Raw genomic sequence first — 72,089 nt, 5'->3', positions numbered from 1 at the left:
GGCCCAGTTCAGCTGCTGTCTTAAGATGGCTGACAGGCCTCAAGATGGAGTTCTTCCTGCCCTCCTCAAAGCAGCCCCAAGAGATTGATGGTCCTAGACGACTCGCCTTGCTGTCCAAGGGACTCTCGAGAGTCGTCTTCAGCACCACAATCCAAAAACATGAACTCTTGTATGTTCAGCCTTCTTTATGGACCAGCATTTAAAACACAAAACTTTGATTCTAATTTTTATATCATAGGCTCTTCGGATAAAACATTCAGTTGCTTAAGCACTGCATAAGAACATGATAAAAGTTTTATTTTCTAGTGTTCCCCTTACATAATTGTTGAAATGGAGATGATCTGTAATGTATACATGATATTTAAGTCGTGAATAATGTTGACAATGCCATTTATCACGTTTTAAAAATAGTCCACAAAAATGTCTTCTTACCTATTTACACCTCTCATACAGAAGGTTACCATATGCAGCTGTTTTTGGTTAGATGCCACATTCAAAGTCTCAATGGCAGTATGTTACATGACAGGTTAAAGCAAAATCAAACAAAAAACCCGTGAATTTAATTTGAAACTGTATATGATGTTACATATTTGCTAGGAATTTGCTATTTGGAGAGAAGAAAATACAGTCGACCCTTCGTATCTGCATATTCATGGATTCAATCAAAGCATGGAAAATATTTGGGGGGGAAATTCCATGATATTCCAAAAAACACAACTTGAATTTGCCACTCATCTCAACTATTTCCATAGCACTTACATTATATCTGAGCTTCCCTGGTGGCTCAGACAGTAAAGAATGTGCCTGCATTGCAGGAGACATGGTTTGATCCGTAGGTCAGGAAGATCCCCTGGAGAAGGAAATAGGCACGCACTCTAGTATTCTTGCCTGGAGAATTCCCGGGACAGAGGAGCCTGGTGGACAGAGGAGTCCGACTCCACGGGGTCGCAAAGAGTCGGAGACAACTGAGCGACTGACATTAGGTTATTTTGAGTATAGGGACCTTTGTTGTCAGTGTGATGCCTTTGCTTTTTAACTTCCCTTCCAGGAAGCAGACGTCTTTTAATTTCCTGCAGTCACCTTCCTCAGAGATTACAGTATTGTTCGGCTCTGCCCGCCTCACCTTCCCAAGGTGCAGGGCAGACCCGGCTTCCCTCCACGACCCGCACCCTGACAGCTTGTCTCCCTTTAGCCCGCTTCCCGAGGCCGCCCCGCCATTTCACTGATGGCCCCTGCAGCTTCCCACATCCGGAAGCAGAGAGCCGGCGGTGCAGCTGTCTCGGCAGCGCGGCGTGAGTTTCTCTCTTTCTTAGTCACACGTGCCGCTCTCACTCGGCTTCCCTCCGTACCCCGGGTTTGAGGGTCTCTGCTGACTGCCCCACCAACCCCAGCAAATTCAGACGCCTCCGTGAGCGGCGCAGGGGCGCCTCCCGTTTGGTTTAAAGTCTGCACTGAAGCCGGGCACCTCCTTCCGTCTTAAAACCATTTACTGTCCCCTCTGCACTTCTTGCACCCCATAAAATTATCTTCCACGAGGTGGGTACTTACGTTCCGCGGTCCTCAGCCTCGCCTTCTTGGCCCCGGGAGGCCACATCCTCTCCCAGGTCCTGGGATTCTGGGGAGCGCGCCCTGCTCCTGAGACCCACTCCCTCTCAGCGCCCGTGTCTCCTCCGGCCTTGTCTTTGTAATGACCTTTCCCCTGATCCTGTGTCGGGGTGGGTGACCTGGGCCAGCCACTTGACCCCCATGGTTCTTCCATGCCAAATTCCACCAGCTGGAATTTGGCTCTTGCAGGCGGAGGGCTTCTTATTCAGCTGCCATTCCCGTAAATAGTGGGGGTGTGGTGTGGTGGGGTGTCATGAGAAGCAAAGACATCGAGAGAAACAGAAAACTGAAAAGAGCCTGAGGAAGAATCGATGACAAGAGAATTGGTGAGGAACTTGAGAAGAGACGGCAACATGAAAGAGAGGAAGTCTTGAAGGTTGCGGGTAGGCAAGGACAGAAGTTTAGAGAAAAGCAGGATCTCCAGAGAGTTAAAGGTGAGCAAAATAGGAAGGTGGTGTCCAGTCCGAGTCTTGGCGACCCCTGTATCTCTGAGAGTCTGCTCAAATTCATGTTCACTGAGTCCAGGGATGCTGTCTAACCATCTGATCCTCTGCCGACCCCCTCTATAGCCTTCAAGTAGAGGGGCTGTAAATCAGGGGTCCCAAAGAGGGCGACAGTGGAGAGGCGGTTCACACAGAGAGCCCGCAAAGAGGATACAAGAGTTGGAACATTGGCTTACAGAGCAATATCCTGCTGGGAGAGAAAGGGGACTCCTAGTGATTGGGCTTCCCTCGTGGCTCAGCTAGTAAAGAATCCGCTGGCAATGCATGAGACCTGGGTTCGGTCCCTGGGTTGAGAAGATCCCCTGGAGAAGGGAACAGCTTACCCACTCCAGTATTCTGACCTAGAGAATTCCAGGGACTACAGCCACGGGGTCACAAGAGTCAGACAGGACTGAGCGACTTTCACTCACATCCAGTAATTGGAGGAGCTGAGAAAGCAAGCAAAGTGAAAGGAAGCATAGCCCCTTGGGGGTGCCAGAGAGTTGGGAGGAAGAAGAAAGGCAGAAATTCATGGGCGATTTAAGATCATCAAGGAGGCTGGATTAGAAACATTTTACAGGGAACAGATGGCAGCAAGAGGCCGGATGTGAGTCAGGGAAGAAGTAGAGAGGAGGACAGCCAGAGAGCAGAGGGGAAGAGAAAGGGAGACGGAGAAAGAAGTAGGGAAGCAGATGAAGTAAATGAGGTGGAAACAAGTAGCATGCAGGTCGGGGAGGGGACCGGATCCAGGAGAGTGCTGAATTGGTTGGATAAGGATTATGAAGTCGTGATACACTGATTTTTGCCTTACCTCATAGCTCAGTCGGTACAGAATCTGCCTGCGACGCAGGAGACCCGAATTCAATTCTGGGTGGAGAAGATCCTCTGGAGAAGGAAATGGCAACCCATTCCAGTATTCTTGCCTGGAGAATCCCATAAACAGAAGAGCCTGCCTGGCTACAGCCATGGGATTGAAAGAGTCTGACACGACTTAGTGACAAAACCAACACATTGATTTTTGGCTTTAGGATCTAATAAATTTGAAACTTTTCTTTACATTATACAGATGAGAATTGCAAAACTTCTGTCCCTAAGGCTTGTGCCTTTTTTAACTATTTGTATTAAAAGATAACATCCATGTGCAGAACTGACTGACACTCTTACTACATGGTGCCTTTTCCAGGAACATTAAATATGTTCTTTGTCATCGTTTTCCTTTTTGCTTTCTCCTTTCTTTACATTTAATTCTTTTTGTAGCTTGGGATAGATTCAGTTCAGTTGAGTTCAGTCGCTCAGTCGTGTCCAACTCTTTGCGACTCCATGAATCGCAGGATGCCAGGCCTCCCTGTCCATCACCAACTCCTGGAGTTCACTCAGACGTGCATTCATTGAGTCAGTGATGCCATCCAGCCCTCTCATCCTCTGTCGTCCCCTTCTCCTCCTGCCCCCAATCCCTCCCAGCATCAAAGTCTTTTCCAATGAATCAACTCTTCGCATGAGGTGGCCAAAATACTGGAGTTTCAGCTTTAGCATCATTCCCTCCAAAGAAATCCCAGGGTTGATCTCCTTCAGAATGGACTGGTTGGATCTCCTTGCAGTCCAAGGGACTCTCAAGAGTCTTCTCCAACACCACAGTTCAAAAGCATCAATTCTTCAGCACTCAGCCTTCTTCACAGTCCAACTCTCACATCCATACATGACTACTGGAAAAACCATAGCCTTGACTAGACAGACCTTAGTCAGCAAAGTAATATCTCTGCTTCTGAATATGCTATCTAGGTTGGTCATAACTTTTCTTCCAAGGAGTAAGCGTCTTTTAATTTCATGGCTGCAATCACCATCTGCAGTGATTTTGGAGCCCCCCCAAAATAAAGTCTGACACTGTTTCCACTGTTTCTCTATCTATTTCCCATGAAGTGATGGGACCGGATGCCATGATCTTCGTTTTCTGAATGTTGAGCTTTAAGCCAACTTTTCACTCTCCTCTTTTACTTTCATCAAGAGGCTTTTTAGTTCCTCTTCTCTTTCTGCCATAAGGCTGGTGTCATCTGCATATCTGAGGTTACTGATATTTCTCCTGGCAATCTTGATTCCAGCTTATGTTTCTTCCAGTTCAGCATTTCTCATGATGTACTCTGTGTATAAGTTAAATAAGCAGGGTGACAATATACAACTTTGACGTCCTCCTTTTCGTATTTGGAACCAGTCTGTTGTTCCATGTCCAGTTCTAACTGTTGCTTCCTGGCCTGCATACATATTTCTCAAGAGGCAGATCAGGTGATCTGGTATTCCCATCTCTTTTAGAATTTTCCACAGTTTATATCATTCAATACCGACTTTCTTGTAAAGAATTATTCACTTCTGAAATAAGATTTGTTGCCCTCATGTAATTAATTCATGTCATTGTTTCCTAAGTATGCTATATTCTCCAATGTTTTTTGTTTTTTGTTTTTTGTTTTTTCACTTGGCACCATAATCTTTCAGTGGAAAAATTTTTAACAACCTGATTCACTTTAGGTTTATTTCATGTTTATTTGAGGCCCATTTGCTGTTCCTTCTTGATGTTATATTTTCAAAGCATTTTTCTTGTAACTAGTAAAGAGATGTAGACTGTTTTGATGAGTACTTAGGAAGAATGTCAGTGATCTTTTATATTAAGAGTCATGACCTAATTTAAGCAGTTCATCTGATACTCCATTTTCCTGTTATTTATGTCATCTGGTAACTAGTGAGCAATGAGGTGATCTGATGATGTTTCCCTCGGGTCCAGAATCTGAGCAACAGTGACCTCTGAAATGATTGGCCAAATTGGGTGTGTGACTGTGTGTGGCAATTCTTCTTGGAAGGAGAGCCCAATTGTTACTAGAATTTGAAATGGGTCCCAGTTTTGAAAAATGAGAAAGGACAACAGTAGGATGGAGGCGGGAACATATGCTTAGAGTGAGATAGATTATCAGCAGATGTCTTCTATGAATAAAGGTCAATCTGCAGGGAGGCCTCCCACCCTCACTCGCTTCCCCGTGTCCTCAGGGCAGCCTCCTGACTCCTCAGGTGGCTCCAGAGCCCTTTGTCACCCTCAGGTCGTTGCCAGTGTCTCCAGCCTCATCCTGGGAGCTGACCCCGTTCTCATGGTCAATCTGTCCTGGTTACATTCACTTAGTCCTTGTTCATAGACACCAACACCTTCTCTGTCTCGGATCTTAGTTTCTACACCTGTCTTTCATCATTAATCACCGTGGCCCTTGCTCTTTCTCTTCCTTCAGGTCTAGGCCAGCGAGGTCTCCCCGTCTCCTTCCCATATTCTCTGTCACATTAACCAGGTTTCCTGCCTCTATATTAATCACTTTCATCAGAAATGGCCTTGTCCTTTGACTGTTTGGAGTCTTTCCTCTTTTCCCTCCATTGAAGGATGCACCGTGTTCCTCTTCCTCCCTGGGTGCTCACAGCATCTCACTCTGGGAGTGAGGACTGGGAATGTGGGTTGGGCTGAAGAATTCTCAGGGGAGACAGCGGGGACAGGGTAGGTGATGATGGTTCCTGTATCTGTTCTGAACATTTCAACTCTAATTGATCTTTACCCCATGTGGACACTTAATCACTGAAAAGCAAAAAGATATGGGGAGTCCTAATGAGCCCGATAGATGTAGTGTCTTGAGGTGTCCCCATGTTTTAGTCTGCTGTGTCACTGCTCACTGCAGCCCCCAGGTCTTCTAAGTTCTGTCCACCCAGGGACTGGTTGCCATCTTAGACAGCAGCTCTGCCTTCCAGCAGTTTATTAGCTCAGATCAGGGGATGCTGAGTTTACTGTGGTTAGAGTGGCCAGAAGGTTTGGAATCCAAGGGGATATGAAGAGTCCCCCCGCCTCCTTAAAGATCTTGGATATCTTCCAGTTAGCTCTCACTGGGGAGAACAGGGGTCAGTGAGACTGGGGTCTCTCTATCTTTGTTAATTCTTCACTGAGCTCAATCCAACCAAATCTCAAGGGCCTGTAAAAATTTCTGATGTCCCAAGTTGCTGGCAGGTTTTCCCAGGAGGGCCAGCTCCTTGGTCTCTGTACTGAGTGCCAAGTGTCCTTGGATTTGCAGCTTGCGCACAACTCTTTTGCGATGCTCATGCCCTTAGTCTCTGCTGTTTAGCCCTCTTGTTCAACCATCCATGAAGAGGTAGAAAAGTGGGGGAAAGTGAAGGGGAGCTTGTCAGAGTCTCCAGGAGGGCTGTGGCAGCAAGAGTAGGCCTCTGGATGAACCCAGTGAATGGGTGTGTGTGTGTGTGTATGTGTGTGTGTGTAAGAGAAAGAGAGAGGCATTCATACTTGTGGGATCACGGGATGTGTGGAACTGTTGGCAAAGGTGATCTCAGTTCTACCTGGAGGACCTGGATGTGGGCTCATGGCCAATTGTGGGCAGCATGGAATGGTGGGCATGCTATAGTGTCTTAGCTCAGTTTCCCTGGGACACAGATGCTGTGACTGAGGGTTGCATGACTGGGTTTCATTGGGAAACACATGATCACACCTGTGGAGGAAGGAAGACAGTGGAATTGGGTTGAGGACTGTTACCCTGCAGTGTGTTAGAATCAAGGCCTGAGCTGAGCCCACAGGGAGGTCTGGGTGCAGGAGGATGGGCACAGTGGTCACAGAGAAGGGGGTTGGGATCCAGGAGGTTCCCCACAGCACCCCCTCCACACAGTGGATTCTGTGGGGTCTTTAGGGAGGGCTAGAATCAGGCCCATAGAATAACTGTCATTAAAATTCCAGAGATCCCTTTGCGGATTACCTATAGTTTTTCTATTAGTTTCGGTTGCTAGTGAAGATTTCAGATGGAAGGTAATAAAAGAGAAGTTGGTGTGTTCCTTGGAAGATGGTGAAGTTGCACTGGGGCGTGTGCATCAGCCTACACATCTGTCTTGTATTATTAGATTTTGGTGGTGACAGTTTGGGGCTGCTGGGGTCACTGTGACTGATACGATGTCTTGAGTCTTGTTGGTGTTTGGCCATCTTCGTGTATATTATTCCATCATTAACACAGGAGTTGTTAAGCCTTGCAACCTTCTGGGGATTGCATAGCAGGATGGGTGGATTATTACTAGGTCTCTGGGGAGTGTGTTGGCCCAGATGCAGGTTTGGAAGTTTCTTTCAGCCTCAGAGGTAATGATTGGGCCTCAGCTTTGATGGCAGAAGTTTCACATGATGCAGTGAAGGCTTGTTCTTAGAATCCGAGGATTATCAGCTCCACAGCAACCTATAGTACAGAGGCTTATTCTGGAGATGACGCAGCTGCTACTTGTTGCTGCCAGCGCAGTGGATTCCTCTACTGTTCTCTCATCGTCTTTACAGATCTCGTGCGTCTGCCATGTACATGCACGGTACAGTTAGTGGTTGTAAATGGTTGAAGGCAATGTAAATGGTACATGGAAAACAGTACAGAGTTACCAAAGACTAAAAATAGAACATGCATAGGATCGTGCAATCTCACTTAATTATGTAGCTAAGAAAAGGAAAAAAAAATTTTTTTAGCATGTCTTTCACTTTATTATTTTTTTTTCATTAAATTTTTATTTTTACTTCATTTTACTTTACAATACTGTATTGGTTTTGCCATACATTGACATGAATCCACCACGGGTGTACATGCGATCCCAAACATGAACCCCCCCTCCCACCTCCCTCCCCACAACATCCCTCTGGGTCATCCCCGTGCACCAGCCCCAAGCATGCTGTATCCTGCATCAGACATAGACTGGTGATTCAATTCTTACATGATAGTATACATGTTTCAATGCCATTCTCCCAAATCATCCCACCCTCTCCCTCCCCCTCTGAGTCCCAAAGTCCGCTATACACATCTGTGTCTTTTTTTGCTGTCTTGCATACAGGGTCATCATTGCCATCTTTCTAAATTCCATATATATGTGTTAGTATATTGTATTGGTGTTTTTCTTTCTGGCTTACTTCACTCTGTATAACCGGCTCCAGTTTCATCCATCTCATCAGAACTGATTCAAATGTATTCTTTTTAACAACTGAGTAATACTCCATTGTGTATACGTACTACAGCTTTCTTATCCATTCATCTGCTCATGGACATCTAGGTTGTTTCCATGTCCTGGGTATTATAAACAGTTCTGCAATGAACATTGGGTACATGTGTTTCTTTCAATTCTGGTTTCCTCGGTATGTATGCCCAGCAGTGGGATTGCTGGGTCATATGGCAGTTCTATTTGCAATTTTTTAAGGAATCTCCACACTGTTTTCCATAGTGGTTGTACTAGTTTGCATTCCCACCAACAGTGTAGGAGGGTTCCCTAGAAAAGGAAAAATTTTAAATACTTTATGTATTTGGCTTCACCTGCATCCTGCAGGATCTTTGGTTTCAGTGCACTGAAATTCTAGTGTGGTGCTCGGGCTTAGTTGCTCCGCTGCCTGTGGGATCTTAGTTCCCCCACCAGCGATTGAACCCACATCCCTTACAGAGCTAGGCAGGTTCTTCACCACTGGACCACCAGGGAAGTCCTGTGCAAAAATCAGTATTTTGAAGGAGTAACCTGCACTCCCGTAACCCATACTGTATGATTCACAACAGCCATGTGTTGTAGAAAGAACCTGAATGTCTGTTCTTGGCCGAGTGGATGATGAAACTGTGATGTGTGTGTGAGACAGGCTTGGTCCTGGGACCTTTCACTGCAGTTCTTGCACTTGGACGAACGTCTTCTCTGGCAACAGGCCACAAAGAAAGTGTAATTGAACAAAGAAACTATACCCACATTCATGAGCGGGCAGCAATTCTGAACAATAAGTAAAAGGACCACAAACCAAGCTTGATTTCTGAGGCACCAGAAGCAAAATCAGGTCACTTCCCGTGATCCCTGCTCACAGCACCACCGGGGGGCCCGAGGCGGGGCAGATCACCTCAGCTTCCTTCCCGCCTTAACCAAAGGGATCAGCTCACCCCCCTTTTTGGGAGGAGCAGGGGCACCCATTTCTTTTTCTGTCTCTCCTTACTGCAGCAAGAGTCCCAATAAAGCTTTTCTTGAAATTCCCCTCTGGTCTCATATCTATTTATATTGATTAGAGAGCCCCAGGATCCAGGTTGAAAACATGTAAGTGTGTTAGTCACTCAGTCATGTCACACTCTTTGTGACCCCAGGGACTGTACCCTGCCAGGCTCTTCTGTCCACGGAATTCTCTAGGCAAGAGTACTGGAGTGGGTTGCCATTCTCTTCTCCAGGTGATCTTTCCAAGCAAGGGATCAAATCTGGGTCTTGTGCATTGCTGGCAGATTCTTTACCTTCTGAGCTCCCAGGGAAGTCCTCATTGGTAACCCAGGCAAATATACATACATGTTTTTAATGGCATATTCACTTCAGTTTAATTGCTCAGCCATGTCTGACTTTTTGTCAGCTCATGGACTGTAGCAAGCCAGGCTTCCCTGTCCATCACCAACTCCCTGAACTTACTCAAACTAATGTCCATCGCACTGGTGATGCCATCCAACCATCTCACCTTCTGTCATCCCTTTCTCCCACCTTCAATCTTTCTGAGCATCTGGGTTTTTGCCAGTGACTCAGTTCTTTGCATCAGGCGGCCAAAGTATTGGAGTTTCAGCTTCATCATCAATACTTCAGTGAATAGTCAGGACTAATCTCCTTTAGGATTGACTGGTTGGATTTCTTTGCTGTCCAAGGGACTCTCAAGAGTCTTCTCCAATACCACAGTTCAAAAGCATCAATTCTTTGGCACTCAGCTTTCTTTATACTCCAACTCTCACATCCATACATGACTACTGGAAAAACCAAAGCTTTGACTAGACAGACCTTTGTTGGTAAAGTAATGTCTCTGCTTTTTAATATGCTATCTAGGTTGGTCATGGACATAGATTTTCTTCCAAGGAGCAAGTTAATTTCATTTGTGCAGTCATCATAAGTAGTGATCTTGGAGCCCCCCCAGAATAAAGTCTGACACTGTTTCCACTGTTTCCCCAGCTATTTGCCATGAAGTGATAGGACGGGATGCCATGATCTTAGTTTTCTGAATGTTGAGTTTTAAGCCAACTTTTTCATTCTCTCACTTTCATCAATAGGCTCTTTAGTTCTTCACTTTTTGCCAAAGAGTGGTATCATATGCATATCTGAGGTTATTGATATTTCTCCCAGCAATCTTGATTCCAGCTTGTGCTTCATCCAGCCCAGCATTTCGCATGATGTGCTCTGCGTGTTAAGAGCACACTTTTTAACTTTTCTGTAAGTTAAGTAAGCAGGGTAATAGTATGCAACCTTGATGAACTCCTTTCCCAATTTGGAACCAGTCTGTTATTCCATGTCCAGTTCTAACTGTTGCCTCTTGACCTGCATGCAGATTTCTCAGGAGGCAGGTCAAGTGGTCTGGTATTCCCATGTCTTTAAGATTTTTCCACAGTTTGTTGTGATCCACATAGTCAAAGGGTTTGGCATATTCAATAAAGCAGAAGTAGATGTTTTGTGGAACTCTCTTACTTTTTTGAGGATCCATTGGATTTTGGCAATTTGATCTCTGGTTCCTCTGCCTTTTCTAAATCCAACTTGAACATCTGAAAGTTCACAGTTCACATACTGTTGAAGCTTGGCTTGGAGAGCTTTTAGCATTACTTTGCTAGCATGTGAGCTGAGTGCAATTGTGTGGTAGTTTGAACATTCTGTGGCATTGCCTTTCTTTGAGGTTGGAATGAAAACTGAACTTCTCCGGGCCTGTGGCCATTACTGAGTTTTCCAGATTGGCTGTCATATTGAGTGCAACACTTCCACAGCATCATCTTTCAGGATATGAAGTAGCTCAGCTGGAATTCCGTCACCTCCACTAGCTTTGTTCGTAGTGGTGCTTCCTAAGGCCCACTTGACTTTGCATTCCGGGCTGTGTCTCTCTGGGTGAGTAGTCACACCATCGTGGTTATCTGGGTCATGAAGATCTTTTTTGTACAGTTCTACTGTGTCTTCTTGCCACGTCTTAATATCTTCTGCTTCTGCTAGGTCCACACCATTACTGTCCTTTATTATTCCAATTTTTGCATGAAATATTCCCTGAGAGTCTCTAATTTTCTTCAGGAGAACTCTAGTCTTTCTCATTCTATTGTTTTCCTCTATTTCTTTGCACTGATCACTGAGGAAGGTTTTCTTATCCCTTCCTGTGTAGATGGAGATTTTTGTCACTTGGGAGCGCTTGGGTGAATGTAGAAAATATGCTAATTGAATTAGGACAGACAGAGTAGGACTGATATTGTATGTGCTTGCTTATATGTAAAATGTAAAAAAGTGAAACTCACTAGTACCAGACAGTGGGATGGTGGTTATCTGGAGCTGGGAGGTGGGGAGGTTGGGGAGATGTTGGTTGGAAGGGTACAGACTTTGAGTTGTAAAATGAGTGCGTCCTGGGGAGGTGTGTGCAGCACACTGACCGTAGTTAATCCTATTCTGTTACTGCATGCTGGGAATTTGTCAGGAGAGTCCGTCGTCAGTGTTTCCACCACACACAGAACATGGGCATTTGGAGGTGATGGATGTGTTGGTTCGTGGATTGTGATAAATATTTCAGAGGGTACAGGTGTCACTTGATCACATGATCTATGGTATATGTATACATAACCCTTCTCATTGGTCTCAGTAAAGCTGGAAAAGAAGAAAGTGGGAGGTGGCCTGGCCTTAATCCTTCACTAGTGATCAACCCAGGCTTCACATGAGATCATGAGGCATTTTGCCCGGGCATGTTTTGTACCCCTCCCCCAAAAGACACGCTCCTCAAGATTTCATGTGGGGCCTCACCTCAGGAATGTGCACAGGCTGCAGATGATTCCAATCTGGATCCTGCATTGAGCACCAGGGCTCTTAGCCTCCACTTCTGAGACTGAGATCAAGCCCTGAGGGAGGGGAGGGCACTCTGCTCTGAGTGGGGCTGGACCAGGGCCTGCTGTGTGACCTGAAGGGGATCGTGGGGTGAGCGGAGGTGCCCCCTGCTGCAGTGTGCATGAGGCCTCACCAGGAGGGGAGTGTGATCCGAGGGAAAGTGTGGGAAAGTCCTGTGTCGGTCTCTCTGTGGGAGTTGACCATCCTGCGTCCCTCCTGAGACAGTGGGCACAGAGGACTGTCTGTTCCTCATGGTGAGGGCCTCCCTGTGTGTGTGGTTGGGGCTCAGGAAGGGAATGTGTTGACCCTAAGCATTAAACAGCATGTTTTCCACTTTCATGATAGAACTGTGAAGACTCATGGACGAAGAAGCCCAGAAAAGGAAAGAACAGGACTCAGGCATGGCTCTTTCTCCGGTAAGGCCGTATTCTCAGTGGATTCTTAGTCTGTCCTTCCTGAATTCCCCTACTCTGGGCCATCGCTAATCGTGTCTGACTCTGAAATATCCTGTCTGACTCTTGTACACCCACACTCACCCGGGGCCTTCCCTCAGGGCCTGTCTTATCCATTAGATCCTGTCTCCCCATGACCCGGTGACCTGGCCCTTGTGAGGAGCCTCCCCTGGGCACCGTCCTGGGCAGGGCTTCTCACCCATGGGTTGGAGATGGGGTCTCGGTGCTGTTGGGCAGCAGGGGTTGCTTAAGGCCCATGTGGATGCACTGTCTGCTCTCTGTCATTCAGGGTAAAGAAGCTGTAGGTGGACCTCAGGTATTAATATGTACAGTACATGGTAAAATCTGCCAAAGAGGCCAATGAGGGGAAATCAGTTCTGACTTTTTATAGGACATTTAAAACTAAATGAACACCTCCTTGAAAACTTAAGTGTTTGGGAATGAAATGAAACATTCAGAAAGAGATGTCAGGGCTAGGGAGTGTTTCATTATACCATCTAATTTATGCTGTGAAATCGGGCTTATTAATTTTTTTTCTTTCTTTCTAGAGCACATGATTCAGCTTCCAGGGTCTTAGTTTGCTGAATAGGGATCGAACCTGAAACCCTGCAGTGGAAGTGAGAGATCTTAACCACTGGACCATGAGGGAATTTTCTAACTTTACTAATCTTGATTCAGTATTTTCTTAGTGGAATAAAATAATAAATTTGTAGTTTGTTAATAAGTACATGCCTAAAATTAATGATAAAAAATCACATTATGATATTTAAAATATATTTATTTCCTGTGCTCTGACTTCGTTGCTTCAGTGTCTTTTCCCTAGTTCTGGAGAGCGGTGACCACTCTGGTTCTGGTGTGCATGCTTCTCATTGTGGTCGCTTCTCTTGTCTTCAAGCCTAGGCTCTAGAGTGCACTGGCTTTAGTACTTTCACCTCCTGGGCTCTACAGCTCTGGCTCAGGAATTGAGATTCACAGGCTCAGTTGCCCCTCAGCATGTGGGATCTTACCAGACCAGGCAACAACCTGTGTTTCTTACATTGGTCAGTGGAATCCTCACCACTGAGCCACCAGGGACGCCGTCATATTATTTTTAAATACAGGTGTTTTATACAGATTGGCGTTAAAGTATTTTCTGTATTATTTTCTGCTTGTACTACCTTTTACGTTTTTAATAGTATAAGATAATGTTGAGGACTTCCCTGGTGATACAGTGGATAGCAATGTGTCTGCCAATGTAGGGGACACGGGTTCCATCCCAATTCCTGGAAGATGCCGCGGAGCAACTAAGCCCATGCCCAACAACTGCTGTGGCTGTGCTCTGGAGCCCGGAATCCTTAACTACTGAAGCCTGCATGCTTGAGCTTGTCTTCCGAAACAAGAGAAGCCACTGCAATGAGAAGCCTGGGCACTGCAGACACAACTCCATGCAGTGCAGCCACAAGTATAGAGAGCTGGATCACAGCAACGAAGACCCAGCATAAATAAACCAAAAAAAGATGCAAAAAAGAAATAGAATGTTAACAAACTTACTGAATCAAACTTACATTTGATTCACTTTTAATGTCCCAAAGATGCCAAAACATAGGAGAAGGGCATGGCCGCTCACTCCAGTTTTCTTGCCTGGAGAATCCCATGGACAGAAGAGCCTGGCAGGCTACAGTTCATGGAGTCCCATAGAGTCTGACATAACTGAGCCAACTGAACATCAACCTCCTCACATAGCAGAGTGATTGCTGAAAAACAAACCTAAACCTCTAACTTTCCTCCTGCAGATTCTTAAGTGATGTCCAGTTGCTTTTGAAATAACGTCTTCAATTTATACGCCTTGCAGAAATCAGCCTCTACCTGTCATTATCCCGTCCTCGCTCCCACGTTGCAGTCACACTGGCTGGTTTTCTGTTCAGTAAATATCTTTGTGTGTCAGAGCACTCAGGCTCTTCTCTCTGCTTATAAAACTCTTCCATTTCCCACCTTGCCAATCCTAAGTGTTTCTTCCTCACAGAGACCTTGTCTGACTTCTCGATGTAGGTCAAGACTTTCGGTTGAATCTTCTCTTAGCACCAGCCTGTTTTAGAGCACATATAAAAATAGTGATGTTAAAATTATGGATGTAATTGACCGGCTGGCTGCTGGATGGTAAGCTCCGTCATGTTCACTGCTGTACTCCTAGTTAGGGACATAGTGTTGATACTCACTAAGTTTTGACTGAATGAAAGAAAAAATAAAGACAACTCTTGTTTCAATCAATTGTGTGTTTCCTTGTGCATTCATGAGTGCATGAATATATAACTCCATGATTTTAGTACAAAACCATCTCATAAATACGGTTTATGCTTAGAGCAGTTACAGTTGTATCTTAAGTGTGTATTCCATGGCCTTTAATATTTTCTACCATACGACATGAATAATGTAAATAGTAGTCAGATTATTGACATTGTATGGGTTGGGGGGTAGAGGGGGTGACCCTCTACAGTGACTATTCATGCTGTTCCATTGCACTTCAGCTCCCTTGAACTTGTTTCAGGTATTCTCAGGGAACTCTCTGGGGATGGTCTTTTATACTGTTACTTAACTCTTTGGTTCCTTAGGTTCAGTTGTCTCTCCCAACCACCTGAGCTCAGGTGCTGTTGCCTCATTTCTTAACTGTTTGATGGGAGCTGTTTATTAGAGTGACAGAGCTTTCTCCCCAGTAAGACGGACACAGATCTTTCTCTACTGTTGCTGTTTTGTTGATGACAAGTTCATATGGGTAAAGTCTTTAGAGTAATGCTTAGTGTGTATGAGGTGTTGAGACACCTCTCATCGGTGTGATGACGACATCCTCATCACAGTCTGTGTTCTTTTAAAGCCACTGTGGACTTTGTCCTCTCTGAAGACAGCAGTCTTGCTATAACTCATCTAGATAGTGAATGTCACTCAGTGTGTAGAACATAACACTTCTGCATCAACGACCCACTGTTGATTGGAATTTGTATATTTTTCCTGTCTTGTCCATACCCATGATGGCTTCATGTTGATTGGAGGATATCATCATCTTATGAAAAAAACAGGAAATTAAATTAGAGAGCAACAATTTGCTCCATATAGATCTGCATGGATGTATCAGAATGTTACTTGAGCTGAATTGACCTTACCTGTCTCACTTCTATTTTTCTGTGAAAATAAGAACCCTCCTCAGGGCCCATTGGTGAACTGTGTTTTCATTTCAGGCACAGTTGACCTTCAATGATGTGTTCATAGATTTCACTCCCGAGGAGTGGGACTATCTGGACCCTGCCCAGAGACCCTCAGGAACCTGCTGTCTGTGGATGAGGATCACTTCCCTCTGAAGTAGAGATCTACTTTGGGGTATCTCTGCATTTTCCCTTGCTGTCTCTTGGGAGCCCTGTTTTTCTTGACTGAGCTGAAAACCTTGTTCACTCGGACATGTAAGGCTTCATGTTTGGCATCAGGAGTTCAAACCTGTCTTTCCTTCTGATGACCTGCCCACTGTGTGATCCACAAGGAGTTTTTCCAGAGCTTGAGTGTTTATAAAGCTGATTTCAAACTTTGAAATATCCAGTTGCCTGTATTATACCCCTGTGCTCTTGGTTCAGTAACTCCTGGGAAGGAACTAGGTACCTGATGCCTCCTATACTGTATAGTATACTGTTCCCTGTGCATTCCAAAGGACGCAAATAGTAAAGTAATTTGTGAAATATTTTTCTGTCCATCATAATGTCCTCATTTCTTGACTGACAAAAGAGCTGGGATTTTCCACCAGTCAGTGCACGAGACACAGGTTCGATCCCTGGTCTGGAAGATCCCATGTCACAGAGCAGCTAAGTCCGTGGGCCAGAACTATGAAAGCAGCATTCTAGAGCCTGGAAGCTGCAATTACTGAGCCCACATGGGACAACTACTGAAGCCCGTGCACCCAGGAGAAGGCAAAGCAAATGAGAAGCCCAAACACTGCAACTGGAGACTAACCCCTACTTGCCCAACTTGGGGAAAAGTCCAAGCAGCAAGGAGCACTCACTCCAGCCAAAGTAATGAAGAAACAAAATTATTAAAGATAGCAAATACATTTATTTTTAAAAAAGAAAGTTTGGATTCTGGAAGAAGCCAAGTATGACATTTCTTCTGAACAGGAATTTCTGATTCTGACCTAAATCATACCTCTATTTTTGTAGCATGAGAAAGATCCCTGGATTGTGGAGAATAAGGTGCTATTTAGCAGAAAATCAGATGAATGAGAAAGAATCAACAGTGTGATTTTAGGTCAGCTGTCACAAGGGCAGAGAGGAAGCAACACCATTCACTGTGTTTGGGAAAGTCTTGAAGTGCGAGAGATCTGTGAGAAAACAGATATTTTGTGTTTGTGAACTCTCACAGGAGGTTTTTCCTCTCTTCATCTTCCTGCTCTGTTCTTTGACCTGTGAAATGTACATCACCCTCCAGTGGTGCTTTAGTGCCCACAGAGACAAAGGCAAGGCTTTTTGGTTGGGTTTTTTTTTGTTTGTTTGGCTGTACTGGGTGTCTATTTCCTGTATGGCCGTTTCTATATTTGAGACAAGTCGGGGCTACTCTGCTTGCAGGGTGCGTGGCTTCTCGTTGCGGTGGCTTCTTTGGTTGTGGAGCACCAGCTCTAGGCACACGCGCTTCAGTAGTTTCGCTACACAGGCTCAGTATCTGTCCTTCGGCTTAGTTGCTCCCTGGCATGTGAGATCTTCCCAGAACAAGGATCGGACCCATGACTCCCGCATCGACAAGCTAACTTTTTACCATGCGGCCACCAGGGTGTTAGGGAAATTAAAGAAATAGTCCTGTCAGGCTTCAAGACAAAGAAGTCCATTCCTCTGTGCTTGCCTCCAACCTGCCTGGACACACCCTGACTGTGAGTACCCTGACTGCCTGCTGTGAGTGCAAGGCTTGCAGCACCGCAGATAAGTTAGGACACAAATTTTGAGATTGTTCACCTTTGAGATTGTTCAAAGAGGCTCTGACCAACCCAGCCCCAGGCTGAGGAACATCCAAGTTCCATAAGACAAAACAAACAGCATGAAGATGAAACCAGAGCTGCTGTTTGCTCACAGAGGGATGATATCAGTTTGTATCCTGGGATGATAAGCAGAAACCCTGAACTGCAGTATTAAAGCCTCACCCATGAAGTGGAAGGGCTGCAGGGGACCTTTACCCAGTTCAGACTCCAGATGTGCTGTGTCCTGGGACTTTTGAGGGCTGTTCCAGTCTGGATGTTGGCCAGAAGCCAATTTGGTGATGTATCCTCTGCTGTTTCTATTTCCTTGTCTTTTCAGTTCACATCAGTCGCTCAGTCATATCCGACTCTACCACCCCATGAACCGCAGCATACCAGGGCTCCCTATCCACCACCAACTTCTGGAGTTTTGAACCCAAACTCATGTCCATGGAGTCAGTGATTCCATCCAACCATCTCATCCTCTGTCCTCGCCTTCTCCTCCTGCCTTCAATCTCTCCCAGCATCAGGGTCTTTTCAAATGAGTCAGTTCTTCGCATAGGTGGCCAAAGTACTGGAGCTTCAGCTTCAGCCTCAGTCCTTCCAATGAGCACCCAGGGCTGCTCTCTTTTAAGATGGACTGATTCAGTTCAGTTCAGTTCTGTTCAGTCACTCAGTCATGTCCGACTCTTTGGGACTGCATGCATTGCAGCACACCAGGCCTCCCTGTCCATCACCAACTCCCAGAGTCACTCAAACTCATGTCCATCAAGTCGGTGATGCCATCCAGCCATCTCATCGTCTGTCGTCCCCTTCTCTTTCTGCCCCCAATCCCTCCCAGCTACAGAGTCTTTTCCAATGAGTCAACACTTTGCATGAGGTGGCCAAATTATTGGAGTTTCAGCTCTAGCATCAGTCTTTCTAAAGAACACCCAGGACTGATCTCCTTTAGAATGGACTGGTTGAATCTCCTTCAGTCCAAGTGACTCTCAAGAGACTTCTCCAACACCACAGTTCAAAAGCATCAATTCTTCGGTGCTCAGCTTTCTTCACAGTCGAACTCTCACATCCATACATGACTACTGGAAAAACCATAGCCTTGACTAGACGTACCTTTGTTGGCAAAGTAATGTCTCTGCTTTTCAATACGCTACCTAGGTTGGTCATAACTGTCCTTACAAGGAGTACGCTTCTTTTAATTTCATGGCTGCAATCACCATCTGAAGTGATTTTGAAGCCCCCCAAAATAAAGTCTGAGACTGTTTCCACTGTTTCCCCATGTATTTCCCAGAAGTGATGGGACCAGATGCCATGATCTTAGTTTTCTGAATGTTAAACTTTACGCCAACATTTTCACTCTCCTCTTTCACTTACATCAAGAGGCTTTTTAGTTCCTCTGCACTTTCTGCCATAAAGGTAGTGTCATCTACATATCTGAGGTTATTGATACTTCTCCCGGCAATCTTGATTCCAGCTTGTGTTTCTTCCAGTCCAGCGTTTCTCATGATGTACTCTGCATATCAACAGAATAAGCAGGGTGAAAATATACAGCCCTGAATTACTCCTTTTCCTATTCGGAACCAGTCTGTTGTTCCATGTCCAGTTCTAACTGTTGCTTCATTACCTTCATACAGGTTTCTCAAGAGGCAACAGGTAGTCTGGTATTCCCATCTCTTTCAGAATTTTCCACTGTTTATTGTGATCTACACAATCAAAGGCTTTGGCATAGTCAATAAAGCAGAAATAGATGTTTTTCTGGAACTCTCTTGCTTTTTCCATGATCCAGTGGATGTTGGCAGTTTGATCTCTAGTTCCTCTGCCTTTTCTAAAACCATCCTGAACATATGGAAGTTCATGGTTCACGTATTGCTAAAGCCTGACTTGGAGAATTTTGAGCATCACTTTACTAGCATGTGAAGTAAATGCAGTTGTGCGGTTTGAGCATTCTGGCATTTCCTTTCTTTGGGACTGGAACAAAAACTGACCTTTTCCAGTCCTGTGGCTACTGCTGAGTTTTCCAAATTTGCTGGCAAACTGAGTGCAGTACTTTCACATCATCATCTTCCAGTATTTGAAATAGCTCAACTGGAATTCCATCATCTCCACTAGCTTTGTTCGTAGTGATGCTTTCTAAGGCCCACTTGACTTCACATTCCATGATGTCTGGCTCTAGGTGAGTGATCACATCATCATGATTATCTGGGTTGTGAAGATCTTTTTTGTACACTTCTGTGTATTCTTGCCACCTCTTCTTAATATCTTCTGCTTCTGTTAGGTCCATACCATTTCTCTCCTTTATCAAGAGCCCATCTTTGCATGAAATGTTCCCTTGGTATCTCTATATTTTTTGAAGAGATCTCTAGTCTTTCCAATTGTGTTCTTTTCCTCTATTTCTTTGCATAGATCAGTGAAGAAGGTTATCTTATCTCTCCTTGCTATTCTTTGGAACTCTCCATTCAGATGTTTATATCTTTTTCTTTCTTCTTTGGCTTGAAGCTCTTCTTCTTTTCACAGCTATTTGTAAGGCCTCCCCAGACAGCAAATTAGCTTTTTTGCAATTCTTTTCTATGGGGATGGTCTTGATCCCTGTCTCCTGTACATTATCTCGAACTTCCTTCCATAGTTTATCAGGCACTCTATCTATCAGATCTAGTCCCTTACATCTATTTCTCACTTCCACTGTATAGTCATAAGGGATTTGATTTAGGTCATACCTGAATGGTCTAGCTTTTTTCCCTACTTTCTTCAATTTAAGTTTCAATTTGGCAATAAGGAGTTCATGTTCTGAGCCACAGTCAGATCCAGTCTTGTTTTTGCTGACTGTATAGAGCTGCATCTTTGGCTGCAAAGAATATAATCAATCTGATTTTGGTGTTGACCATCTGTTGATGTCCATGTGTAGAGTCTTCTCTTGTGTTGTTGGAAGAGGGTGTTTGCTATGACCAGTGCATTGTCTTGGCAAAACTCTGTTAGCCTTTGTCCTGCTTCATTCTGTACTCCAAGGCCAAATTTGCCTGTTACCTCAGGTGTTTCTTGACTTCCTACTTTTGCATTCCAGTTCCCTATAATGAAAAGAATATCTTTTTAAGGTGTTAGTTCTAAAAGGTCTTGTAGGTCTTCATGGAACCGTTCAACTTCAGCTTCTTCAGCGTTACTGGTTGGGGCTTAGACTTGGATTACTGTGATATTGAATGGTCTGCCTTGGAAAGGAACAGAGATCATTCTGTTATGTTTGATATTTATCCAAGTACTGTATTTTGGACTCCTTTGTTGACCATGATGGCTACTCCATTTCGTCTAAGGGATTCCTGCCCACATTAGTAGATATAATGGTCATCTGAGTTAAATTCACCCATTCTGGTCCATTTTAGTTCACTGATTCCTACAATGTCAACGTTCACCCTTGCTATCTCCTGTTTCACCACTTCCAGTTTGCCTTGATTCGTGGACCTAACATTCCAGGTTCCTGTGCAGTATTGCTCTTTACAGCATTGGACTTTGCTTCTATCACCAGTCACATCCACAACTGGGTATTGTTTTTGCTTTGGCTCCATCCCTGCATTCTTTCTGGAGTTCTTTCTCCACTGATCTCCAGCAGCATATTGGGCACCTACCGACCTGGGGAGTTCCTCTTTCAGTAGCCTATCATTTTGCCTTTTCATACTGTTCATGGGGTTCTCAAGGCAAGAATACTCAAGTGGTTTGCCATTCCCTTCTCCAGGGGACCACATTCTGCCAGACATCTCCACCATGACCCGCCCGTCTTGGGTGGCCTCACGTGGCATGGCTTAGCTTCATTGAGTTAGACAAAGCTAATATCAGTCCTTCCAATGAACATCCAGGGCTGATCTTCTTTAGGACAGACTGGTTGGATTACTTCATATGTTGAAATTCAGCTAGATAATTCTCTAATAAACGTTGGAATATTTATTTGTATAGAATTAGTGGCCTATTAACAAAGCCTTGGAACCTGAGACAAAAGTGAAAACGTTTGGCAAGGCATGAATTGGCGCTGTGAGCAGCATTTGTGAGACAAAACACCACTCTTTAAGAAGCAAGAGATTAAGGTTATGACGTTTTTATTTCCAGATGGGAAAATTCACCTTATTACTCATTAGCAAATACATGGGACATCTTCTCTGGAATGTGTGAGAAGTGGAACCATAAATTAAACAGGGCTGAACCCTTAGAAGTTACTGAATGTTGGTGACTCTTGCCCCTTGAGAAAGGATAAGAATCTTCCCTGCCAGATGAGAGGCTGGATTCTCCTCTCTCCTACCATGAGGTATATAAAGCAAACTTAAAACTGTCTTAGAGAAGTTACTGGAAAAATAATTATGTGATTAGTGAGGATGTTTGTCCATATTACAGTGTGAAAATTATCTTTTGGCTGATCAAATCCTCACTTTCTAAGTCAGCTCTCTATTGAGCCGGCCCACAGCTCCAGTAGTGTCCCCCACTGCCCTTTCTCTCTCCATTCTTGGTCCTGTTGTGTCCTTAAACCCCTCCCAACCCCTCTGTCTCCCTCTCCATCAGCTGGTCCCCTTCTAACTTCTCCTGTCTCTCAGGGGAGGATGAGCCCAGCTTCCCCCACTCCTGCCCGCCCCCCCCCCCACTCTAGGAAGTTTCTTTCCCCTTCAGTTTCTTCTGAACAATCCAAGACCCCCATCTCCCCAGAGGGACAATCCAAGAGTTTTATCACCCCATCTGCTGTTATTTTCACTGTCAATTTGAGCACTATTTGATCTGTATTTTAGCTACAAAACTATGAGTATGGAAAGGAAAGGTAAGTTTTTTGACATTGGATAACTGTGCTTTTCTCTAGACTCTGGAGAAAACTGGTTAAAATGATTTTGTTTTTCTCTTTGAAAGTGCACAACTGGTTCTTTTTGCATATGGAGTTAAAAGCAACTAACCCATTGAGACATCTAGCCTAGAAAAAGGCTTGAAGTTAACCTTTACCAAGGCATCCCAGATGACGCTAATTGTACAGAACCTGCCTGTAAGGGTGGAAGGTGGATTTGATTCCTGGGTTAGGAAGATGCCCTGGAGGTGGGAATAGCAACCCACCGAGTGTTCTTGCCTGGAGAGTCCCATGGAAAGAGCAGCCTGGCAGGATACAGTCCATGGGATCGCAGATAGTCAGGGGAGACTCAAGCAGCTTAGCACAGCAGGCAACCTTTACTAAGTCCTTGACATACATAACCCACTTTGCCTGAGGCCTCAACCTTGGGCAAATTAGAATTTCAAACCAAAGGGAAAGAAAAAAGATCAAAGAGACATTTTGAATCTCAAGCAGAAAACTATGGTGTCTGTCTGTCCATCTGTGTGTCTGGATTTATGCATGTCACACTGTGTGTCTTTGTTTTTGGATAATATTGCTGAGGTTACTTTGTAAGTGAGATCTAATTCAGTTGGCTTTGAAAAAGGAAAACTAAGCACTTACAAATCAAACAGTTACGAGAAATTAACCTAAATGAATTTCAGATGCACATGAACTGGGAAATATTCAGCATTAAATATCTAGTAAAAAATGTTTGTTTGCTCATCTAAGTAAGACATGAGTTGAGTCATCAAACTGAGTAATGCTTTTATTGTATTACACTGATTACTGAGAGTTCAATCCCTGCGTTGGAAACATCCCTGGAGAAGTAAACAGCAACCCACTGCAGTATTTTTGCCTGGAGAATCCCATGGAGGAGCTGGCAGGCTACAGTCCATGGGTTTGCAAAAGTTGTACATGCCTGAAGCAACTTAGCACACACATACGCACTGATTACTGATAATTTCCTGTCATAGAGAAACTAAAGAGTTTTTGATTATTAATATGTTTGCTGCTACCCTGTGATGTTCTCCATAAGAAAGCAAATGTTTTTAGAAGTTATCACTGATATTTATTTCCAGAGTCCAGTTCTGGTGGATCCAGGGAATTCGAGCAGGGATGGCGTCGGCGAGGAAACAGTTATTCAGAAATATAAAGAGAGATTAGGAAAGAATAGTGTAGTAGGAAAATTAGTGGAGAAAAGAGGCTGAATAACTTGGTTTACGTGGAAAACCAGTGAAGTTCCAAGACAAGGAACTTGCACCTTCTACGCAGGCCACCGGCGCCCACTTGAATAGTGGAGGGTGCCCCACCATGGACTCCCTCTCGTGTGGGTCTTAGAGCCAGGCCAAATAAGTATACATGGTGAGCATCCATGCTCCAGATGGGAATTCAGCCAGAAAAGGGGGAATAGAATGACATGGGGAAGCCCAACATTAGTGCCAGACCCAAGACTTTTTTTTCAAAAGCAGCTTATATACCCCAAGTTGTACATAAAGAAATAATGGAATATGCAGAGTTATGCAGGGGCAGCAGTCCTGACCCTTATTGAGACCAGGCTTTCTTTTTGCATACCTTCCTGTATACAAAAGGTCTCCGATGGTTTACATTATATTCTGGCCAAGAGGCCTGTTAACATTTTTATCTCTGTTCCCAGATAAATGTCTATAAACCAGAAAACAATTTTTCCCTTGAAGTTTTTTTTTTTCCTTTAATCTTCATCACCCTCAAAGTACTAAGTAAAGTTACATTCCTGTAGAACAAAGGTGCAGTGGGTTATAACAAAGAAAGTACTTAACTCAAAGATCTAATGTTGTTAATACCAGGGCTACTACCTGTTTTTTCTATATACCAACTATATCTACAAATAAAAGATATGAAAACTTGGCAGCAAGAATTGGCTCAGCAAATGAAACCCTTAATCAGTCCTATTCTAATGATTTTGACTCCTCGGAAGCCCCTACATTCCTAGGATGTTTTAAGCTTCCTATGCCTCTCGCAGTCGGGAGGCCGCAAACAATCACATGCGCAGCTGTAAGAGTCTGACAGGCAGGCTAGAAAGCCATCAGAGGGGTTTTTGGATTGAAAGACTCTTATTATGCCCAGGAGACTTATTATCTAAAAGCTCTAAATTAACTTTTTCCAGAAAAAGGTGGTGGGGTGACAGCCCCCTGTTAATGTCAGAAGAGTAGGTGGAAAGCATGACACAGTAAAGCAGGCAGACTCTGGTTTTGGGGATAGATGCTCGAGAATTTCCAGGGGGACCCCTGAGGCTCGATCCCACCATTGCATATGCCTAGCCTCCTTCCTCATGACCTTTGCCATGGGCAGGGTTCCTCATGCTGGCTCCTGGCATCTCCCCCTCTTTTATTTCTTAAAACAACCAGATGTAGCTCAGTCACGAGCTTCTGAATGCTCTCCTGAAGGATCCTGACAATACAAGGAAGAATGACTATGAGGAACAAGATTAGAACACCCACAGCAACATAACTAAAAACAGTAGACAGAATATTCTTTCCAGAAATGAAGTTAGAGAATGTATGGAAAAAGTGATTGGCTGCTCCTGCAGCAGTAAAATCTAATTGGGAGTGTTCCATGGTCTGTATCTGATTATGAAATTTCCCTCAATCTAAACTAATATCTGAGCTATTCCAAACACCTAAAATATGATTTTTCAACATATTGGGGTATATGCACTTGTTGAGTTAATGATATTGCTGCCACAGTAACAATAACAATAATAGTAACGGTAACAATAACAGTAATAGTAATTGTTGTTATTAAAGCTGAATTTCCCAAGATTAGGTTGGTTCTTCCAGGATCTCCTCTGTTGGTTGTCTTGGAGTCTGCTGGACTTTTCAGGTGGGTGATGGAGGCAGGGGCTGAGGAATACCCTTTCTCTTTTTTGTCATCGCGGCAGTGGAGGAACCAGGTGCCTGGGGGGCTGTGACATGGCGAATCAGTCTGTCTGGTATCCAAATTGGCAATGCAGCACCCTGGGACAAAATACAAGCACACCCTCTCCCACAAGTTAGCAGTATAGCTGGCCCTTTCCACTCTCCTGTAAGGGGATATTTTCACTTCACCAGAGGCCGAGTTGTAGCCCCTTTCAAAAGCTGAATAGAAAAATTTTTCGGAAAAATTACTGGATGTGTTTTCAAAAAATGCAGTAGGGGGCTTGAGGGCAAATGAAACAAAATTTGACCCCTAAAATCTATCAGGGCAACTTGCCAATCCTCACTATTTTGTAAAAGACTTGCAGTTCATCCTTATTGAATGGAATTACTATATTTGGTACTTCTTTTCCAAAAAGTTCCACATTTCTTTTTCTTCCTTTTATAATTAATTGTGCCACCAAGCTGGGATAAGATAAAACTATTTTTCTTGGGGTCACTGGTAGATGGAATCAATGGGCCTTCTTGTCACAAGCATCCTGTAGGTGTATGTTTTGTGGCAAGAATAATTTAATCTCATCTTTTGGTAATATTAATCATAATTAACTGACCATTTGAAGCCTCATCCACTTTAACAACAGCCGACTCTGTCTCATTAGTCAACTTTCTCTTAGAACTGGGATTAGGATTGTTTTTTAAGCAATGAAACAAAAGGCGTTAAATCTCAGTAGTCAGTTTTAAATGTGGGCATATCCAATTAATATCCCCTAATAATTTTTGGAAATAATTTAAAGTTAGTAAACAATCTCTCTGCAGCTTCAAAGGGGCATTATCAATTTTCAAAACTTTTGGCAGAACTAAATGTGAGAAGCAAGTAAAGAGGTGTTTCACAACAACTTTATAAGTTTCTGCAGTTATCCTTCCTTAACCTAAATCTAGTCTATAGCTTTTTAGATGACAAGCAACCATCTAATCTTTGCTTGAATGCCTCCAGCAACGGGGAACTCACTACTCTCCAAGGTTCTAAATTCTCCCTCACATTTTTCTCTGCAGCACCCGCACTCTGCATACCACTTTTTCTAATCCCACCAACTCATTTACAGTAGAATTTGTTGGCCAGGAGCTGGGCCAGTCTTTCCCAGCAATGTAAGAGACATCTGCTCTAGTGTCTAACAGCCCTGACATTTTATTTCCTTGAATTAAAGGATCTTTTAAAGGCCTAGAAGTGGTCATTTCTTGCATCCAAAAAGCTAGGTCACTAGATCCAAATCTTCTGGGGCCCCTAGCTTGAGAAGTCAAGGTTTTTCTTGTCTGCTAATAAGGTAAAAGCAAAACCTATGTTATTCCTTGACCTTACTAATTTGCACAGTTTTAGTAGTTGGCAATATCAAAACTTTAATTTCTCTAGAATAATCAGAATCTAATATACCAATTCAGTTCAGTTGAGTCGCTCAGTCATTTCCGACTCTTTGCGACAGTGTGAATCGCAGCGTGCCAGGCCTCCCTGTCCATCACCAACTCCCGGAGTTCACTCAGACTCACATCCATTGAGTCAGTGATGCGATCCAGCCATCTCATCCTCTGTTGTCCCCTTCTCCTCTTGCCCCCAATCCCTCCCAGCATCAAAGTCTGTTCCGATGAGTCAACTCTTCTCATGAGGTGGCCAAAGGACTGGAGTTTCAGCCTTAGCATCATTCCTTCCAAAGAAATCCCAGGGCTGATCTCCTTCAGAATGGACTGGTTGGATCTGCTTGCAGTCCATAGGACTCAAAAGAGTCTTCTCCAACACCACAATTCAAACACATCAATTCCTCAGCACTCATCCTTCTTCATAGTCCAACTCTCACATCCATACATGACCGCAGGAAAAACCATAGCCTTGACTAGACGGCGTTAGTTGGCAAAGTAATGTCTCTGCTTTTGAATATGCTATCTAGGTTGATCATAACTTTTCTTCCAAGGAGTGTCTTTTAATTTCATGGCTGCAATCACCATCTGCAGTGATTTTCAAGCCCCCCCAAAATAAAGTCTGACACTGTTTCCACTGTTTCCCCATCTATTTCCCATGAAGTGATGGGACCAGATGCCATGATCTTCATTTTCTGAATGTTGAGCTTTAAACCAACTTTTTCACTCTCCTCTTTTACTTTCATCAAGAGGCTTTTTAGTTCCTCTTCACTTTCTGCCATAAGGGTGGTATCATCAGCATATATGAGGTCATTGATATTTCTCCCGGCAATCTTGATTCCAGCTTGTGTTTCTTCCAGTCCAGCATTTCTCATGATGTACTCTGCATAGAAGTTAAATAAGCAGGGTGACAATATACAGCCTTGACATCCTTTTCCTATTTGGAACCAGTCTGTTGTTCCATGTCCAGTTCTAACTGTTGCTTCCTGACCTGCATACAGGTTTCTCAAGAGGCAGGTCAGGTGGTCTGGTATTCCCATCTCTTGAAGAATTTTCCACAGTTTCTTGTGATCCACACAGTCAAAGGCTTTGGCATAGTCAATAAAGCAGAAATAGATGTTTTTCTGGAACTTCTTTCTTTTTCCATGATCCAGAGGATGTTGACAATTTGATCTCTAGTTCCTCTGCTTTTTCTAAAACCAGCTTGAACATCTGGAAGTTCACCGTTCATGTAATGCTGAAGCCTGGCTTGGAGAATTTTGAGCATTACTTTACTAGCATGTGAGAAGAGTGCAATTGTGCAGTAGTTTGATCATTCTTTGGCATTGCCTTTCTTTGGGATTGGAATGAAAACTGGCCTTTTCCAGTCCTGTGGCCACTGCTGAGTTTTCCAAATTTGCTGGCATATTGAGTGCAGCACTTTCACAGCATCATCTTTCAGGATTTGAAACAGCTCACCTGGAATTCCATCACCTCCACTAGCTTTGTTCACAGTGATGCTTCCTAAGGCCCACTTGACTTCACATTCCAGGATGTCTGGCTCTAGGTGAGTGATCACACCATCATGATTATCTGGGTCATGAAGATCTTTTTGTACACTTCTGTGTATTCTTGCCACCTCTTCTTAATATCTTTTGCTTCTGTTAGGTCCCTATCATTTCTGTCTTTTATTGAGCCCATCTTTGCATGAAATGTTCCCTTGGTATCTCTAATTTTCTTGAAGAGATCTCTAGTCCTTCCCATTTTATTCTTTTCCTCTATTTCTTTACATTGATCACTGAGGAAGGCTTTTTTTTTTTTTATCTCTCCTTGTCATTCTTTGGAACTCTGCATTCAAATCGGTATATCTTTCCTTTTCTCCTTTGCTTTTTGCTTCTCTTCTTTTCACACCTATTTGTAAGGCCTCCCTCCTCAGACAAGCATTTTGGTTTTTTGCATTTCTTTTTCCTGGGGATAGTCTTGATTCCTGTCTCCTGTACAGTGTCACGAACCTCCATCCATAGTTCATCTGGAACTCTATCTATCTACTGGAGAGAAACCATATAAATGTGATATATGTGGCAAACCTTTAGTCAAAGTGCAAATTTGTAGTTCATTGGAGAATTAATACTGGAGAGGAACCACATAAATGTGAAATTTGTGGCCGGTCCTTTACTCAAAATGCCAACCTTGGAAGTCATCAGAGAATTCGTACTCGAGAGAAACCTTACAAATGTAACGTGTGTAACAAAGCCTTTAGTCAGACTTCTGGCCTTATAATTCATCAGAGAACTCATACTAGAGAGAAATCATACAAATATAATTAGTGTGACAGAGCTTTCATTGCACATTCATCTGTAACTGACCATTAAGGAAAATGATATAAATGTAATTTATATGTCAAAGTCTTCAGTCACAGGAATCGTTTTGCAGATAATCAGTGAATCCATATGGAGTGAAACCTTACAGATGTAATAAATGCAGTAAAGTATATCATCCTTTTGACCTTCAGAAAAGTCACACTGTAGGAAAACTGCACAAATACAGTGGATGTGGCAGAGCTTTGGATTCTGAATTCAGAACTAACTAACAGCATGTAATGAATTCTGAGATCTTACCCATGTAGTGATTGTCGCAAGTGTTTTAGAAGGCATTCAAACCTTGCAAATCGTGAAAAAAAAAAATCATACTGGAAAGAAGCCATACATTTAGCGTGCAGTAAATCTTAAGGGGACCATAAGGTCACCTGTACATGAGGGAAAGAATGTAAATGGAATATATGTGACCCCTGCTTCAATACAAGTCTCATCAGTCACATCATCAGGGAATTCATAGTCCAGAGAAAGGAAATGTAATAAGTGGGGCAAATGCACCAGGTAGCATTCAGGCCTAAAAAGACATCAGGTGATCTATACACAAGAGACCTTACAAATGTATTCACTGTGGAGAGGCTTTTGTCAGGTGACTCCATTTAGGCTTCATGAGAAAATTCATACTCCAATACACAGAAGCTATGTTGATGTAATGAATGTGTCTTGACAACAGTCTTACAGAGAGCTATAGACAACAGTCTCAATTTAATATTCCGTAAAGAAGTCATTCTGAAGGAAAAGCTTACAAGTGATAATGAATGTGTAAAACCTTCACTCGGGGCTCATATCTCACCAATCACCAGATGATCCATACTAGGGAGATCCTTACAAGTGTATGTAATGTGGCAAGGCTTCTAGATGCTGTCTTAAACTCAGGATTTACCAAATACTTAGAAATGCAATGACTATGGCAGTTTTTACAATTGCTACTCACTCTCTAGGTATGTAGGAATATATATCCTGGAGACAAGCCACACAAATGTGTTTGTAGGAAGGAGTTTTCTGAAACAGCAAAGTTTGGGGACGATACTAGAGCAATGCCTTACAGATGCAATGGAAGTGGAAAAAGTTTCACCTTGAGTTGAAGTATTATGCAATAAGAGTCCATATTGAAGAGAAGTCATGAACTGTATAGGCAAGGGCTTTCTCAAGACATCAGAGTGTATTAGACTTAAAAATATATGTCTTTCAAAGAAACCACACAAAAGTTGTGCATGCTATTTCTTCTGAAATCAGGAAGAAGACAAGGGTGCCCACTCTCACCTCAACTATTCAACATAGTTTTGGAAGTCCTAGCAGTGAGAGAAGGAAAAAAAAAAAAAAGGAATGCAGATTGGAAAAGAAGTAAAATTCTTACTGTTTGCAGATGACCCGATCCTCTACATAGAAAACCTTAAAGATAGCACCAGAAAATTACTAGAGCTAATCAATGAATATAGTAAAGTTTCAGGATATAAAATTAATACTCAGAAATCTCTTGCATTCCTATATACTAACAATGAAAAAAGAGAAACTAAGGAAACAATCCCATTCACCATTGCAATGAAAAGAATAAAGTACTTATGAATGAATTCACCTAAAGAAACATAAAGACTTACATGTACAAAACTATAAAACACTAGTGAAAGAAAGATGACACAAATAGATGGAGCAATATACCATGTTTGTGGATTGTAAGAATCAATATAGTGAAAATGATTATTCTACCCAAAGGAATCTATAGATGGGAAGATATTAATGTATGAACTTTGAGTTGGAAAATGAATAAGTTCTGGGGAGCTATGTGCTGTATTCTAACCTTAGTAAATTCTTCTGTGTACTACATGCTTTAAATTTTCCAGCAGAGTAAATCTTGAGTGTTCTCACCATACAAAACATGGAACCTGGGAGTTGCTGGATGTGTTGATGACTGGATTGTGATAAATATTTCACAGTGTATACCTCTGTGAAATGGTCACATCATACATGATAAGTATACACATATCCATTTGATTAGTTCTATCCCAGTAAGGCTGGAAAAGAAGAAAGTAGGAGGTGGGCTGGGTTTGCAACCTTTAATGGTGTTCAACGCATATTTCCCATGAGATCCATGAAGCACTTTGCAAAACCATGTATGGTACCCCCTGCCCCATCAGACGTCCTCAGATACTTGTGTGGGTCCTAGTCCCAGGTACAAATTGCTGCAAGTTAACTCCTTCTCTGAGAGAAATGGTTATGGGGGAGAGCCCACCATAAAGTACTCTGGTTTTGGGGGTACATGCTTGGGAACAGGGTATTTCCTGAGGCTTGATCACTCCTTTGCCTATGCCAAGCTTCTTTCCTCATGACCTTTGCCATGAGCGGAGTTCCTCACGCTGGCCCCCGGCAGGTGTACATGAGTTCCCAATCCTCAACCCCTCTCCCACCTCCCTCCCCATATCATCTCTCTGGGTCATCCCAGTGCACCAGCCCCAAGCATCCTGTATCCTGTATCAAACCTAGACTGGTGATTCGTTTCTCACATGATAGTATACATGTTTCAATGCCATTCTCCCAAATCATCCCACGTTCTCCCTCTTCCGCAGAGTCCAAAAGTCTGTTCTATACATCTGTGTCTCTTTTGCTGTCTCGCATACAGGGTTATCATTATCATGATTCTAAATTTCGTATATATGTGTTAGTATACTGTATTGGTGTTTTTCTTTCTGGCTTACTTCACTCTGTATAATCTTCTCCAGTTTCATCCACCTCATTAGAACTGATTCAAATGTATTCTTTTTAATGGCTGAGTCATACTCCATTGTGTATATGTACCACAGCTTTCTTATCCATTCATCTGCTGATGGACATCTAGGTTGCGTCCATGTCCTGGCTAATATAAACAGTGCTGCGATGAACATTGGGGTACACGTGTCTCTTTCAGTTCTGGTTTCCTTGGTGTCTATGCCCAGCAGTGGGATTGCTGGATCATAAGGCAGTTCAATTTCCAGTTTTTTAAGGAATCTTCACACTGTTCTCCATAGTGGCTGTACTAGTTCGCATTCCCACCAACAGTGTAAGAGGGTTCCCTTTTCTCCACACCCTCTCCAGCATTTATTGCTTGTAGACTTTTGGATCATAGCCATTCTGATTGGCGTGAAATGGTACCTCATTGTGGTTTTGATTTGCATTTCTCTGATAATGAGTAATGTTAAGCATCATTTCAAAAATATGGAATGCTTCACGAATTTGCGTGTCATCCTTGCACAGGGGCCATGCTAATCTTTGCTGTATTGTTCCAATTTTAGTATATGTGCTGCCGAAGTGAGCACTGTGCTGGTCTATCTAGTCTGGGAGTGTAGACTCTTCCTGACATTGCTTTCTCCTTAGTTTGTATAATTTTTCCTTTTAAATGTGATTTTGAAGTATATGGCTCTAGGGTCTGAAGTCATGTCCAATTTCTTTGCTGTGGTAATCCACCTGTGTTTAAGGGGCAGCTCCTCCTGGACTCTCTGTGGTGTGTGTTTACTGGGTAAGAGAAAATTTTTAAAGGAGAATACTTTCCTTTATTGGTTGTAATATTTTCCTCCTGCATACAGAATTACCTTGAAGCTACTTAGTATAGAGGTCAGCGTGTTCTGTGATATGAGAAAGTATCTGAAGACCTTGACCTGTACATCTTTTTCTGGCTTTGAGTGATGTCAGAGAAGCCTGCATGAAGGGCACTGTGATAGTGGTGTTCACGTGTACTATCACCATGCCCTTTGAGCCTCACCAAGAGGTGTAGGAACTTCTCCTGACAAGGGTACTGTCCAGGTTCACACCCTCAGGGTTGTGAGGCTGTTGACTAAACTGTTGCTGATGCTGCATGCTTGTCACCTGGGTGCCTCCACACTTAATTTTGTAGCAACTTAATGACAGAGCTTATGTAGCGGAGTGATAACTTCAGTGATGAACCATCATTTGTTTTTTTTTCAAGGCCTAGCTACTTTCCTTTTTTTATATTTGTATGCATTATAAATGATTGTCTTTTATTTTTGTCATTAAGGTTCTATTTTATGTTACTCTTTGTACTTTATTTGCAATATGTGAGATGGTTGGTTTAGAGAACTCCTCCACCCCAATGGTGGAATTGGTGATCAGTACTTTTCAGAGTTCTTTATGTATTCTTAATGTTAAACTATTATTGAATATATGCTTGGCAATTTTTTGGTATTATAGTGTACATTGTTTTTCACTGCTGAGGATGGATTACTGCACAATATTTGATAATTAGGATGTGTGCAGTTTACCTCTTTTTATTTTGTTGGTGTGAGCATTTGGTGTTGTATCTGATAAATCATTGGTGAATCCACTGTCGAAAATCATTTTAAGGTTATCTATACAAAATTATGGATGCTAGGCAAACTTATTGTGATAATCGTTTCACAGTATACGTATCAGTTAAATTTTTCTCTGTAGCTTAAACTTACACAATGATATTTGTCACTGTAAGAGTTGCTTATACAACCCCTTTTATGTCACTGTTTAAAGAGTTGGTTTTAGAAAGGGGAAATAATTAAAACACGTTGGATAAAAGAAACAATAATGCAGTTTATAATCATTTAAAGTGTCTTGCTCTTAAAAGGCTGTGCTTAGTGACCCAAACATCCCTTAAGTCCTCCATCTCAGACACCCAGGTACTGACCCTGAGTTCGTTGAACCCAGCACTATGCAAAGTTTGCTGTTTTGTAGGGTGTGAGTAGGGAATAGCCCATTTCTACCCAGGCAGAGTTTTGTATTTGTAATATAGAGACTAGTCCCATTCTTGTTTCTTAAAACTGCCAAAGTTCCCCGATCCCTGAATTGCTTCAGCCTCACTAGCAAGATCTGAGCACAACATGCTGTGAAAAATATCTTTTTATGAGAATAAATCCGTTTAGACTTAAGAGGAAGTATCTTGGCTTCCGACATAACTTGAAGCTTTTACCTGAGCAGTGTTACAGACTTTAACTTAATGCTGTCAAGGTAACAGGCCCCGCCCCCTCCGCGCCCCGCCCCCTTCTGCGCCCCGCCCCTCCCAGGAACTCTGAGCACAGCGGGTGCTCGCCCCGCCCCTGGTCGGAAGCCGCGGCTCTAAAACCAAAAGCCCTTCCCCACAGAGCCGGAAGTTGGAGAGCGCGGAGCCGAGGTCCCCGAGCGGCGCCTAAGCTTCCTTCTAGAGTAAGTTTGCAGAGCTCGCCACCCCTCCAACCCCCACCTCAGCCCCCGCGCACTCGTCCTCATGGTGTGGGAATTGCCAGCGACCTGAACACCCTGGCACCCGGTGCTCGGCCCGAATAAACGCTGCCGCTGCCGTTGCGGCCCAGTTATCTTTTCGTTTGGGTTTTAAGTGTTGCTGAGGCGGTTTCGGCCCTCGGTGCGCCTAGACACCGCTTCTGGCGACATTTTCCTGCTTAAAATCCTTGTTTACCTCTGGCCTCGTCAAGTAAAGCCCTCTCTCGCGAGTTGGAGTCGCGCCCCGCCGCGTCACCTTCTCGATCGCTGGAGGCAGAGCCCAGATAGGCCGTGCGCCCTCTCCCCGGTCCCGGGATTCCGGAGAGGCCGCCCCGCTCCTGAGCCCCTTCCCTCCCAGCCCCTCCGTCCTCGCGTCTCCTGAGGCCGGTCCTTCTGCCTCGCAGCAGCCCCCTTTCCTGTCAGCCCGTCCCCTCACCCCGCATAGGGTAGGTGACCTGGGCCAGCCCTGTGACAGTCAGTGCTGTTCCATGCCCAGTTCAACTCGGGGGAAAAGGTGATCTTCAGGTCCGGGGGCGTCTCGTTCTGTTGCCCACTCAGTAAATTCAGGAGGCAGGAGGATCAGGAGAAGCAGAGTCAGAAGGACGGAGAGAAATAACTGAAACCGAGGAGAAAAGCATCAAGGAGAACCAGTGGGAAAACTGAGACTGGCTGAGGAATTTGCAAAGGGATAGTCAAGTCAAAGAGGTTAAGCCTTGAAAATAGCCAAGTGAGTAAAATAGAGAAGTATTAATAAATTAGAAAGCCAGATCTCCAGGGACTGGAAAACAGCACAGGGAGAACTGCCCTGTCTCAGTGATGGGAGCGGGGAGACGAAGGGCGATGAGGGACGTCAGAGGTGCAGTCCCTAACTGGGTTTTGGCCGAGTTTGAGTCAGGCCTCTTGGGTTAGAGTCCCGAGTTGTGTTTTCACCCGGTTGGAGTCCTGCCACAAAGGTTCAAGTCTCAATCTGAAGTGGCCGGTTTTATGAAATGGCAACCCACTCCAGTATTCTTGCCTGGAGAATCCCACTGACAGAGGAACTTGGTGGGCTGCAGTCCACGGGTCGCAAAGAGTCGGACACGACTAAGTGACTTCACCTGCACCTTCACCATGGTGTTGGCAGAGAAAGGTAAGGAGCAGAGGAAGAAAGAGCTGGAAGGAAGCATAGCCACGTGGCCTGCCAGAGAGTGGGGAGGAAGGGAGAGTCACAGCGAGAGGAGGGGAGTAATCTGGAGCGCAGAGAGGGAGCCGAAATGGGGGAAGAAAGAGGCAGACATAGGTATGGATTTTTGAAAGACTCAGGAAGGTTGGAGAGAGAGCATTTCGAGGGGGAACGAATTGCAGCCGCCTGAGACAGGACACGTGTGAGGGAGGAAATAGGACAGGAGCAGCAGGAGAGCAGAGGGGGAGAAAAAGAGACACCAGACCCAGATGAAATAGGGAGATAGGTGAACCAGGGGGTAAGCTCGATCCAGGTGTGGCCAGTTGTCTGGATACAGATGATTTTTTTAGTCATACAGAGGAGGATGAGAATTTCAAAACTCCTGTCTATAAGGCTTGTGTCTTTTTTTATTACTTGTGGCAAAAGATGAGTTTCATTTGCAAACCCTGTTGAGCCTGGGGCAGTGGCTTGATTCACTGAGTTGTGAGTGACCCTCTTCCCTTGTCCTATCATAAGATAGAGGTCAGGGAAGAAGAGACCTGGGGCAAGAAATGACTGATTCTAGAGTGTCACTCTGTGGTAGCTTTTTTTTTTTTTTAAGAATTTTTTTGGCTGGGCTGTGCTGTGGGCTCAGGAGTTGTGGCTCCCAGGTTCTAAAGCACAGGCTCAGTAGTTGTGCACAGGCTTAGTTGCTTGTACTTGTGGGATCTTCCTGAACCAGGGATAGAACCCATGTCCCCTGCATTGTCAGGCAGGTTCTTATCCACTGTATCATTATTGGGTAGCATTTTTAAAGGAACACTTTTTTTTTTTTTTTAAACGGATTCACATTTTCTCCTTTCTTTATGTATGGTGCTTTTTGTAGCTTGGAATAGGTCTTAATTCATTCAGTTTCTGTACTGATTTTTAACTTCAGAAATAAGGTTTTTTAGTTTCCAGTATTCTACTCTTATCATCCTTTTCTAAATATGGTTATTCTCCACAATTTTTTAAACTTTGACACCAGATTTTTAGATTAAAAATAATTCTCAGGGGTTTTTTTTCAAATTTTTTTCAGATTCATTCCTTGCCTGAGTGCTTTCTTCCCTTCATCTCATACATTTGAAACTTTCTTTGGTAAGTAGTAAATCATCTTAGACTATTTTGTGCCATACTTAGCAAAAATGTCACCTCGCTTATCAGTTCTAATGAGGTAGATGAGCCTAGAGTGTATTATACAGAGTGAAATAAGTCAGAAAGAGAAAGACAAATACTGTATATTAATGCATGTATATGGAATGTAGGAAGATGGTACCAGTGATCCTACATGCAGGGCAACAAAGGGAGACACAGATGTAAAGAACAGACTTTTGGACTCAGTGGGAGAAGGTGAGGGTGGGATGATTTGAGAGAATAGCACGGAAACATGTAAATTACCATATGTAAAATGGAATGATCAGTGCAAGCTCAATGCACAAATTAGGGCACCCAAAGCCAGTGCTCTGGAACAACCCAGAGAGATCTGGTGAGGAGGGAGGTGGAAGAGGGTTCAGAATGGGGGGGCTGCTTCTGCTGCTAAGTTGTGTCAGTCGTGTCCGACTCTGTGGGACTCCATAGACGGCAGCCCAACAGGCTCCTCTGTCCCTGGGATTCTCCAGGCAAGAATACTGGAGTGGGTTGCTATTTCCTTCTCCAGTGCATGAAAGTGAAAAGTGAGAGTGAAGTTGCTCAGTCGTGTCTGACTCTTAGACTCTTAGCGACCCCATGGACTGCAGCCTACCAGGCTCCACCATCCATGGGATTTTCCAGGCAAAAGTACTGGAGTGGGGTGCCATTTCCTTCTCCAATACATGAAAGTGAAAGTGAAGTTGCTCACTTGTGTCCGACTCTTAGACTCTTAGCGACCCCATGGACTGCAGCCTACCAGGCTCCACCATCCATGGGATTTTCCAGGCAAGAGTACTGGAGTGGGGTGCGATTATAGTCACGAGCAGTCTGTTAATAAAGAAAAGGAAGGTTTTAAAACTCAGACTGGCACCAGGCCCCTCATCCATAAGATGCATTTTGGGATAATCTTGGCACCAGATGATTCGTCCCAGGCCATAAAATGATTAACTTGAATCTTGTAGAAGGGCAGATTACCATACAAATAGTTTTGTTTACATAAATTAGGGGAACAACATCTGAGTATAACATACTGGTTTGTGAAGTAGGTTCTCAGCCATTAGGGGGAACCGACTTGAAGACAGAATCTGGGGTAAGTGCATAGTCCATTCACATAGCTTAAGACAAACATTTCCATAAGAAAAACAGATTGGTTAACTCAAGGTTTGAGAATAGTTAACTTCAGATGAAACCAGGTGTCATTATGGCAACAAATATTTTAAGAGAAACCTCCTTTTAAATTTGTATACAGAAGGAAAAAAGTATCGCTAATTTGTTTCCTCCTGCTGCTTAAGAGATTTAAAAATGTCTGACACTTACAACCTATTTGCTCCATTTGGAGACCCCTGGCCTTCCTGCCTGTTACCCTCTCATTCCCCACTTTTCTTTTAGAAGAATTATGTTGCCTAGGGAAAAGGGGCATCGTTCTCGTTCTATAACTGCTTCCAAGCTGACAAGGGGCATTGTCCTTAAATTGGTCAGGCAACATATTCTCCTAACCCTCATACCGAAGATGTCTGATCCAGTTCAGTTCAGTTCAGTTCAGTCGCTCAGTCGTGTCCGACTCTTTGCGACCCCATGAATCGCAGCACACCAGGCCTTCCTGTCCATCACCAACTCCCAGAGTTCACTCAGACTCACGTCCATCGAATCCATGATGCCATTCAGCCATCTCATCCTCTGTCATCCCCTTCTCCTCGTGCCCCCAATCCCTTCCAGCATCAGAGTCTTTTCCAATGAGTCAACTCTTCACATGAGGTGGCCAACGTACTGGAGCTTCAGCTTTAGCATCATTCCTTCTAAAGAAATCCCAGGGTTGATCTCCTTCAGAATGGACTGGTTGGATCTTCTTGCAGTCCCAGGGACTCTCAAGAGTCTTCTCCAACACCACAGTTCAAAAGCATCAATTCTTCTGCGCTCAGCCTTCTTCACAGTCCAACTCTCACATCCATACATGACCACAGGAAAAACCAAAGCCTTGACTAGACGGACCTTAGTTGGCAAAGTAATGTCTCTGCTTTTGAATATACTATCTAGGTTGGTCATAAACTTTTCTTCCAAGGAGTAAGTGTCTTTTATTTTCATGGCTGCAGTCACCATCTGCAGTGATTTTGGAGCCCCAAAAGAAAAAGTCTGACAGTGTTTCTTCTGTTTCCCCATCCATTTCCCATCAATTGATGGGACCAGATGCCATGATCTTCGTTTTCTCAATGTTGAGCTTTAAGCCAACTTTTTCACTCTCCACTTTCACTTTCATCAAGAGGCTTTTTATCTCCTCTTCACTTTCTGGCATAAGGGTGGTGTCATCTGCATATCTGAGGACATTGATATTTCTCCCGGCAATCTTGATTCCAGCTTGTGTTTCATCCAGTCCAGCATTTCTCATGATGTACTCTGCATAGAAGTTAAATAAGCAGGGTGACAATATACAGCGTTGACATACTTCTTTTCCTATTTGGAACCAGTCTGTTGTTCCATGTCCAGTTCTAACTGTTGCTTCCTGACCTGCATACAGGTTTCTCAAGAGGCAGGTCAGGTGGTCTGGTATTCTCATCTCTTGAAGAATTTTCCACAGTTTATTGTGATCCACACAATGGCTTTGGCACAGGCAATAAAGCAGAAATAGATGTTTTTCTGGAACTCTCTTGCTTTTTCCATAATCCAGCGGATGTTGGCAATTTGATCTCTAGTTCCTCTGCCTTTTCTAAAACCAGCTTGAACATCAGGGAGTTCACGGTTCACATATTGCTGAAGCCTGGCTTGGAGAATTTTGAGCATTACTTTACTAGCGTGTGAGATGAGTGCAGTTGTGCGGTAGTTTGAGCATTCTTTGGCATTGCCTTTCTTTGGAACTGGAATGAAAACTGACCTTTTCCAGTCCTGTGGCCACTGCTGAGTTTTCCAAATTTGCTGGCATATTGAGTATAGCACTTTCACAGCATCATCTTTCAGGATTTGAAACAGCTCAACTGGAATTCCATCACCTCCACTAGCTTTGTTCACAGTAATGCTTCCTAAAGCCACTAGCTTTGTTCGTAGTGATGCTTTCTAAGGCCCACTTGACTTCACATTCCAAGATGTCTGGCTCTAGATTAGTGATCACATCAGCATGATTATCTGGGTCATGATCTTTTTTGTACAGTTCTTCTGTGTATTCTTGCCACCTGTTCTTAATATCTTCTGCTTCTGTTAGGTCCATACCATTTCTGTCCTTTATCGAGCCCATCTTTGCATGAAATGTTCCCTTGGTATCTCTAATTTTCTTGGCCCCCAAATAGTAGTTGGAAGAAGCTGCAGCAGTAGCAGGAGTTTGAGCAACTATTGCAGGAAGGGGGACCCCTTCCAGGGTCCGAAACTGAGCTCGTGTCTAACACTCGGAAATGAATTGTCCGAGGAGACACATGTGCTGACAAAGCAAGAGATTTTATTGGGAAAGGGCACCTGGGCGGAGAGCAGTAGGGTAAGAGAACCTAGGAGAACTGCTTTGCCACGTGGGTCGCAGTCTTGGGTTTTCTGGTGATGAGATTAGTTTCTGGGTGGTCTTTGGCCAATCATTCTAATTCAGAGTCTTTCCTGGGGGCGCACACATTGCTCAGCCAAGATGGATGCTAGCGACAGGGATTCTGGGACGTGGACAGACACTCCATGTCTCTTTTCAACCTTTCTGGAACTCTTCAGGTTGGTGGTGGCTCATTAGTTCCGTATTCCTTATCAGGATCTCCTGTCATAAAACAGTTCATGCAAACAGTTACTATGGTGCCTGGCCAGGGTGGGCGGTTTCAATCAGTGAGCTTCCCCTAACACAGCTATTTGTAACTTAAAAGCTTTCATGCAACTAGAAACAAATCCAGTTACACAGTTACACAGATGCAGGGAGCAAACAGCGAAAACAAAACAATCAGAATTATTGTAAGTAAGATAGTTTTCCACCATGGGGCACTAGTTAACATCTCCCAAAATGAGGCAATTGAGGCTTCAGGAATATCCATAGCCTCAATCTTCTTGTTCATGTGTTTAGTCAAATGAATAACATTAGTGCTCATATCAGGTTTATATGTACAGCGTTGGGTATGAATAATGGCACAAGTTCCAGCTTGCACAGCTGTCAGAATATCTAAAGACAATCTGTTTTGTTAAACCACCTTTATAATTTGTGCTTGTTCAGCATTAAGAGCTGAAATAGCTTTTTGAGAATCTTGTAATGCCTGTTGAGTAAAATTAGTCAAAGCATCCACTCGTAGCATAACATCTGTAGTTCCCAAAAAGGGAACAAAGACTGCAGCCAAATAATCATACCAGTGAAATACAGACCTTGCCCACCAAGTTTTAAGGTGGGGTAAATTAGCAAGCTTTTCTGGAAGCTCTGAAAATATAAAGCCGTGAGTAAAGGCTAGACACAGGTTGCATCTCCCTATCCAACCAAGGGGAAGCCATGCCCATAGGTAAGAGCCACATATCCAATAGGTCCCGTTTGGAGCAAGCCAGCTGACTGAGATATCTAGTCCCAATTAGTGCCTGGCCAGACAAAGGGAGAACCTGAATTGGGGTTGGAAAAGACGGGAATGATTACGTTACATACATCCTGAAGCAAAAAATCCCAATTTTTTCCAATCATTGTAATTAAGTTGTTGGCTGACTTTTGGGGATGGCTCTGTTTGTTCCCAGCATATAGGGGCAGTAGATACTAGACGTCCTTTTTTCAGGAGTTAGCCATATAACCTCATCCCATATTTGATAAATATCAGGTAAAAAACCATTAGATCCAGAGCTGTTTGCCTTATGTGTAGCGAAATACTCATTAAACCGAGACAATGTATAATCAAAATTAAAAGTCACATTATGTCCATAGTTAAAGTACAAAGTGTTGCACCAGTCCATTTTAGGGTTGGTAGATGTCATCAGATGAAGAAGAGGCCTCACATATGATTGCTGTCGAAGGTATTCGCAGACTTGGAGAAAGTCTTTTTCTTGAAGTGGAGATGTCCACCACAAAAGCCTTTCATGATGAAGAAGGGGGCGCTCCGCAGACCCAGCAGTTAGACCAATTGTGGAATGCAGCGTAGGAGTGAGCCCAGGACAGGAAGGCATTGTCTTGAGGATCAAACGGCAGACTAAGGATTTTTGGAGTCAGCAGAAGTAGGCTCACATAGATTATCAAGCCCATCTGAAAAGTACAAAGTCAGAGCATAGAAAGTAAAGACATAAAATGAAGTCACTTAGTTTTGGTCAGGGTGCCACCTCTTAAGTCAAGTGTGATGTACCCAAGAATCAATTCCTGGCACTTTGACAGCTGTGGAAGAAGAAAGAATTACCTGGTAAGGGCCTTCCCAGAGGGGCTCGAGGGATGGGTCCCCTGATCCCAATGTTTTTATGAGGACCTCAGTTCCTGGCTCAAATAGAGGCTTGTTTGACTCAGAGGCTGGGTCAGGAGTCATCTGCCTGAGTTCTGTTAATGCGTGTTGAAAAGCTGAGAGCTGAGTTACATAACTAGTTAATTCCAAGGCTTCAGGGTCTATAACGATGTCTGTGCATGAGAAAGGCCTTCCATAACTACATTCAAAGGGGGACAGTCCCTCCTTTTGGGGGGCAGTTCAGGCCCTCATTAAAGCTATGGGTAGGACTTTTATCCAGTTGTCCTGGGTCTCTTGAGTTAATTTGCAGAGGTGTCTTTTGATAATGTCATAGGATTTTTCAACCTTTCCTAAAGATTGGGGTCTTCAGGAACAGTGTAAGTGATATTTTATTTCTAGAGCTTCAGATACACCCTGAGTTACAGCAGCTTTAAATGCAGAGCCATTGTCACTCTGAAGGCTCCGTGGCAGCCCAAACTTGGGGATAATTTCATGGATTAAAATCTTTATAACCTCCTTAGCCTGCTTACTACAACAGGGAAAAACCTCAATCCATCCAGTAAAAGTATCTACCCAAACTTGTAAGCAACAATATCAGTTAGCTTTTGGCATAGGAGTAAAATCAATTTCCCAGCCCTCTCCAGGATACTTTCCACTTCGTTGTAATCCAGATATTGCTAGCTTCTCAGTCTTTCGGTTATGTTTCTGACGGACCTCACACCTTTTGATTTTTACCTTCAAACAAACGAGAAGCCATCTGGTAAGTACTCTCTGCACCCAAATGAAAACTCTGGTGTAAACCCTTAAGAATTTTCCATTGAGCATTTTCAGGAATTATTAATCATCTATCCTCAGACTTTAACCATCCTTTATGTGTAATCTTTGCTCATCTTTTCTCATATCTTTCTAATTCTTCCTCAGTATATTGTGGTTTTTCCTGTTCCACAGGATCTGTCCAGATCAAAGGCGTCTACAGTGAAGGGGTTTCATAAAGTGCCAGCTTTTCTGGCTTGAGACTCAGCCAGCTGATTACCTTGCTGCTTTACTCCCATCCCTGCTGTGCCCTTTGCAATGCAAAACAGCTACTTCTTTAGGACAGTATATAGCAGTTAAAAGTCTCTCAATCTCTCTGAAATGCTTAATAGGTTCCCCTGTTGCTGTTTTAAATTGTCTGTCTTTCCTTATTGCAGCATGAGCATGTATAGTCAAATAAGCATACTGAGAATCCATGTAGATATTTCCTTGCTGCCCTTTGCTTAACTCTAGAGGTCGGGTCAGAGCCACAAGCTCCACTAACTGAGCACTGGTTCCCAGGGGGAGAGATTTTGTTTCTGAAACCTGTTCAGCAGTCACCATGGAGTAACCTGCTTTATGCTTTCCATCCCAAACAAAAGAACTGCCATCTGTAAATACTTCCATGTCAGGATTGTCTAATGGGGTATCCATTAGATCCTCCCAAGGTGCATAGTTTAAAGTTAGGAATTGGGAACAATCGTGATCAGGTGTTTCATTTTCCTTCTCAGAAAGGAAAGTGGCAGGATTTAAATGTCCACAGACTTTAAGCTTAGTTACTGGTCCTTCTAACAACAATGACTGATTTTAAGAAGCCTACTGTTTGTCATCCAAATATTAACCTTAGAATTTAAGATTCCATTCACATCATGAGAAGTCAGGACAGTAAGATTTCGTCGATTAATTATTTTTAAAGCTTCAGGTGCTAGTAAAGCCGCTGCCCCAATTACTCTTAGGCAGTGGGGCCACCCAGGTGAAATTACATCTAATGTTCTGCTTAGATGAGCAGTAGGTTGCTGGTGAGGCCCTCAGGCTTGTGTCAAAATTCCCAAGGCCATACCTTTTCTTTCAGTGACAAACAAATTAAATCCTGATCCTGTGGGCAACCTCAAAGCGGAAGCTTGCAGGAGGGCAGTCTGAAGAACCTTAAAAGCCTTTTGAGTACCTGGAGACCAAAGTAGTTTGTCTGTTTGGGCCTGCTGAGTTTCAGCTATAAGTTTATATAAAGGCCGGGCAAGTTCCCCATAACCCGGAATCCAAATATGACAGTAGCCTGTGATTCCCAGAAATCTTCTCAATTGTCTTAAAGTCCTGGGTAGGGGATGATTTGGTATGGGTTTAATTTTCTCAGGGCCTATGGCCCTAGTCCCTTCTGATATGATTAGGCCCAGATATCTAGCAGATTGTTGACAAAGCTGAGCCTTTTCTCTTGACACCTTATAACCGCAGCCTGCCGGAAAGTTAAAGAAATCTTCTGAGGCTCCTGAACAAGCTTCCTCTGTCTCGGCACAGAGCCAAATATCATCTACATATTGTAACACCACCACTTCGGAGCTATTAAAGTTTTGTAGCTCCTGTGACAAACTTTGTCCAAATAAGTGAGGACTTTCACGAAATCCCGGGGGCAAAACTGTCCAGGTTAACTGAGAAGCTGGCTGCATAGGGTCTTCAAAGGCAAATAGAAATTGACTTTCCTCCACCAAAGGCACAGAATAGAAAGCATCTTTCAAATCAATTACTGAGAAATATTTGGCTCGTTGAGGAATTTCAGACAATAGAGTATAAGGATTAGGCACCATGAGGTGTAAAGGAACTACAGCCTCATTTATTATTTGTAAATCTTGAACTAGTCTCCATTTACCATTTGATTTCTTTATACCCAAAATAGGAGTGTTGCATGGACTGTTACAGTGAACTAATAGTCCCTGTTCCTTTAAATTTTCGATGATGTGTTTTAACCCTTAACCTCAGGTTTCAGTGGATACTGCTTCTTATGTGGAAATAAGTGGGTCTTTGAGCTTGACAACTACAGGAATAGCATTTTGTGCTCGACCCACAGATTTTCCATCAGCCCATACTCTAGGATTTACATTTTGTTCAACTAGAGGGAGAGAAAGGGAGGGCTCCATATTTATGAAAACAGAGGCATGGACCTTGTTCAGTATATTCCTCCCCGAAAGGGGTGAGGGAGACTCTGGCACAATCAGAAACTCATGTGAAAATAGCTCAGAATCTCAGTTACAACATAAAGAATAACTGAAATAATACCCTTTGGCCCGTCCAGACAGTCCCATTACAGAAGCGGATCCAGAAGGAAGTGGGCCAGGGGCTTCAGTAAGCATGGAGTAAGTTGCCCAGTATCTGAAAGGAAATAGAGGGATTGGCCCCCCACAGTTATTAATACCTGGGGTTCCTCAGGTGTAATTAGGACAGGAGCTTGTGTGGGGACCCCTGGGCACCTTCAGTCCTGATTGTCTTGAGAATCTGACCCCAGGTGTCATGACAACACAGTATTTTAAGAGAAACCTACTTTTAGATTTATATAGAGAAGAAAAAAAAAATATTGCTAGTTTGTTTCCTCCTGTTGCTTAAGAGAGAGAAAAAATGTCTGACACTTGCAGCCTATTTTCCCCCTTTGGAGACCCAGTTTGTTTCCTCCTGCCGCTTAAAAGAGATAAAAATGTCTGACACCTGCAGCCTATTTCCTCCATTTGGAGACCCCTGGCCTTCCTGCCTGTTACCCTCTCAACATCTTGTAACAAAATAGACATATTTTCAACTGTGGTTTTACCAAAGACATGAATTGTGTGTATGTGTTTATGTGTGCACACACAAATGGATATTTGTGGTCTCAGCTCTTTACCAGAGAATGACGGAGATATGACATTAGATCTTGTGAAATTAAGGCATTTCTTTGAAAAATGGGAAAATAAAAGAACATTTAACATGATAAAACCACCAAAATGCTTCATTCTTTCTTTTCAAAAAAAGAAAAAAAAAAACACCTAATGTAGCTGGTTAGTCTAATGGTCTGTTTTCTCCATTTTCTATGATCAGTGAAAAAAAAGTGAGCTGTGCGGTGATATGAAGATGTTTCCCTCAGGTCCCTTTGTGACTTTTCTGTGCAAATGAGGAAGGATGGGCTGGATTGACCTGGAACCTTCCAACAGAGCCTCTCTATTCATAATGAAAAAGATTGCTCAGATCCTATTTCCAAGCTGACCCCTTACAATGTTTGTTGTACCAGTGGATATATATTTGCAATTCTGTATTTTTAAAATATTTTACTGCAGTCGTATAATAAAGGATTACCTGCTTGGTATCAGTTTGACCCAATCTTGAAAGAAAAGTTTCGTTTGCTCAGATACATAACAGATGTTCCTGGTCTTAAATGGGATGGGCAATAAGGACAAACTTGGCCCACTTGCCATTCAGCCTCCCATTTCATTATTCAGTTATACCCGGTTCTCTTCACTCAGCTCAGACCTTCTCATAAACAGCTTATCTCTGGGCCTGAGGGAGCCCACTTGTAACATGCAGATGAGAGACTAGACCGGAATCTCTGAGCATGAGCAACACTGACCCCTGAAATGATTAGCCAAATTGGCTGTGTGTCTGTGTGTAGCAGTTCTGGTTTGGAGGGAGTTTCTGGTGGTAATGAGAATTTTAAATAGATCCCAGTCCTCCCTGAATGAAAAAGGAAAAGGAAAACTGTAGGATGGAGGCAGGATCACAGGCTCAGAATTAGATGACTTCTATGAATGAGGCTAAATTTGAAGGGAGGTTTTTTTTTTTTAGGTCCTTATGTTCAGACCTCCTCTAGCTTTCATTTGTTGGGTCAAAAGCTTGACGCCTCGCTGTTTTTCCACAGCCCTCTGTCAAGCTCAGGGCCCTGTCAGTGTCTCCAGCCTCATCCTGGGAGTTGACCCTTTGCCCATGGTTCAGCCTGTCGCAGTCTCATTTACCTTTTCTCTGTTTCCAAATACCCAAACCATTTCTGTCTGACATTGTAGTTCCTTTTCTCACCTTCAGGTCACCGTGCCTCAGGCCCTTTGTCACCCTTCAAGTCTAGGCTCAGAGAGGTCTCCCCATCCCCTCCTAACAGTCTCTCTCCTGTTACCCAGGTTTATTGCCTCTGTATCAGTTGCCATCCGCAGAAATTAATGCACTTCTTCATGGGTTATGAGTCCTTCCTAGTTCCCCTCTTTTTAGGGCTCATAGTGTTTCTCTTCCCAGCATGGCTGCAGTACCTGTTACTGGAAATGTCTGTAGATGACAGGACTATGGGTTGGGCTGAATTATCCTCAGGGAAGACCAAGAGAACAGGGCAGCTGATGAAGATGTTTCCATGTTCTGGACATTTCAGCTGTAATTGATCTTTACCCCATGTGACTACTTAATTACTCAAAAGATGAGCCAAGAAATATAGGAAGTCCTGAAAAGCCCTGCAGAACTGGTGTCCTCAAGCAGTGGGCTAAGATGTCCCCATGTTTCGTCTGCTGGGTTTCATCCTCTGCAGCCCCCAGATCTAAGCTCTGTCGATTTAGGGACCAGTCACCATCGTGGACAGCAGCTTTGCCATCTAGGAGTTCATGTGCTCAGTGTCAGTGTTGTGATTTCAGTGCGCTGAGGATGAGCAGAAATCCAAAACCTAATGGGGCAGGAAGAAGATGCTGCCCCCTGTGCCCTGCCGAGAGCTAGAATATCTTCCAAGTAGGTGTGGGTGGAGAAAACAGGAGATAGTGAGACCTGGAGACCCTTGCTTTGAGACTTCCTCATCTCAAATGCCTTTGTACGTGGACTCCATAATGTCCCCAGGTGGTGGCAGACTTTCCCAGGAGGGCCAGTCTCTTAATTTTCATACTGCATGTACAGTGTCCTTTGGGTGGTAGCTAGTGGGCACTCCTTTTGTGACCGCCTTTGCCGGGAAACCCCTGTGCGCTTCAGTCTTGCTTAGTCCAGTCATAAGGGAGGAGAGGTAGACAAATGGGGAAAGCAGAGGGAGCCTGGTGGGGTCTGCAGGAGGCTTGTGGCAGTACTTGGGGGCATCAAGGTGAGCCCAGTGAATGGGGTGTACGCCCATCCCAGTGTAGTTGCAGGGACAAGGGGTGTGTGGATCTGTTAGAAGAGAATGTCTCCGTTGAAGGTGGAGCACCTGGTTTGTTGGAGAGCCCGCATGGAGTGATTTGCGGTTCTACTGCTGGAGCTAGTGTTCCATGGGACAGCAGTGCTGAGGCTGACATGTGCCTGCAGAGGTTTGATTTGACAACTCGTGACCACACGTGAGCAGCAGTGAAGGACGTGGAATTCAGCCAAGAGAAGTCTTTTCCACTGTTAGAACTGTGGCCTGGGCTGAGCCCACAGGCAGCTGTGGGTGCAGGAGGATGGGAGCCTTGTGCTTGAGGGGCTGGTTCTAGCAGGTGCCCCCAGCATCCACTCCACTCCCTGGCTTTTGTTGGCTCTTTTAGCAGGCAGGCACCTTAGAGTAACAGGGAAAATCTCAGGTCATTTTTTGCATCAACTTTGGTATCATTGTGTACTTGGGGTTGCCGGTGCAGAAAGGTTCATGTCCATTTGGGAAGATACCAGGAGAATCTGGAGTGTTTCCTTAGAAGATGCTGAGGTCTTAGTGGGCCATGTGCATCATTGGAATTATCCGTCTTATTCATAGTCTTTGGAGATTTCGATGTTTGACCTGGATCACTCAGTGTAAATGAAAATATAGTGTCTTGTGTCTGTGAATCTTTTGGTGTCCTCTTTTGTATTTTGCCTCATGCATGAGCTATCAGGGCTTGGAATGCTTTGTGTTTGTATAAGAGGGTTAGAGGCTCATAATGGGCTCTGTGGAGACTCTGTTGGATACCATGAAAGTTTGTAAGTTTGTTTGAGTCCTGCTGGGAAAATAGGAGTACTAAGGTTAAAATCACGGAATGCTTGTTATAAGGTGGTCCTGCTCGGTAGGGATTTCTGGGCCCAGCCTGAGAAGAGTCATAAAGTCCTGTGATGTAGGGGAGGATGGCTCCAAAAAATCAGAGGGCAGCGATGCCACAGTGATCTGCAGCCTGGAGGATTGTCCTCTAGAAGATGCAGCTGCAGCTGTCTTGCTGCCAGGCTGGATTCTGTGTTATCCACTCCTGTCCCTCCCAAAATAATCACACATACAGGCACAGTACAGAAAACACGGAATCTTAACTGCACTGTTGGTGGTAATGTAAATGGTACTGCTGTGTTGGAAAATATAATGGAAGTTCCTTAAGAAATTAATAAAGAACAGGCCTACAGTCTGTCAAACCCATTTCTGACAGATATCCAAAGGAAGAGCAATCAGTTTTTCAGAGATATGTCCACATTCCCCTGAGTGTGACTGGATTTGCAGTAGTGAAGGCATAGACACAGCCCAGATGTCTCTTGACAAAAGAATACATTACAAAAGTGTGGTATAGAAATATTAATTGTATACTGTATATTCATGAACTATTTTTTCTCTGTATATAAATATAAATACCAAGGATCCTGCATTTATGCCAGAATGAATGAACCTACAGAACATTATGCCAAGTGAAATAAGCCTGACAAAGGAGGACAGACCCTGCGTGGAAACTAGACCTGTCATACTCACAGAGCCATCGAGTAATAAGGCTGTTACCAGGAGGTGGGTGGAGGGGGAAATGGGGCACTGGTAGTGAAAGAGTAGAGATTTTCCATTGTAAAATAAGTAAGTTCTGGGGATCTGAGGTACTGCATGCTGCCGGTAGTGTTTCTATATCCTTGAAATTTGCCCAGAGAGAAGTAATACAGTGTAGTCATAGGGAGAAGTGTAACTTATTCAACTATATTAATTATTCAGTGTATGAGTCTATCACATGATCACTTTGTACACAGTACATTTATACGATTTTTGTTAGTTACACCTTAGTAAGGCTGGGAAAGGAAAAGAGAGTGGTGGGGGGGAGGGGGGCGTGCTTTTCTCTTCTGAATGGTGCTCAGTCCAGGCTTCACGTTTTATTGATGACGCATTTTGCATACACATGTGCCAGAGTCCAGCTCCAGCAGCCAAGGAATCAGCCTGAAGAGATGAGCGGTAATGATGCATCCTTTGACTCAAGGTACGGGACTGCATGTTTATTTCAAGCTTCAGATTCTCTTATATACTTTGACAAAAGCAATAGGTCAGAGGTTTAGAATTTTCAGTTTCCCCTCACCCAGATTTATTGTCTCCATAAAACATTGTGGCCCTTCAAACAGAGTTTCTGCTTCAGGGATTCTCTCAGAATCCTGTTTACTTTAACTTGTGATTATATTGAAACTCATGCTTATGTCTCCACTGCAAACCACATTGCTCAGTTTATTTCTTATCTTTCTAAATCCTGTTTGCCCCTAGAATCCTAAGCACACTATCTCCTAAAAAGGCTTCTCGCTATTAATATCTCTGAAATTCCTAATCTGTATAAGCTATTGTAAAACATGCTAGCACTACCACATTCCTTAAATTTTTAGCTTCTAAATATTCTTAATTATTCCTAAACACTAAATTCGGCAAACTTCCATTGCCATAAACATTTCCCTCACAAATAGGTCTCAGATGAGAATCCTTCCCGTGGCCTCAAGCTGCGGCCTACGTGCTCATCCTTGAACACTCTTGTAAAGATCCTTGAACAAATGTCCATGGTTAACTTTATGGATTATTCTCTGGGCACAACTGCTGAAGGCTTTGTGCCTTCTCATTCTCCTCTCAAGGACAATAAGCACCTTAACATTCTTTTCAGTCAGCTCAACCGAGCAAAGGAAAAAACAAGTCAGAATCACAAGACCTAACTCCTTCATCCCAGGTCCGTGTCTATGAAACAAGGAGAGGGAGTTGGGGCCGTGCCTCCATTTTGTCAGTAATGCCTAACACGGCTCCCGAAACACGTTTTGTACCCTCTGACCAGAGATTCCCCTTCAGGTAGTTTGCGTTGGTCCACAGCTTGAGAATGTTTAAGGTGCCCCAGTTGATTCCAGTCTGGATCCCTCACTGAGGATCAGGACTCTTGAGTCCTCCCAGTCCTGAGGGCTGAGATCTGGGGTGAGGAGGGGATGCTCTGTTCTGAGTGGGGGTGGATCAGGACCTGCTGTGTGACCTGAAGGAGACTGCCTGGTCAGCGGAGGTGCCTCTTGCTGCTGTGTACATGAGGCCTCAGCAGGAGGGGAGTGTGAGCCAAGGGAAAGTGTGGGAAAGTCCCATGTTGGTCTCTCTGTGGAAGTTGACTCTCCTGAGTCCCTCCTGAGACAGTGGCCACAGGGACCTGTCTGTTCCTCATGGTGAAGGCTTCCCTGTGTGTGTGTGGTTGGGGCTCAGGAAGGGGATGTGTTGACTCTTAGCATTAAGCAGCATGTTTTCTATTTTCATGATAGACATCTAAAGACTCGTGTTGCCTGAGGAAGCCCTGAAGTTAAGGAAGAGGAAAGAAAAGGAGTCAGGCATGGCTCTTTCTCAGGTAAGGTCATATTTACTCTATCCTTCCTGAAATGCCCTTCTCTGGACTTGCTAATCGTGTCTGACTCTGGAATGTTCTGTGTGACTCCTGTACATGCACACTCACCTGGGGCCTTCCCTCTGGCCCTGTCGTCTCCACTTAGATCCCGTCTCCCCATAGAGTTGATCCTGTTTTTTTTTTTCCTCCTTTAATCTGTCAGTGTAGTGTGTCATATTAATTGATATTTGTTGACTTCTCCTTGCCTTATATGAATAAAATCCATTTGGTCATGGTGTCAGATCTTTTTATTTATTTATTTAAGTTATTTTAATTGAAGGATAATTGCTTTACAGAAGTTGTTATTTTCTGCCAAACTCCAACATGAATCAACCATAGGTATACATATGTCCCCTCTCTCCCATCTTCCTCCCTATCCCACCCGTGTAGGTTGTTAGAGAACCCCTGTTTGAGTCCCTGAGTCAGTTAGCAAATTCGCATTGGCTCTCTACTTTATATATGGTAATGTAAGTTTCCATGTTACTCTCTCCATACATCTCACCCTCTTCTCCCCTCCCACCTCCATCTGTTCTCTGTGTCTGTTTCCCCAATTCTTTTTAATATGTGTTAAAGTTGGTTTGCAAGTATTTTAATTTTGCATCAGTATTCGTCAGGGGTATTGGTTTCTAGTTTTCCTTTCTTGTGTCTTTGGGAAGTCAGCAAACTATTAGAACCATGCTTGCTCCATAGAATTAGCAGTATTAGTGGTAATTCTTCTGTAAATGTTTGGTAGAATTTGGTCCTATATTTTTCTTAAAGGTTTCTGACTACTTTTTAAATCTCTCTAGTTATAATGAGCTTCCCTGGTGACTCAAATCATAAAGAATCTGCCTGCAATGCAGGAGACCCAGGTTCTATCCCTGGGTCAGAAGATTCCCTGGAGAAAGGAATGGCTGTCTAGTTCAGTATTCTTGTCTGGAGAAATTCCATGGACAGAGGAGCCTTGTGAGCTACAGTCTATGAAGTCACAAAGAGTCAGACACGACTGAGTGGCTGTCACTTTCACTTTCAACACTTCTCAATTTTTTTATTTCTTAATAAGTAAAATAGTTTGTATGTTTCTGAGAATTTGCCAGTATCTCCTATATTCTGTCATTTATAGGCATTATTGGTCATAGTACTTCCTTATCTTTTTGACCTCAGTTGTGATCACTCCTGTTTCATATCTGTTTTCAGTTATTTGAATCTTTTTTCTCTTTTCTTTAGTCAAGGTGGGGTTTTCCTATACAGTTTTTTCAAAACATCAACTCTTGGTTTGTTGATTTTTATATTTTTCTACTTTCTATTGTATGTCTGGTTTAATCTTTCTTATTTACATGTTTCCTTCTGCTAAACTTGAGTTTAGTTTGTTTTCTGTTTTCTGCTTCCTAGAGGTCTAAAAATAGGTTTCAGATTTAAGATCTTTTCTTTTTTTTACTGTAAGCATTTTACAGTTCAGACTTTATTAGTACAGTGTTCTCTGTGTTATAAATTTTGTAACGTTGTCTTTTCATTTTCATCCATGTATTTAAAAATTTCCATGTGATTTTTTTTCTTAGACCCATTTGTGGTGTAAGAGTGAATTGTTTAATGTCCACATGTGAGGAATTTTCTTTTTTTCTTGTGTTTATTTTGTTGTTGTTAGGGAAGATACTGTTATGGTATCAGTCTCTTAAAATGGTTAGTTTTGGCCTAACATGTGGTCTCTCATAGAGAATGTTTTCTGTGTCCTTGAGATACATGTGTTTTATGCTTTTGTTGGGCCGTGTGAGCTGTACATGCCTGTTCAATGTTTGCTTCATTTTTCTGAGATATCTAATATTAGATGTATATATATTTTTACTTGTTACAGCTTTCTGGTAAATTGACAGTTTTATCATTATACAATATTTATCTCATTGCACTTTTTTTTTTTCCTTCAGTTTATTTTGTCTGATATAACAGTCTCCCCTGCTCTCTTTAGGATGGACTGTCTTTTTCCATTCTTTCACTTTTCACCTGTCCATGTCCTTAGGTTTGTGAGTACTACCTGTTTCAGCTCTGACAAACTCTGTGTCTCCTGCCCTGGGTTTTTCCTCCTGTTACTTCTAGTGGCCTCTTCTCCTGTGCATCGTATGGTGGTGAAAGACAGGCACCCTGGACAGCTCCTTTCATGCCACTGTAATTTCAGAAGGAATATATTGAACATTTCCTTCCTATCATGATGTTCCTTGAGACAGTCTTGCTTAATAACTATATATTTTTCCATATTATTTTTTGCCATGATTTTTAATTCTCCAAGAAGTTTTTTTACTTTGCTATTGTGATAATTTTTTTTGGTCATAATCTAATGACTCTTCTAATTTCAAATCACTGTTTTATTAATGGAAAAAAAAGCAAAGAAAGTGTTTGGCTTCTATTGATGCCTTGCTATATAAATATAAATGGATAAAATTATATTTGTATCTTTGTATATGGTAATTTTATTATGAATTGAGTTCAAGTATTTTTTTTTTAATGTTTTTACCAGTTTTATTTTGGTAGCCTAGTATAGAATCCTGTTGACAAACTCAGCTCAGTTCAAAGGATACATTTTTATCATCTGAAAGATACTGAAACACATGTGAATAAAAGGATGATATAAAATTGTCCAAGGAATCTGTCAAAAGATGAATCCTCTCGTGTCAGTTAATTTTTTATAGATAAGCATGCATGCATGTGCAAGTCTGTGGTTTAGATAGAAGACATCATGATTTAAAAACTACCTATCACCTTTTCTTTTCAGTTGAAATTATATTATCAGTATAATCTTTGGCCTTGAAATTTTCTAAACAATCCTGTTAGTGTTTTAAGTAGTAAATTACTGAGTTGTGTTTCTGTATTCACGTCTGTAATGACCTTTCATGCCATTCCACATTGTTCACCTTTGACTTTTTTTTTTGTCATATTAATACAATATTTATTTGTTTTCCTTCTGTCAAACCCTGAGCCCACCACTTTCCCCAGGCTGCCTGGGGAGTTCCAGGAAAGGGAACATATAGGGCAGACACAGGAGAAAGAACTATGGGAGGTGGAAAGAGCTCCTTCACATCGTGAAGAAGATGAGCTAGACCACCATCAGCCAAAAGAGCCCCATGGCCTTTGAGAGGGCCAAGCCCGTGGTGTAGAAGAGCTACTGTTTCAGAGAAGGGTTCCTGGCATAACAGTGGTGAAGCTCCTGAACACAGTCCCACTTCCAGCCCTGGAGCCAGCCACCCCTGCTATGGCAGCTCCAGCTCCAGGGAACTTGGCTGCTGTGTCAAAGTCCTTTGAAATGGCACTGGTTTGGAAGCTGTGGCTAGGAATGTGAGATGGTCCGGGGACCTGGGACTGCCAAGCTGCTGTGGCTATCATGGGTCAGTGTCTCCAGCCCTTCACCACCACTGCAGACAGTGATCACTCAACAGTGGGGAGGTTCTCCCAATCAGGGAGGGTGTAGAGACTAATTTGTCACAGGTGTCCATTTTCAAGGGATGAAGGCCTGAGGCCCGAGAGCTGCTCCCCCTGCAGAGAACACAGAGGGCAGGGAAGAGGCTCACCTTGGACTTCTTTCAAGTTTTCTTTAGAAGCCCTCTGTCAAAGGACTTGTAATGTTCTTGATATTACTTCACTGTTAGATGCTTAAGCTTCAGTTGCTGAGCCCAAGCTTCTGAGTTCAGGTGCTTCATGTAACATTTCTTACCTTCTTGATCTGAGTCGAGTTTCTCAGAGTGTCTGTGACACAGGTCTTCTTCTGTAAGGTGGGAACAGATGGTTCTTTAATGAGCTATTATACTGATGACAGGTTCTTGCCTATAAAGTACTTATTTAATGTTTAGAGTAATATTACAGTAATTTAGAGTAACAGGAAGCCTTCAGACACTTTTGGTCCTTGCTGCTGTTATCAACATCATACCTGAAAATTTTGACCTTTCCATTAAAAGTGCCGTGGACTTTGTCATCTCTGAAGACACCACTCATGCTGTACCTCATTGAGATAATGAGTTGCGCTCACTGGGTAGAACATAATGTCTGACACTTCTGTATAGCCAAAACAGTGTTGAGCTTTATTTTTATATATTTCATGGATTTTGAACAATGATGAAAAACTCATATTAATTGGATAATCTCATAAGGTCTTGGCAAAAAGCATAAGAAATTAAAATTAGAGATCCATAGTTCCTCCAGATACCCCTGCATGGATCTGTTAGAACACATACTTCAACCAAGTCAATCCTTGCCCCTTACCGCCCTTTCTCTTTTGCATGAAAATGAGAACTTTTCATGGCCCTTTTGGTGACATGTGGTTTCATTTCAGGAACGACTGACCTCTGAGGACGTGGCCATTGAATTCACTCAGGAGGAGTGGGAATTCCTGGATCCTGCTCAGAGGGCCTTGTACAGGGATGTGATGCTGGAGACCTATAGGAACCTGCTCTCCCTGGGTAAGGATGACTTCCTTCCAGAGCTGCCCTTGGGTATCTGCATTTTCCCTGTGTGCCCCTTGGGAGGCCCTGAGGTCTTTCATGTGAGGTCTTTCTGGTGACTGGGGCATGACACAGCCTCACAAGGTTAAACTGACCCTCTTCAGATGCTGTGTCTGTTTCATGTCATATCTGAGCTTGTCCCAGAGCTTAATTATGTACAAAGCTCACTGGCAAATGTTAAAAAAAAAAACCAAAACACCCGATTTCCTATTTTCTTCTTTTTGACTTTTGCTCAGTGTTTTAAAAAATCCACAGCACTTTAGATTTCTTTCTTCTGACAACGCTAAATATCTATTTGTTTGTTTTCGCTTGCTTGTTTACTTTTTTTTGGCTGCACCATTCTGCATGTGGGATCTTAGTTCTCTGAGGGATCAAACCTGCACTCCCTGCATTGGAAATGCAGAGTCTTAACCACTGGATCACCAGGGGAGTCCCAGAATTTCTGTTTCTGATCTGAATATTATCTCCACATTGGAGCCTGAGAAAAAGCTCTGGACAGTGGGGAGTTGCCGGGGTCCAGCCCTGGTGGATCCAGGGTGATTCGAACGTGGGGACGGAGTCAGCGTCCTGGAAAAAACTTATTTAATTACAGATATAGAGGGAGATTAGAAACAGACAGTGTAGTAGGAGAATTAGTGGAGAAAAGAGGCTGAATTACTGGTTTACATGGAATACCAATCACCCCCTATGTAGGCCACAGGCGTCTTTCCATTCTCCCAAAGGAGAGGAGCCACTGAGGCCTCCCTGGTCTGATCTCAGAAGCCCAGGCAGAATTAGCAGGCTTGGTGAGTACCCACATTTCAGACGGTAATTCAGCCAGGAAAGCGGAGAGCAAGAAAGAAACAACACGGGGGAATCAATCTTTCCAGAAACTGATCTGATTTCTTTATTTTTCAGGTTTGTTTATATACCTTTTTGCTATACATAGGGATGAATACAGAGTCATGTGGGGGTCAGCAGACCTGACCCTTGTCACAATCAGGTGCTTCATATAAAATTATACAAAGGTCTTATGAGTTTCATCATCTTTTAGCCATGAGGTCTGCTGACATTTTATGGCCCTTTCTGATACTGGTCAGTTAACCAGAAAACTTGCTTTTCCTGGGGTGATTTTTCTTAAATCAGGCGCCACCCTCCAAATAAAGTTGCATTCCTATAGGGTGAGGGTGTAGTGAGTTACAATCAAGAAAGAAATTTACTTAACCTAAGGTTTATCATGATTAATCTTAAAGGTTAATACTTATTTCTCCTATATGCTAGTTATATTCATTATAAGGACAGGAATATGGAGATTTAGCAGCAAGTATTGGCTCAACAAATGTAAACCCTTCACCAGTGTTCCCCTTAAGATCTATTTTATCTTAAGATAGTGATAAAGTTACATAGCATAGTGATTTATAGTGATTTATAACAAAGTACAGTGATCTATAACAAAAGAGAAGATTCATTAACTCAAAAAGTCTAGTATTGCTAACATCAAAAAACTACTATATTTCCTTTTCTATATTCCAAATACATTGATTAATATATTCCCAGGTGCCTAAGGATATGGAGGCCTGGCGGCAATTATTGACTCATCAATGAGAAAAAGCCCTATGCTAATACTCCAAACTCTCTGTGCTGTTTATGGCTGAGAGGCTGTCACACAAGCTAGTCTGTCAGCAGAGAGGTTTGACCTGAGACATCCTTGTCACACCCAGGGCAGGGAATTAGCAGTAATTATTGGCAGGACAAATGAAAAAACCCTTCACCAATATAATTCCTAATCAACCTACTAATACTATACTAATGATCTTCTAACTTCTCAAAAGAGTCTGTGTTTAGAAAGTTTTAAAACATCCCGTGCCTCTCACAGTTGGGAGGCTGTAAACAATCGCATGCGGCTGGACGAGCCTGATCAGGCAGGCCAGAGAACCTCCAGAGTGCGTAAGTTGAAACACTCTTATCACGCCCAGGAATTTTTATTAACTGGAGCTGCAAGTTAACTCCTTCTCTGAGAGAAATGGTTATGGGGGAGAGCTCCCCGTAAAGTACTCTGGTTTTGGGGGCAGACACTCGGGAACGGGGTTTCCTGAGGCTTGATCACGCCTTTGTGTATGCCAAGCTTCATGACCTTTGCCATGGGCGGAGTTCCTCACGCTGGCTCCCAACAGGGAGTGATGTAAGAGTAGCCAAAACTACAACATATAAAGAAAAACGAGTATCTCAAAAGGGCTTTTTTTTCTGTTTAGGAGTGGGACAAGTTGGTGGATTGGATCCTCTGTGGTTGTTGAAAGGTCAGGGCGAGGTCAGGATGAAGGTCAGGGCAAGGTCAGGCATGCCTGGGCATGCCCGGGCATGTCGGGACATGCCCCAGCAGAGGGCGCTGCAGACACACCCCGGAGACGGGCCGGCAACCAAGCCGACCAATCAGGAGCTGACACGAAGCCCTCGCCGTCCAATCAGGAACCGACACGGAGCCCTTGAACACCAATCACCGCTGAGCCTGCGTTTTCTTCCTTATATGGGAGCCCCGGCCCGGGCTATAAAACCCCTTCCCCACCCCTCACACCTCGCAGACTCCACAGACTCCCTTTACCCCGCAGACTCCCTTTGCTTCGCAGACCCCCCTCGCTCCCTTGCTTACCCGCCCCCGGGAGTTCTGCCCGAGAGCGACCGCCCAATAAAAGGCCCTGTTCAACAGTCCATAGGGGTGGTTCCTTCTTCCCGCGGCGTTTCTTACAGTTGTTACTTAGGAAAATGTAAGAGTGGGTAGAGAGATCGTCTTTTTGATCCTAGATCCTATGAGGGGAGCATATGTGAATCTCGCGGGCTCTTAGCTTGCCATCTGTAGGAAGAGGGCATGGTCCCATCTCAAGATGCTGTAATGTCTGACCTTCATGTTGTATTAGTTTTACTCTTGTGCTGCTCTACCCAGTCTGGGAATGTCAGCTGTTCCTGATGTTCCATTCTCCTTACTTTGTATCATTTTACCTCTTCAATTTCCTTGAAATATATTCCTGAGGGTCTGAAATTTTATCTGGTTTCCTTGCTGTGATAATCCACCTATGTTTAGTTGGCAGCTTCTGGTGAGTCTCTGTGGAGTGGATTTAGTAGGTAACAGAAAACTGTGATGGAGACACTATTCCTAATGTTAATTTCTTGCTCTGTACAAAGTCAGCACTTGAAGCTATCCAGTAGAGTGATCAGTATGTTCTAGGATGATGAGAGAGAAAGTATCACGAGAGCCTGATACATCTTTCCAGGTTATTTTCTGGCTTTGGAGACTCTGTCAAGGGCACCAAGACAGTGCTGTTCATATGTGTCAAGGACCATATATTTTAGCCTCTGTAAATGGTATGGGAATTTATCCCAGGACAACTTTGTCCAAGCTCACATTCTCATATCTATGAAGCTATTGGCTGCACTGTTGTTCTGTTCATTGTAGGTATTTTTTTATCATTGAGTTCAAATTTCTGTGTTACTCTTAGTGTTTCTGTTTTGTATTTGCAATGTGTTGGATGGTTGATTGGGGAATGGTCCCTATGGTGGAACTGGTGATCAGTCCCTCTTAAAATTCTTTATATATTCTTTGTACTCAACTTACTATCAGATGTATGATTTCCACATATTTTCTCTTTTACTGTTGTATTTTCAAACTCACTACACTTTAATGCAGAGTAGTTTATAATTTTGATATAGTCCAATTTATTAATATCTGGTTTTATTTTGTGGCCTGTGCTTTTGGTGTTATATCTGATAAATCATTTGTGGGTCTAATTTCCAGAAACATTTCCTGCATGTTTACTTCTAGGAGTTTTATACATTTGGGACTTAGGTTTAGGTCTTTGAACCATTTTGAGTTTGTTTTTGTCTGTAGTGTAAGATAATGTTCCAAGTAAATTCTTTTGCTGGTGGGTATTCAGTTTTGTCAACATGTCTTGTTTCATAGACTGCTTCCCCCATTTAGTAGTTTTTACACCCTTGTGAAACATCTGCTGAACATCTCCGCAAGAGGTGTTTTTGTTTTAACCATTCTTTTTAGGTATGCTGCTGCTGCTGCTGCTGCTGCTGCTGCTAAGTCACGTCAGTTGTATCTGACTGTGCGACCCCACAGACGGCAGCCCACCAGGCTCCTCTATCCCTGGGATTCTCCAGGCAAAAACACTGGCGTGGGTTGCCATTTCCTTCTCCAATGCATGCATGCATGCATATCAAGTCGCTTCAGCCATGTCTGACTCTCTGCGACCCCACAGATGGCAGCCCACCAGGCTTCTCTGTCTCTGTGATTCTCCAAGCAAAAACACTGGCGTGGGTTGCCATTTCCTTCTCCACTTTTTAAGTATAGTTAATTTACAATGTTGTGTTTCAGGTTTACAGCGGTTTACAAGATACTCAATATAGTTCCCTGAGCTATATCGTTGGTTCTTGTTATCTATTTTCTATACACATTAGTTTGTAAATATTCAGACTCCTAATTTATCTCTCCCTTTCCTGCCCCCATCACCATCCTGTGCTATCCCCTTTGGTAACCATAAGTTTGTTTTTCATTCCGGTGAGTTTATTTTGTGAATAAGTTCATTTGTATCATTTATTTCAGTTCAACATATAATATCCTATGATATTTGTCTTTCTCTGTCTGATTTCACTTAGAATACTCCCTAAGTCTGTCTGTGTTGCTGCAAAACGTGTTACTTCGTTGTGTTTTATGCTGTGGAGGTGGCAACCCACTCCAGTGTTCTTGCCTGGAGAATTGCATGGACAGGGGAGTCTGGCAGCTGCAGGTCATGGGGTCTTAAAGAGTTGGACACGGCTGAGCTACTTTCACTTTACAATATTCCCTTGTATATATGTACCACATATTCTTTATCCCTTTGTCTGTCAGTGAACATTTAGGTTGCTGTCGTGTTTTGGCTGGTATAAATAGTGCTGCTAAAAACATTGGGGTGCGTGTATCATTTTGAATTCGTTTTCATCCTTTCTGGATATATGCCCAGGGTTGGAATTGCTGGTTCATGTGATAGCTGTATTTTTAGTTCTTTATGGAATTTCCATGCTATTCTCCAAAGTGGCAGTACCAATTTATGTTCCTTCCAACAGTGTAGGAGGATTCTCTTTTCTCCACACCCTCTCAAGCATTTATTGTTTGTAGACTTTTTGATGGTGATCATTCTGACCAGTGTGAGGTGATACATTTTTGTGGTTTTGATTTGCATTTCTCTCATAAGTAGAGACGTCAAACATCTTTTCAGGTGACTGTTTGCCATCTGTTTGTCTCCTTTGGAGAAATAGCTGTTTTGATCTTCTGCCCATTTCTTCTTGGGTTGTTTGTTTTGATATTAAGCTGTATGAACTGTTTGTTTATTTTGGAAATTAATCCCTGATAGGTAGCATCATTTGCATATTTTTTAGGCTCCTAGTCCACAAGTTGAATTTTTGTTCTTTTTTTGGTTTCCTTTGCTTTGCAAGAAGGGTTTAAATTTAATTAGGTCTCATTTGTTTGATTTTGCTTTTATTACCATGACTCTAAGAGATAGATTCAAAAAAATTTTGCTGACATTTATGTCAGTGTTTTGCATTTGTTTTCCACTATGAATTTTACAGTATCTGATCTTGCATTTAGATGTTTTACACATTTTGAGTTTATTCTTGTATGTGGTGTTAGAGAATGTTGTAATTTCATTCTTTTTCATGTAACTGTTCATTTATCCCAGCATCACTTATTAAAGAGACTTCTTCATTCTATATTCTTTCCTCCTTTGTTATAGAATAATTGACTCTGAGTAAATTGGTTTATTTCTGGGTTTTCTGTCCTGTTCTACTGATGTGTGTTTCTGTTTTGTGCCATCATCATACCACTTCCCTGGTGGCTCAGATGGTAAAGCCATCTGCTTACAATGCAGGAGACCCAGGTTCAGTCCCTGGGTCAGGAAGATCTGCTGGAGAAGGAAATGGCAACCCACTTCAGTGTTCTTGCCTGGAAAATTTCATGGACAGAGGAACCTAGTAGTCTACAGTCCATGGGGTCACAAAGAGTTGGACACGACTGAGCGATTTCACTTTCAACTTGTTGACTGTCAGTTGGTAGTATAGTCTGAACTCAGGGAACATGATTCCTCCAGCTCTGTTCTTCTTTCTCAAGATCATTTTAGATACCAGAGTCTTTTGTATTTTGGTACAAATTAAGTATTTGTTTTATGAAATATGTCATTGTTAATTTGATAAGGGTTGCATTGACTATGTAGATTGCCTTTGATAGTATGGTCATTGTGACAGTGTTACTTCTTTCAGTCCAAGAACATGGTATATGTTTGTGCCATCTGTTTGTGTCATCTTTGGTATCAGTCATCAGCATCTTATAGTTTTATGAGTACAGTTCTTTTGACTTTTTAGGTAGGTTTATTCCTTAGAATTGTATTCTTTTCTCTGAGATGGTGAATGGGATTGTTTCATTATTTCACTTTCTGACATATCACTGTTAGTGTATAGAAATGCAGCAGTTTTCTATATATTTTGTATCCAGCAAGTTTACTCTATTCATTGATGAGGTCTAGTAGTCATCTGGTGGCATCTTCAGGATTTTCTGTGTGTAGCATCATAGTGACAGTTTTACTTCTTCTTCTTTTTTTTTTTAACCTTGAATTCGTTTTATATTTTTTTTTAATTTTTTATTTTTTTCTGATTATTGTGGCTAGGACTTCCAAAAATATGTTGAATAAAAGTGGCAATAATGAACATTTTTGTCTTATTCATGTTCTTAAGGGGATTGCTGTCAGTTTTTCCCTGTTGAGTATGATGATGTTAGCTGTGTGTTTGACATACGCAGTCTTAATTATGTTGAGGTAGGGTGGCTGGAATCAAGATTGCCAGGAGAAATATCAATAACCTCACATATGCAGATGACACCACCCTTATGGCAGAAAGTGAAGAGGAACTAAAAAGTCTCTTGATGAAAGTGAAAGAGGAGAGTGAAAATGTTGGCTTAAAGCTCAACATTCAGAAAACGAAGATCATGGCATCTGGTCCCATCACTCCATGGGAAATAGATGGAGAAACAGTGGAAACAGTGTCAGACTTTATTTTTTTGGGTTCCAAAATCACTGCAGATGGTGATTGCAGCCATGAAATTAAAAAACGGTTACTCCTTGGAAGAAAAGTTATGACCAACCTAGATAGCATATTCAAAAGCAGAGACATTACTTTGCTGACTAAGGTACATCTAGTCAAGGCTATGGTTTTTCCAGTAGTCATGTATGGATGTGAGAGTTGGACTGTGAAGAAGACTGAGTGCCAAAGAATTGATGCTTTTGAACTGTGGTGTTGGAGAAGACTCTTGAGAGTCCCTTGGACTGCAAGGAGATCCAATGAGTCCATTCTGAAGGAGATCAGCCCTGGGATTTCTTTGGAAGGAATGATGCTAAAGCTGAAACTCCTGTACTTTGGCCATCTCGTGCGAAGAGTTGACTCATTGGAAAAGACTTTGATGCTGGGAGGGATTGGGGGCAGGAGAAGAAGGGAATGACAGAGGATGAGATGGCTGGATGGCATCACTGACTCGATGGACATGAGTCAGAGTGAACTCCGGGAGTTGGTGATGGACAGGGAGGCCTGGCGTGCTATGATTAATGGGGTCACCAAGAGTCGGACACGACTGAGCGACTGAACTGAACTGAACTCACCTGAGGGTCCATCTGTGCTGACTTTCTGATCGGTTTTTGTCATAAATGGCACTTGAATTTTGTCAGAACCTTTTCTGCGTCTATTGATGATCATATGGTTTTAGTCTTTGACTGTTACTGTGGTATATCATAGTGATTAACTTGTGGATATTGAGAAATCTTGCATCCCTGCAATAAATCCCACTTGATCGTGGTATGATCTTTTAATGTCCTTTAATGTATTAGTAACTGTTTGAATCTGCTCTTTTGAACTCAGGGAAGGCCTAGGAGAATAAAGCCTTTTTCTATAAAAAAGACTTGGATGCCTCAGAAAGGCTTTTGTAACTGGGAAGGTCTTCCGGAGTCAGTGTCAATCCCTCATTTCCTTTGATACTCCTCGATCTTGAGATGACCATGTGTGGAAGAAGAAATGAAATAAATGTCCAATAGAGAGGTTAATCATACTTGGCAGAGGAACCCAGGTTTAGATAGCTTTTTCCTGGATTTTCCTTCTGATTTCTGCTAATAAGATTCTTACACAATATCCTGGAATATTGTGTATGTTTTTCTTGAATATAAGCATTCCATTGTAAGTTACAAAATCACAGTTGGATACATTACATTTTAAATAGTATAACAGGTATTATTCTGCTTTCTCCATATATCACTTTTAAAATCTCTCTTGTTTCTGTCCCATACCCATAGTATAATGCCCATAAACTTGCTGAACTGGTTCTTTTCTTTTAAGTTCAACATACTAGTTTGCCCTTTCAGTTATTTTCACAGAGACATGCAGTCACAAGCTGATATCTGACATAAACCTGTGTACCCTAAGCTCCACGCAGGCCCTTGCTTAGTCCTGACCAGTCCTAACATAGTACCTTGATATGATTGGAAACATTATTCTTACCTATCAGGTGCCTCCACCTTCTACATACTCTCACTGTAAAGATAATCTCTGATCATTTATTGAACATGTTTCTCAGGACATGACCTAAATCACTCTGTGCATCCATGATAACTCACAGCCGATTCTGAGATGGGATGGTTGAATAATAGTTAAACAGACTACGTCTGTCTTGTATCTTCCTTGATATTTTCTTTCAAGTTGGTTTGATCCCCAAGTCAAGAAGATCCCATGGAGAAGGAAATGGCAACCCACTCCACTATTTTTGCCTGGGAAATCCCGCCTGGAAAATCCCATGAATGGAAGAGCCTGGTAGGCTGCAGTCCATGTGGTCACTAAGAGACTCAACGACTTCACTTTCACTTTTCACTTTCATGCATTGGAGAAGGAAATGGCAACCCACTCCAGTGTTCTTGCCAGGAGAATCCCAGGGATGGGGGAGCCTGGTGGGCTGCTGTCTGTGGGGTCGCACAGAGTTGGACACGACTGAAGCGACTTAGCAGCAGCAGCAGCAGTCTGTTCATTTGGTGGGTGGTCATGTTTACAAATAAGCATTCTCAGTCGTCCCAGTAGGTTCAGATTCATATCCTAGTTCTCTTACCAGTTTGTGGGCCAATTGGATGTGTCTCCCTCTCTGATTAGAGAAAAACATGTTAATTTACCTCAAGCCTTTTAAAGCAAATTAGTGCTGTCAGTAGTACATGTTTTATAGTAAATACTCAAATTTTATTTGTTTAAAAAAGGTAATATCTATATTCTGTCATGTTCTTTATGATATGACTTCATCTACATTATATCTTTTCTTAATATAAATTTATTTACTTTCATTGGAGGTTAATTACTTTACAATATTGTATTGGTTTTGCCATACATCAACATGAGTCCACCACAGGTATACACGTGTTCCCCATCTTGAACCCCCCTCCCTCCTCCCTCCCTGTACCATCTCTCTGGGTCATCCCAGTGCACCAGCCCCAAGCATCTAGTATGCATCGAACCTGGACTGGCGATTCGTTTCATATATGATATTATACATGTTTCAATGCCATTCTCCCAAATCATCCCACCCTTTCCCTCTCCCACAGAGTCCAAAAGCCTGTTCTATACATCTGTGTCTCTTTTGCTGTCTCGCATACAGGATTATTGTTACCATCTTTCAAATTCCATATATATGCGTTAGTATATTGTATTGTTTTTCTTTCTGGCTTACTTCACTCTGTATAATAGGGTTCAGTTTCATCCACCTCATTAGAACTGATTCAAATGAATTCTTAATGGCTGAGTGATACTCCATTGTGTATATGTACCACAGCCTTCTTATCTGTTCATCTGCTGATGGACATCTAGGTTGCTTCCATGTCCTGGCTATTATAAACAGTGCTGCAGTGAACATTGGGGTACACGTGTCTCTTTCAATTCTGGTTTCCTCAGTGTATATGCCCAGCAGTGGGATTGCTGGGTCATAAGGCAGTTCAATTTCCAGTTTTTTAAGGAATCTCCACACTGTTCTCCAAAGTGGCTGTACTAGTTTGCATTCCCACCAACAGTGTAAGAGGGTTCCCTTTTCTCCACACCCTCTCCAGCATTTATTGCTTTTAGACTTTTTGATGGCAGTCATTCTGACTGGCATGAAATGGTACCTCATTGTGGTTTTGATTTGCATTTCTCTGATAATGAGTGATGTTGAGCATTTCTTCATGTGTTTGTTAGCCATCTGTATATCTTCTTTGGAGAAATGTCTATTTAGTTCTTTGGCCCATTTTTTGATTGGGTCGTTTATTTTTCTGGAATTAAGCTGCAGGAGTTGCTTGTATATTTTTGAGATTGTTTGTCGGTTGCTTCTTTTGCTATTATTTTCTCCCATTCTGAAGGCTGTCTTTTCACCTTGCTTATAGTTTCCTTTGTTGTGCAGAAGCTTTTAAGTTTAATTAGGTCCCATTTGTTTATTTTTGCTATTATTTCCAATATTCTGGGAGGTGGGTCATAGAGGATCCTACTGTGATGTATGTCGGAGAGTGTTTTGCCTACTTTCTCCTCTAGGAGTTTTATAGTCTCTGGTCTTCCGTTGAGATCTTTAATCCATTTTGAGTTTATTTTTGTGTATGGTGTTAGAAAGTGATCTAGTTTCTTTCTTTTACAAGTGGTGACCAGTTTTCCCAGCACCACTTGTTAAAGAGATTATCTTTAATCCATTGTATATTCTTGCCTCCTTTGTCAAAGATAAGGTGTCCATAGATGTGTGGATTTATCTCTGGGCTTTCTATTTTGTTCTATGGATCTATATTTCTGTCTTTGTGCCAGTACCTACTGTCTTGATGACTGTGGCTTTGTAGTAGAGCCTGAAGTCAGGCAGGTTGATTCCTCCAGTTCCATTTTTCTTTTTCAAGATTGCTTTGGCTATTCGAGATTTTTTGTATTTCCATGCAAATTGTGAAATTATTTGTTCTAGCTCTACATTATATCTTCTTAAAACTTTATTTATTTTTTAATTGAAGGCTTTACCGAATTTTGTTTTCTGTCAAACCTCAACTACATTATAGCTTGTATGTGTTTCACTTGCAACATTTTTCAGCAATATTGTTTCTGACCCCAGTCAATAAATACACAAAGCACTCACTTTTTATTTATTATATTTTGGTGCCATTAAACTAGGTAATTAACAATAGTGCATGGCTAGAGATTAGCCTTCCTTGGTGGTTCAGTGGTAAAGAATTCAGCTGCTAGTGCAGAAGATGCAGGTTTGATCCCTGAGTCAGGAAGATCCCATGGAGAAGGAAATGGCAACCCACTCCACTATTTTTGCTTGGGAAATCCTGCCTGGAAAATCCCATGGAGGAGCCCGGTAGGCTGCAGTCCATGCCGTCACTAAGAGACTGAACGACTTCACTTTTACTTTTCACTTTCATGCATTGGAGAAGGAAATGGCAACCCACTCCAGTATTCTTGCCTGGAGAATCCCAGGGACAGAGGAGCCTAGTGGGCTGCCGTCTATGGGGTCGCAGAGAGTGGACACGACTGAAGTGACTTAGCAGCAGTAGCAGGGATTAGCCTTCCTTGGTGGCTCAGTGGTAAAGAATTCACCTGCTAATGCAGAAGAGCAGGTTTGATCCCTGAGTCAGGAAGATCCCATGGAGAAGGAAATGGCAACGCACTCCACTATTCTTGCCTGGGAAATCCCATGGACAGAGGAGTCCGGTGTGCTACAGTCCACAGTGTCGCAAAGAGGCAAACACGACTGAGCGACTGAACAACAACATAGGTGGGGATTGCATTGTTTATTGGCTGTTAGAAAACTGGTGAATATTTTACATCTTAATTTATGTGTCATTTACAGATGATGGTCTTTGAGCATGTATTCTGCAATACAGCTGACACATACTACTTGTTAACATTGTAAAATGCCTTTTCTTTTTGGGTACGTAGTTGTATAGCAGATTTAGAAAACTATGCTGTTTCAAAAAATTGTTTTAGTCATATTTTTCATTTTTCATTTGTTTTCAATTGTAAACAACCAATTATGAAAAGTTAATTATTAATTGGGTAAGCTTGGTTTTGGATTATTTATGTTACAATATATAATATATTGTTTAGAATTTATGTACAGTAAGTTTGCAGAATACAATGATAGTGTAATATTTTTCATTTCAATTTGAGACAACTGTTGATTGATACGTTCCTAAGGGTCCTGGTAGAAAAACACTCTGTTTCTGAGAGTTGGCAAAAGATTGTCCAATGTGAGTGTGTTTGGCATATGGTTTTTAAAACTAGGCTACCTTAACGGTGAATTTATGTTATGCTTTCTTAAGAATTCTATTCCTTTAGTGTTTCTAAATGCTTAAGGTCATCATTCTGGTGTTTCATAACTTGATGTAAGTATTACTTTTGGTGTAATATATATTCAACATGAAACATTTATTTCTGAATTATTGTGAGCAGGATACCTATGATTCTTTTTATCTTGTAGATATTTCTCCTACACATGTGATCAAGCATTTACAACCCAAAGTGAACAGTGGTAAACAAGAAACATTCCAAACACTGATGCTGGGAAGCCCTGAAAGCTGTGAAATCAAACATTTTCATCTTTGGGAAAGTCAGGAAAATATGTGTGACTTTGAGTATCAGGGGAGAGATGACAAAAGAAATTACAAAGGGACACCTGTAAGCCTTAATGGAAATGTGCCTGATGGAAGAGATTCACATGATAGAAAGGATGCAGACATCAAACCCTTTGGAAAGAGGTTTGGATTTAACTTTCAGGATAAACTGCAGATACTTCAAACTGGTGGAATAATTTCTGAATATAATGAAGTTAAGAGTTCTGTCAACAACAGTTTCTCATTTTCACCACTTCACAGAATTCCTCCTTGTGTCCAAACCAGTGTTTCTAATATATATGGGAATGATTTTATGAATCCTTCAGGAATAACACAAGAACTCAAAGCACAGAGGGAAAAACCTTACAAATGTGATGAGTGTGGCAAGGCCTTTCATGTAAAGTCAACCCTTTTAAGTCATCAGACAGTTCATACTGGTGAGAAACCTTACAGATGTGATGAGTGTGGCGAGGCCTTTCGCCTAAAGTCAACCCTTTTAAGTCATCAGACAGTTCATACTGGAGAGAAACCTTACAAATGTGATGAGTGCGGCAAGGCCTTTTGTGTAAAGTCAACCCTTTTAAGTCATCAGACAGTTCATACTGGTGAGAAACCTTACAGATGTGATGAGTGTGGCAAGGCCTTTCGTCTAAAGTCAAGTCTTGTAAGTCATCAGACAGTTCATACTGGAGAGAAACCTTACAGATGTGATGAGTGTGGCAAGGCCTTTCGTCTAAAGTCAAACCTTTTAAATCATCAGACAGTTCATACTGGTGAGAAACCTTACAAATGTGATCAGTGTGGCAAGGCCTTTCCTCTAAAGCCAACCCTTTTAAGGCATCAGACAACAGTTCATACTGGAGAGAAACCTTACAAATGTGATGAGTGTGGTAAGGCTTTTCCTGTAAAGTCAACCCTTATAAAGCATCAGACAATTCATACTGGTGAGAAACCTTACAAATGTGATGAGTGTGGCAGTGCCTTTCGTCTAAAGTCAATCCTTTTAAAGCATCAGACAATTCATACTGGAGAGAAACCTTACAAGTGTGATGAGTGTGGCAAGGCCTTTCCTGTAAAGTCAACCCTTTTAATGCATCAGAAAGTCCATACTGGTGAGAAACCTTACAAATGTGATGAGTGCGGGAAAGTCTTTGGTCGAAAACCTCATCTTCAACGTCACAGGAGAATTCATACTGGAGAGAGTCCTTTCAGATGTAATAAGTGTGGCAAGTTCTTCAGTCGAAATTCACACCTTCAAAAACATCAGAGAATACATATAGAGAAACCTTTCAAATGTGATGAGTGTGGAAAAGTCTTTGGTCAAAAATCACATCTTCAACATCACTGGAGAATTCATGCTGGAGAGAGACCTTTCAGATGTAATGAGTGTGGCAAGTTCTTCAGTCGAAATTCACACCTTAAAAGACATCGGAGAATACACATAGAGAAACCTTTCAAATGTTTCAAGTGTGGAAAATCCTTTACTCAGGTCTCAGGACTCACTAAACATCAGAAAATCCATACATGAGAGAAACTCATGTGAATGTGGTATATGGTAGAAGTCTTCAAAATTCAAAGTTCAGAATTCACACCCTACTGTTGCTCAGAGAATTCATCCTACTGAGAAACCATACAAATATCATGAGTGTGGCAACATCTTAGGCTTCATGAGAAAATTCATACTGGATAGAAGCCAGATATATATGTATTTATTAGTCAGGTCTTTAGAACATGAATTCATTCTAGAAAGATTGCTCACCAATTTCACAAAAGTTAAAAAAAAAAAAATACCCTATCCTCACATCTCACCAGTAGTATCAGAGTATTTATCCTGGAGAAAACACACAGCAATGTAATGTGTGTGGCAGGGATCTTACCCAAAAGTCACAAGATAGGAACATAGTGGAGCCATACTTCCCAGACTCAGTGTTGTGGCAAATCCTTTACCTTTTTCACTCTATGTATTCTCTGATGACTTTAGTTCAGGTACTCAGCAACTGCAGTAAGTCCATATTTGAAGAGAAGCTATAGAGATCTTTTCGTGTAAAAGAACCCCGAATTCTGCCTCAGCAAAGATGATTCTTTGGGACAGTAGTCCGCCATCTTTTTGGTCTCCTGGCTTTCTGAATAAAGTCACTATTCCTTGTCCAACAAGTAGTCTCTCAGTTTATTGGCGTGTTGTGTGGTGAGCTCTAAGAGCTTGGCTTTGGTAATACATTGATCAAATGCATTTGCTACATGCATTTCACAATGGTCTCTGGGAAGGAATCAATGAGATGAAGGGACCAACTGTCGGCGACGGAATGAAACACCAACACTGCAGAGTGGTTTGAATCTTTATATTTTAACACTTGCTTCTTACAGCTGCTTTATTTTATATCCCTTGCACAACGACCTACAGGGCAAGCTGCCAAGCACTATGATTCAGAGACTATACAGTGCGCAGGCGCAGGGCAAAATAACCTTTACCTTGACTTATTTACTGCAGCTAAGACTTTGTTTTGGGGAACTTCCTTATCAACTTAGAATCCGTTTTGTCCCAGGGTCTGTTCCTTTTGAGGAATCAGAGAAACATCCTTGTGTGCAAGAAATGTTCTTTTCCCACAGGAACAAACAGGATTCTTAGCTGAACATCTCGTTTGCAAGAATGTTCAGCCCTGGTTGAGAGTCTCGTTTGCAAGCACTTCTCAACCTTCCTTAAACCTAGTTTCCTACACTGGGCAGAACATCTCGTTTGCAAGAATGTTCAGCCCTGGTTGAGAGTCTTGTTTGCAAGCACTTCTCAACCTTCCTTAAACCTAGTTCCCTACATCTCCCCCTTTCTTTTCTTGTAGATGCTGAATAAGCGCTTGAATACGCAAAGCTTCTTCTTTTAATTGTTTCCCTTTTCGCCAGCGCCAGTAGACTATAAAAGCAATAAAACATAAAGCAACAATTAACAAAGTGTTCACAAAGGATGTTGTTAACAATGCAGATACATGCCCTAAAGGGTTAAGGTTATCTAATCCTTCTTGAAGACTCTTCAGTATATCAGAACCAAGAATATCAGGCAGCGTCTTACTAAAAGTTGACAATATAGTTTGTTCCAATTCCATAATTTCAGCAGTTAAATTCTGGTGTCCTACTAAAGACCTTTTCACCTTTTCCCAACCCTCACTCATATTAAAGGGAACAGGGGTTACACATAAGTGAGATGAGTTCCAGTCACATTTTAACACACTCTTTGTAGCTAACACAGTCACTTGATCTCCTAACCAGGAAACAGTATGTTGTAAATTCAATACATCAGTAGCCAATTGAGAGTCCAAATCATGCTGTTGTTGCCACAATAAATGAGCATCTTTATGCCATTCCCTGACAAAATCAGCAGTCTGTATGCCTTGATGCAAAGCAAGACCTGCTACAGTTGCTGTTGCTGTTACTGAAGCCACGGCAAGAATTGATGCGATGACAATGCCAAGCATTCTTCGAGATTGATGGAGAAGAGTTTGTACAGCATTCACAAGATGAGTAACAGCAAAAGAGTCCGACCAAGGTCGAGTAAGATTAACAGGCAACCAAAGTTCAGTCCATGCTTTCACAATGACCAAAGAATAATTACTGGAATGAACCATCTTGTTTTCAACATTTTCCCACCAGGAACGATTTATACATTGAGTCAAGTTACAATCAGAGCATGATATAACTCCCAAAATTTCATTCCAAATCCATTGCCCATACAGTAAAGAATAAGGAAATTTTACACATGCTATAGCAGAGTAAGATTTATTAATACGCAAATGAACTTGAAATGGCCCCTTAGGATCATTAATATTTAAAGTAAAGTTTCCCGTCCATATAGTAAGGTCACCTGACACTGCCCATAATTTCCATATATCTCCTTGTAATTGAGGGTGCCCATCCATTTGTAATTGAGGTGGAACCAATGCAAAATGTTGCCATAATACAGTTTCATTTCCTTGACCATTCA

At 42.6% G+C, this 72,089-nt stretch overlaps 1 protein-coding gene, 1 non-coding gene and 1 pseudogene across 2 annotated transcripts; 1 reads left to right on the top strand and 2 right to left on the bottom strand.

Annotated features, from left to right (window-relative positions):
- Positions 1 to 32,023: 32,023 nt before the first annotated feature.
- On the bottom strand, positions 32,024 to 32,130 carry LOC138097272 (U6 spliceosomal RNA). Its single transcript, XR_011146472.1, has one exon. It is a non-coding gene; the product is annotated as a U6 spliceosomal RNA (small nuclear RNA).
- Positions 32,131 to 33,954: 1,824 nt separating this feature from the next.
- LOC138096211 (zinc finger protein 160-like) lies at positions 33,955 to 70,251 on the top strand. The gene is made up of 7 exons (XM_068992300.1): positions 33,955 to 34,000; positions 36,274 to 36,332; positions 49,540 to 49,608; positions 50,897 to 50,979; positions 55,310 to 55,436; positions 67,987 to 68,507; positions 68,592 to 70,251. The coding sequence occupies exons 4-7, from the start codon at positions 50,965 to 50,967 to the stop codon at positions 69,645 to 69,647; spliced, it is 1,719 nt and encodes a 572-aa protein (XP_068848401.1). The 5' UTR covers positions 33,955 to 34,000; positions 36,274 to 36,332; positions 49,540 to 49,608; positions 50,897 to 50,964; the 3' UTR covers positions 69,648 to 70,251.
- On the bottom strand, positions 54,080 to 54,476 carry LOC138096120 (ATP synthase F(0) complex subunit C2, mitochondrial pseudogene; annotated as a pseudogene).
- Positions 70,252 to 72,089: the final 1,838 nt, after the last annotated feature.

This window comes from Capricornis sumatraensis, chromosome 20 (genome assembly GCF_032405125.1).
Source record: "Capricornis sumatraensis isolate serow.1 chromosome 20, serow.2, whole genome shotgun sequence".
Taxonomy (NCBI): Eukaryota; Metazoa; Chordata; class Mammalia; order Artiodactyla; family Bovidae; genus Capricornis; species Capricornis sumatraensis.
This window is presented reverse-complemented; position numbering and strand designations above follow the sequence as displayed.

What these genes read in the sequence shown, in the direction of transcription:
- LOC138096211 (XM_068992300.1), top strand. An exon ending in TAGGAACCTGCTCTCCCTGG is followed by an intron (nt 55,437 to 67,986) that starts GTAAGGATGACT and finishes TTTATCTTGTAG; the next exon opens with ATATTTCTCCTACACATGTG. An exon ending in AATGTGATGAGTGTGGCAAG is followed by an intron (nt 68,508 to 68,591) that starts GCCTTTCATGTA and finishes GAGTGTGGCGAG; the next exon opens with GCCTTTCGCCTAAAGTCAAC.